The following is a 65,420-nucleotide window of genomic DNA, read 5'->3' on the forward strand; positions in this document are numbered from 1 at the left end:
CATAATCTGCGACTCGAGTGACGTGACTTACGAAACTTCTCCTCGTTTTGCTGGCGTAAATAGCGTCTCTAGCCTCGAAATTTTTGTTCGAATGAGCTGCTATTTTAAAAACGAACACAAACACATACAGGATCTCAATGAAACTTGATGTTTCCTCGAAGAGATTCCTTTTTCTTAACTCTAAGGCTGATGTCATGCTGAAGCAACTAGCAACGCGACCTACAACGCAACGTTCACACGACTAACCAGCTCTCATTTGTTCTCCATGGAAATCGCTCAGACCTGTCATACTGGTCGCTTTGTATAGCGCGACCAATCTGATGCCAATGTGTTTTGTAGCGCGACTAGTAGGAAATCCAATAGGAATATTGTTTTTTCTCGATTTGAAGCAGTGATTCCGGGTTTTAAGCACAATAGTACGAAGATCTGTCCGAACTTGTGATAATAAACTAAAAAATATCTTAATCGGCGAGAAAATTTTCATGAATTCTTAGTTCCGGCAAAAAAAAACAACGAATTTTGTCGGTTCAAATTTTGGCATTCTTGCAATCCGGGTCGTGATTTGATGAGTTTTCGATGGCTCCCGAAAGAAAGGAGACGATTCAAAGCATTATCAAATGTAGAGAAGTGATGATTTGTAGGGAATTTCAAAGTCACAGGTCGCGCCAGCATGACATACCAATGCGTTGCAACGCAATCTTATTGGAACGTTGCGTTGCGTTGCGTTGCTAGTTGCTTCAGCATGACATCAGCCTAAAGCCTAGTCCACACTAGGCAACTTAAACTGCGATTTTTGTTATGAGACGAACTTTGTTGTCTGTTGTTGTTGTTGGAAATCTGAGACGGTCTCAGTGTCTCCCGAAGAAAATGGGAGACGCTGAGACCGTCTCGAGACGAACCGTCTCCTAGTGTGGACTAGGCTTAAGCGTACATCTTTCGAGGATATGATGGCTAGCATCTTACAAATGCTACCCACAGAAAGTGTACTATGTATGCCGTGACCGGGATTCGATCTCATGCCCGCTGGCTTAGAAGACTTGAAGGCTATCCTCTACGCCACGGGTTGCGGCATAACGCATTTATTGGTCTTCAGAGCTCATAGATACACAAATTTCTTTTCTGAAGCATTTTCTGAAGTCAGGACGAAAAAGTTAAATTTCGTGAGTCACGTCACTCGAGTCGCAGAATAAGCCCCAATAACCGTGTGCTTATAGCCAATTATTATAAAATCGAGAAAAGTTAGGATACCAAACCATAGCTTCTTCTGACAAGATTGGCAGGTTACCTGAACGTCAGCTTGCCACAAAAATAGAAGAAGAAGAAACATAGTTATAGTTTATTTGAAAAATCATACACGAAGTGCTTTTTTAAATGCGACTTTTAAAAGCAGACAAATTAAAAAAAAAAAAACTGCGATATTGAAAAGAAATGTTTGAAATTTTGAAAAAGGATTTCAAAATATAACGCCAAAATTTAGAACCTTACTTTGTCTAATTTTCATACCGACGGGTTGGCGAAAACAGATAATAACGCTAACGTTCGCGTAAATTTTCTGGATTTACTTTAAGTTTTATATTTATCATATTTGTGTTAAGTATCGCAGCGCTTATGTAGTTGCACCACTAGAATCGTTATTCAATTGTCTTTCTGGTGAATATAATTTTATTGCGGAAATTTTGCGTTAATATTTTCAAAATCCAGTGCAAAGTTGAATTCAAGTGTTAGCAAACCTAAGAATTTGAAAATTAACAAAAATTTCGTAAATTCGTCGAAAATTCTGTGTTTTGTATTTTGCCAATCTAAAGATGCAAAAATGTGCCAAATTACGTCAACTTTAGAATTCTCTTTTTAAAATTTATCTGGTGTGACTTGCACAATTTTGACGGTTCATTGATAAAAAAGTACGGTTTTTACACCACTTTTTTACATTTTTTGTAGTCTTGATCTTAAAAAATTTAAAAAATATCCTCGTATCACTGTGATCAATGTATAGCTCATCGTAATTTGAGCTTTCGTGGACACTAAATGATTTTTTTTTTAGCTTTCCATATTTGATCTATAGTCTTATTCCGAAGCATGTCTTTCGGATTTTTTTTTCTTAGTCTTTGAATAACGGAAAACTGAATTGTTGTAGCAGCATATCAAAATTTTGCTCGCGCATCGCGAAAATCCGAGCTACTCGCACGCAAAGCTGGCGAAATCGCTGAAAGTTGGCAAATCAATCGTTCCAAATGTAATTAAAGTGTTTGGGGAACGTTTGTCGACAGCCAGGAAGTCTGGATCGGGGGAAAATCGAAAACCGGAAGTCGCTGGGACGACAAAGAGAGTTGCCGGTAGTTTCAAGCGAAACTCTAACCTCTCTCTCCGAGATGCCGCAAATAAGCTGGGTGTATCGTCTACAACCTTGCATCGAACCAAAAAACGAGCCGGACTATCGACTTACAAGAAGGTAGTGACTCCAAATCGCGATGATAAACAAAATCCGACGGCCGCGATCCCGGAGGCTGTATACGACGATGCTGACGAAGTTTGACTGCGTGGTAATGGACGACGAAACCTACGTCAAAGCCGACTACAAGCAGCAGGCAAGCCATCTGTACCTGTGATCTAAAAGCAGCATTTTCATAGCTTCCGGGACTGTCACCCAAGAAATTTACGTGAAAGAGTTTTTGAATAAACGTCTGCTGCCTTTCCTGAAGAAACACGGTTGTTCCGTACTGTTTTGACCGGATTTGGCATCTTGCCATTACGGTAAAAAGGCCATGGTACGCCGCCAACAACGTGCAGGTGGTTCCCAAGGACAAGAACCCTCCCAACACGCCAGAGCTCCGACCAATTGAGCAATACTGGGCTTTTGTCAAGCGGAACCTAAAGAAGACAAAAAAAACTGCTAAGGACGAGCAGCAGTTCAAGGCAAACTGACTTTCTGCGGCGAAGAAGGTGGACAAGGTGGCTGTACAAAATCTGATGGCAGGGGTTAAGCATAAAGCCCGGCATTTCGGATTTGGGAAAGCGGAAGCCTAACTGAATATTTTTCCTGAATTTTATACTAATTAAACATGGAAAAGAAATTTAATTTGATTTTTTCAATAAACGATTTCATCGATTTACACGCGTTTTCCCTTGACCAAATTTTGACCGTATCACCCTTTAGCGTATGATCGTCATTGATAGAATTTTCATCATTCTCTTGGTCACAGGTCTCTTAGGTCAAAGATCTCAGGTCTCGAGTCTCAGTTCTCAAGTAGCAGGTCTCGAGTCTCAGGTTTTATGTCTTAGGTCGCAGGTCTTAGATATCAGTTTTCGAGTCTCAGGTTTTATGTCTCAGGGCGCAGGTCTCGAATGTCAAGTCTCAAATCTCAGGTCTCATATCTTAGGTCTCAGGTCTCGAGTCTCATGTCTCTTGTATATGGACTCAGGCCTAAGGTCTTAGGTCTAAGATCTCAGGTCTCGCGTCTCAAGTCTCAGATCTCATAAGAGATGTCTCAGATCTCAGGTCTCTTGAGTCTCAGGTCCCATGCCTTATAAGACCTATAGGTCTAAGATCTCAGGTCTCGAGTCTCAAGTCTCATAAGAGATGTCTCAGATCTTAGATCTCTCGAGTCTCAGGTACCATGTATTCCAGGTGTACCAGGTCTTTCGATTCTTAGGTCCCATGTTTTATGTCTCAGGTATCGAGTCTGAAGTCTCAAGTCTCAGGTCCCAGATCTCAAGTCACAGACCTCAGGTCACAGATCTCAGGTCTCAAATCTCAGATCTCGAGTCTGAAGTCTCAGATCTCTAATCTCCGGTCTCAGATTTTATGGCTCAGATATCTCTAGTCTTAGGTCTCAAAGTTTATGGGTCAGGTCTCGAGTCACACGTCTCATGTGCCTGGTATTATGTCTCAGGTTTCAGGTCTATTGTCTATGGACTTATTCTACTAGAAACACTAGCATCAGTTATTTTCTGGGATTATTTTGGTTTTTGTAACATGTGTACAACTAAAAATTACAGGCACTGTGTATTTCTTGAACACTTTTCAAATGCGAAAAAGGAAACATAGATGTAGGATACAATCTTTCACTCTTCCCACGGTTTGTTGCTTCTCCTCTTATTATTTTTTACCAGCTATGCAAACGAGTATCAAAATCATACTTTAAAATACATGAAATAGTATTTTTAGTGAGTTTATTAATTTCAAGTGGCTTGTGTATTATGTGTTTATTTTTTCATTTATAAGTGACTGGCACTTGGAATTCTACTGAATATAAACTTATTTCGACACTCACGCAATTTATCACTTCAAATTCACATAGAGCTTCGGCATTCGTTAAGCCTACTTCACACTAGGCAACCTGCAATTTATGTTATAAGATGATCTCTGTTGTCTGTGTTGTTGTCAGAAATCTATAAGACAGTTTCCGTGTCTCCCAAATAAAATGGTAATAGGAGGAATCCCAACGAAAATTAATGTTAAATGGGGAATCAAGTGTCGGAAGAAAACTTGAACACCAGTCGCCAGGAGATAAAACTGGACTTACATAGCATTTTTATGGAAAAAAAAAGTTATTATCAAGTTTTGAAAATTGGAGTTGGAAAATGCAACAGTTTTTTTTAACTTCGATCTTCTATTTTGAATAAAAATAGCCAATTATTTATCTATCTTTGAATTTGAATAAGGTTCACCGGGGTAAGTGTAGACGATGGGTTTTAAAACAACGAGATTCACTTATTTTAAACATGTTGGTTAAACGATACATAGACAAATCGTGTAACGTTGCCGGCATTTTTTGTTAGTTTCAGTCAATCATTTTTTGCAAACATTTTAAAGTTTTTTTTTTCAAATAAATTTCCTGACGATTCAAAAATAAAACATAAAAAGATAAAAATAAATAAATTTTAGTGAAACTAACGATAGATTTATGGCTCGGTAAAAATTACACGAAGACTCATTTCAGTGTTTCAAACTTTTCTCACGCTGCATTGCAGCGTTCTCACGCCACTCAAAGCAACTCACTCTCACCTGATTTCAAACGTGAGATGAGATGCGACTCATTCAAATCGTAAACAAAAACTTTCGCGGGTCAGTTTAGAAGATTACAAAAAACTTGATTCTTAAATTATTGTATTCGGTGTTATGGCTTCGGTTGTGTTACGGAAGGAGCGCTATCATTCCCTCAACGATTTGGTTGGGCTGGCTCAGTGTTTGGTTGGCCAGAACATCCTGATAGATTTGCGCCATGAAGCTTCGGTTGCCGGCAAAATTGCCAGTGTTGATGGGTGAGTGCCTAGCTTGGAGATAACAAATTTTGTTCTTATAATTGGAGGAAAAACATTTAAAACGATACCGTTTTATTTGTAATTTATTTTTCAGTTTTATGAACATTGCAATGGAAAATGTTGTTTACATTGATCAACTCGGGAAGCAATTTTCGATGGAAGAATTTATGATCTATCCTCGATACATTCGCTACATCCACGTACCTGAATCGGTAAGTACTACCTACTGAATAAAAACTCAATAGCAATTCTAACAATTTGGCCATTGGACTATTTAAAAACCAAGAGTCATTTTTTAATACATTATTAATTAAATTGAAAATATTTTCATCCCAAAAAAATCTTGGTTTTGAAGGGATGTAGCCGAAATGGTCCACTTCAATTTTAAAAATCGACCATTTAATTTTTTTAGATCGGCCCTGAATCCTGCAAAATTTCACTTCAATCGGACTTTACCACGAAGTTTCGTTTTTTTACCCTCAAAATCACTTAATAGAGAGGACTAAAGGAAATAGGAAAATCGAAAATTTTTATTTGATGCCCAATGACTTAAAAATGCATTAAATTAACCTTCTGGGACTTTTCCGTTTTTTGAAAAACCGGTAAATTTGTACAAGATGTTTGAGAATTGGCTTTTGTAAAATAAATAACAACGGCTAAATATCTAATGTAACCCATTCAAATGCTATTTTTTACAAATAGTTTTATTAAGGCATTTAACTCATAAAGTTTTGTTTTGCCGAGTATTCATTTCACTTGTGTTGTATTAGTAAGAAGGGGAGCCATACCCATTCAAATGCTCTCAGGCTTAGTTTTTCACTGAGGTGGTAGTCCTAAAATATTTAAAAACCTAAAACCAGAAAAAGTGAAATTTGAATGACAAGTAACATTTACCTACTGTCATTTTGTCCATTTTTTTTTTGAAGAATTAGCTAATTTTGTTTTTTTGTACCGTTTGTTATTTTCTTCAATTTGCCATTTAAGCAGTTTTTTGATTGATTTAATTTATTGAATTTGTTTTAAAATTTTGGTTACTTTTTCGATAAATTTTACGGACCAATGATAGAAAACTAATGTAAAATCCAAAATGTCATTAAATAGCCAGTTGTGACTGATTTTCGAAATCAATTCTCGAACATTCCCCAAAAATCTATCGGTTATTCGAAATAATTCAGTTGTACCTATGTAAATATAAAATTATGATTTCAAAAAATGATAAAGCCCCTTTTAAAAAAAAAATCGGAAAATTTTTCATTCTCTTTGCGATCTTAATTCGTTGAGAACTTGTTCAGTATATTTATGTTCTTCGCTTGGACATTTGACTCATTCATGTAAACTTTACCGTAAAATTTGGCTCAGATAATTGCTAGTTTTTTTCCTTAGATGATGAGAAAGGATTTTCTCCCTGGGTTTTGTTACTCACTGTTTCCACATATGTTTTGACGTTTCTTTATGCTCTGTCTGTCATCGTTGCTTATGCTTTTCGATGCTGCGAATATTCATGCAACATAACAAACACTAATCTCTGATTGTGTTTGTACTTTATTTAGTTTATTTACTCATGTAATACGCAACGCATACACATGCACACATTTCATCCACCTCATTCTAAAACTCTCTAAAACATGCTAATTTTATTTTTAAATACGACGAAGCAGTCAAATCACTTAAATCCAAATTTTTGATTTTTTTTATCTTAAACTTTAAACTAAGATTAGGTTGAAGTAAAAACACCGAGTTCTGTTTGAGCTCAACTCCGCGAAAATCGATCAAATTTAGAACAGCTTGTTACCAAGGTGTAATACTTGGTGACAATTTTGTAGGGTCAGCTCATCACCGAGAGGGTTGAAATGCGATTTTTCTTGTCTAGGGGGATGGTTATTTTTCACAATACACGAACGTGGTGCAGCGCGCGTGTGGTGAAGAACACACAGTCCTCAAAAGTCCTTGAAGTATTTTTCTTCCACACAACAAAACAAACACAAATACGCCATCCGATTATGGGCGCTCCGATCTGGCTGTCTCCGAAAGTCTCTCGTCTACTAGTCCTAAGTTCTTGATTAAAATAATAGTGCACTCGTCGGGTCTAAGTCTGGTGCTGTGTGCAGTGAATTAAAGAAGAATTAAATTTACAGATAAAGTGTGACATTGGAAAAGTACTGCGTGAGTTTTGGATTCTAGGCGCTGGTTGTCCAGACATCCCACAACAGCTGCAAGTTTAATAAAAGTGAATAAAAATAACGCGACGACCCAGTTTATTTATAAAACGACGAATGCAAAACCGAAACCTTGGCAATGACATCGAACCTGTGAGTTATTGGTGTGGATGCTGCTGCAGTAGTCATTAGCCGAGATCGACAGACAGAGATCATCTAGAACTAGATCGGATTAGTCTGAAGTGATAATTTTTTTTTCGACTCCCCAATACATTTGTTGGAGGTCATCGGTCCCTTATTTTGTACTGCTAAAATCCCCCAAACACTAGACGTCGAAAAGGGGGAATCGATTACGTAAAGCTGCTGTTGTACGTGTATTGCTTCACCTCACCAAGCTGTTAAGTTTGAAACAAACGTATACATCAGAGCACCTCGAGAACAGTGAGTTATCAATGTCATACGTACTTCATGTTGGTAACGTTATTGTTGTTCGATGATAGAGGATTGGGTTTATAAAAAAACCTATCAAAGAAATTTTCTTGATTATTAATATCGATGGACCATTTATTAAAAGAATAATCGTTCAGAACAATTTTTTCGTTTTATTTTTCGTACCTTAAAGCGTAGGTAGGTAGTTTTATTTTCTCTTAACTATTTTGTCCACTGTTTTAAACGTTAGTCAGGTGGGGTGCATACATTCAGGAGTCAAATCTCCTAAACCGTTTTAGATATGTAACTTAGTTTTTTTTTATTCTAAAAAAATCCCCAGCAAATATTAACTATGTATACTGCAGAAACAACAGAGTTATAAAAAGACTTATATAAGAAGGAATAATCGTATTAAACTTACACAGCAAATTTTTTTTTTGCTGGAAACCAGTAAAATTTTGCTGCCCAAGTAACCATTAAGCCGTTAAAATTGGCCCTACTTCAGCTTTATAGTCGAATATAGAGCCTGCTTACAAAGCCTATCAAGCCCTATATTCGACTTAAGGGCTGCCCAAAAGCCACTTTTGGCGTGTATTTCGGCCGATATACGGCTTGACCCCACTTTTGACTCACGCCAATGAAGAAATGTCAAAATATTCTTTCAGAAGAAAAAAAAAAAATAAAAATAAAATTTCATGCTTTCTTTTTTTCTTCAGATTTGTTTTGTTTTCTTTCTCCCTCAAACCCGACTTTTTTAACTGCTGATGTTCAGAAGCTGGAATCGAACTCCGATTGCCTAACGACTATGCATTAAATGATGACTTCGCTGTATGATCTATTACGTTACATGTTTCAATGTGAAAGAATCTGCCCTTCTTAAATGGACTTTTGAATTAAAAGAAAAACACCGGGGGATTCAAAATTTTGAATATATGGATTTATTATTCACAAAAACTTGTTATGTTTTTGAACTACTAACACTTGACACATTTTATAGTTTTTTATCCAGACAAGTTTCTGCGGTGAATATCGTGTGAGTATTTTACTTCGCCATAGATTTTTCCTGGTTAAGAACCTAGGCTGGCATCCACACTTTTGACTTCAACACTATTTCGACCGCCAAATGCCGAGTTGATTGTCCTCCCTCGAAGGAATCCATTCGAAGCATCTTCACCGGTGAGTTCGATTTCATGCCCGGCTCTGGGAGACGGGTTGATGTGGGGGACTTATCCGCTAATAAACTCCGCTGCAACACATGTTGGCACCACCAGCTACCGAAAAGTTCTATATCAGGGTGTCGACTACCTGGAAAAACCTGGAAAATCAGGGAAAATCAGGGAATTCAATTTGCATCAGGGAATATCAGGGAATTTTTGCACCAATCAGGGAAAAAATAATGATCCTGATTTTATTTGAAGAAATTAAAACGTCATAATTTATTATCTGCTTAAAAATCTGCGGATATGACACTAAGAATGCTATGAAAAAATGTCTTAAGCTCAGCAAAAAGCAACTTCTGCAATTTCGTATCGAATGCAAAGGAATGCTGAAGGCAATTGTACTTAAGTTAAGGGGGGGGGGGGCGCCATTTTTCACCTGTAAAATCTCCCCAAAATAAAAAAATCAAAAAAGAAAAACGTTGGGGTCTGGTATTTTATATATAGAAAATATGTTCCAAATTGGAAAAGAATCGGATAAGTAGTTTTCAAATGACGATGTCCACGGACTTTAAAAATGTGCTTTCGAGAAAAACGCGTTTGAAGTTTCTGCTCTTGCTTTCTTGCAGTATTAGATAGGAGGAGATAAAGGCCTATAACTTCCACAGTTTTGCTTCAATTGACTTGAAAATTTGACACAACATTCTTGAAATGTTTTAAAATAAGAAAATAAAAAAATAAAAAAAAATCGATTTTTTGAAAATGTTAGACCCTACCCCCCCTTAATGAAGCGATCGCCATTAACTTATCCTCTGACCAAGGCCGCCTCTTGTCTTGATCCGGCAGTTAACAGCAGCGATACCAAATTGACCAAAAAACGATTTGAGAAGACTTTGACTATATTGACAGATACTGGACGCGTTAGTGGATCCTCGGCAGATTTGGCAGTACGGCAGTATTCCGGAGTGATTGCCAGAGGCGATAAATTTGATAATTATGACCGTAGCAAAGAAAGGCTGAATCATTTTTGGAGTGGAGTGCTAGCAAATGCCAAGTGTCCAGAATTCTTCAACATCGTCAAAATGATCTGCTGTCTTTCACATGGCAACGCGAATGTTGAACGTGGTTTTTCAGTAAATTCCCAAGGAATATTTAAATAAGGTATAGTGTCGAGAGCCATATTGGATTTTTTTTGTGACGTCACAAAAACGAATGTATCGAAAATTTATACGCGAATGGCAGAAATTTCAAAGAAAATCACTTTTAGAACGAAAATGAATTCCTATTTCAATTTGATTGTGTTGTACGACCTGCACGACCTTGCACTATGTCATGAAATTTTTTGGTCCTTTGAAGATTGCATTATGTTTTTTTCTCATTTTAATAATGAATGCAATGTCGTCTTGAAGCTAAAATGTGCAAAAACGAATAAAAAGTTACCTTTAAAAAGGTCTAGCTGGTAGTTATTGAATGTTCAACTTATTGTCACGATTTTTATACAACCGGTTTATCTTATACAATTCTTATGTAGAACATTAACATCAATTAATGATTGTTAGCTCGATTTACTAAAATTCCAATAAATAATTGTGTTTTTGTATAAAAGTTTGGTTTTTGATAACTTTTTTGAAATAAGGATCTTAAACTGCACTGGATTGATCATTTTCATGGAAGACTTTGAACTTATTTTTTAAGTTTTGCAAATTTGAGTAGGGAAAATCCACTATTTTTTCGAACTTCGATGGTCTATTTTATATAAAAATAACTCGAAAATCCAACTTTTTTCGTACCGATCTTGAAGAGCAAGAATCCTTCTAGAATAACATGTTTTAAAAGTGGAAAATTTCCAGCAAATTCTTCGAGCAATCAACAAAAAAGGCAAATTTCCTAGTAAATTAACAGATTTTTCGTGATTGTGACGTCGCAGTATGTATTAATACTTGAGTAAGGCTGCCTTGACACTACCTTCTTTAAATATTCCTTGGTAAATTCCAAATGTCTCTTCGAAAATATACCTGATGAATCAGTGGTGGCTAAACGACAAATCTATGATGCTGTTTTTTATGATAGAGGGATAAAATCAGTCCAGATTTCCAACAAACTTATTCAGAGAGTTCGAAATTCACATGCTCTGTATTTGCAAGACAAAGATCGCCGCAAAAAGTAAGCTCTTGAATCAGATCAAACAAAGCTGATGAAGCGTCATCGAGAAGCGGAAGCAAAATCGCTTGAGGTAAAACGGAGGAAAATTTTGTGAAAAGCTTTCTGTGCGTTTTTTTTCGGGGGAAATATATTTTCTATAACTTTAAGTTGCTTCCTCAGGTTGTTTTTCAAACCTGGAATTTTCTGGAAAAACGACTGGAAAATCAGGGAAAATCAGGGAATTTTATTACCAGATATGAGTCGACACCCTGTATATGATTCCATTGATTCCATTCCATCACATTTGATGATACGAGTTAAAAAACGAAATAATCCATCCCAATCGTAAAAACTTTTGTAAACAAAATGTTATTTTTTCTTATTTTTTTTCTGTTCCTCTTAGCCCCACATGTCATGTACGAAGCCGCAAAAGAGCATTGACGTTTAGTTCACTTAGCTAATCTGTAGCTATTAGCTATTAGCCCTGACGGGCAGCTAAAAAGCCAATATACGGCTAATCTAGATGTTGTCATTCCCACAGTGCCTAGAAGCATTTGAAAACATTATATGCGGCTAATAAGCACTGGAGTGCTGCTACTTGGCTTTTATGCGGCTTATTACAGGGCTTAATGGTTTACTAATTTAATGGTTAATGGTTAATAACGGTAAAATCTGTTACAATTAGCGTTTTTCGTATAAAATTTAATACAAAGATAAAATTTTCAATTCGCTGGGCTATGAAATTCTTCTACATGAATAGGGTGGCTTAGCCTTAGGAAATTTTGAAAATATCTAAAAAAAATTAATGCTTCATATGGACGACTTCCGTTTGGGGCCTTTAACAAAATCTTTATTTTCACAAATTTATGTACCAATATGAATTGTTTTTGTGACAATGCATTTGATTTTGATTCCCGAAGCAACGTTATTTAACAACGTTATTTAAGAACTATTATGAAAACTTTTCACTTGACTTCACTTCACATGAAAAACTCACTTAGTAAACCAGAAAAAAGTAATTTCAGACGCATTTTTTAATTTGCCGAGCAAAAACCAGTTTGTAACTTTGTAGAATGTTTCATTCATAACTGTGCATTTGAATGTAGATACGATGTTTTTTTTAGTGAAATTATCGCAAAACATTGAATAGTTTGTATAGCACCTTTAAGGTGGCCTTTGACCAACATTTCTATTAAAAAAATCAATTGACTGTTCCACGAAACCCTTATGAGCCCATGAGCCCATCATGTTTATCTCAATCCTATTCATAATCAACAATAACGCAAAGATAGCAATTGACTTGGATGGTCACCCCTTTGCACCGACTCCAGGTGTGAAATTTAAAACCAATTGGCGGTTCTGGAAACCCTTCGTGATCAGATTTCGATGAAATCTAATGTATAATACCGTCAATATTGCTTAAGTAGTATTTGCTTTGTGGATGACCTCTTTTAAAACGTAATATTTTCAAAATAGAAAACGTATTTCATCATTTCTGATAAAAATTAGGATTCATGCCAAATTTTAGATCTCGTTAAAAGAAAATCAACGTTTATACGCCGAAGTGACTAATGTGTATTTGGAGCGGATGTACGCAAAGTAACAAGTTTAAATGGAAAAGACTTAAATGTTTAAAAATTGCTGGAAACCAGTAAAATTTTGCTGAGTATTAACATAAACAAAATTCGTGCAAAAGAGTCTCACCTTGCTTCCGCGTACGAAAACAAACAGACTCCAATTTGACAACATGATTGCTGATTTTCCAGCAAACTAGACCAATTGCTGGAAAGTCCAGCAATTTGAAAACCGATTGCTGATTTTCCAGCAAAAATGACAAGATCACAACCGAATGCTGAAAAATCCAGCAATAAGAAAATCGATTGCTGGTTTCCAGCAAAAATTTGGATTGCTGAACGTTTCCAGCATTTTTTTTTGCTGGAAATCGAGGCAAAAATTTACAGTGTACTCAAATAGCATATACATAGCTACAAGAAGTGGAGACGATATAATAGCTATAACGACTAAATGGAAGAAACTGCTGTCCCTGACCGAGAATCGAACTCCAACCCTCCAAGACAGCTCGTCAGAACCTTACCACAAGGCCAATTCCCTAGTCGTTTGAGAGACAGAAGATGTTGAAGTCCCGTGATGCACATTTTTTTTTCAAACTAGGAAGAGAGACCTGATCGAGTGTTAAAATCAAATGTTGCCTAAATCAAACGATTTTTTTCTGAATCTTTTTTCCACTTTTTACTACAAAAAAAACTATTTTTATTATCATTAACGTAGTTTTTAGTCTATTCCCGACCATTTTTAGAAATTTTTTATTTATTTTTTATTCTGTGCTGACCTTGTGGTAAACTTAAGTATTTTTAAAAACATTTGCAAACTCGTAAATTACATATGACAGTTCGGTATGGCGTTTTTTTTATATGGCTGAGACAATCCAGATTTTTACAAATCAACCCACTTTCTGTTTGAAATTATGAATCCTACGGTATGAGCCCTTTCAAATAAAAGAAATTGTTTAAACAACGAAGGCCATTCTTGTTAAGAAGTATGGGAATTACGCTTGTGATAGGGAAACACGTCTTGTAGGTTTGAATAGCTATTAGGAACTAAAATTTATTTTCACTAAACTTAGTCTACGATTGCTTAGATTTAACTTCAGCATATCTGGATTACTTCGACTCCAACACTCCTCCCTAATCCAAGATCCCGATCAAAATCTTCTGGTCCGAGATTTTGGTTGATGAAAGGGGTTTGGTGAATCCGTCGGCTGCCTGATGTTTCGTGTTGATGTATTGTACATCAATCGCTCCGCTGGTGATAGCAGCGTTGACAAAATGGTATCTGATGTCCATGTGTTTCGTCCTCGGGTTTTTTTGGCCAGACACAGTGCAGATTGATTATCGCAGTATACCTTCAACTTCGTTGCTCCACAAATCATCCACAGCAGGTTCCGCCACCACAATGCTTCCTGAACAGTTTTCGCCAAAGCCATCAGTTCCGCTTCACACGAGGAAAGGGCGACCGCTGGTTGTTTCTTCACACTCCAGGAAATTGCGCCACCTTGCAGCACAAAAACGTAACCGGTTGTGGATCGCCTGGTATCCAAATCTCCTCCCCAATCTGCATCGGTGTAGCCAACAATGTCAGCATTGCCATCTCTCCGGTAACAAAGTCGACTTCCTGTTGTTCCCTTGAGATAATGGAAAATCCGCTTGACCGCCGCGCCGTCCAGTGCTTTCTGCCAGGATTGTGGCAAAATTGGCTTACTGCATACGAAATATCGGGTCTTGTTGCTTGAGAAAGGTATAGAAGACAACCTACTGCCTCCTTATACGGTGTATTTTTCATTTCTTCTTGTTCCTCGGGTGTGCTTGGTACCATCGACTTGTCCAATTTTTCGCTTGCCTCGAACGGTGTACTAGCTGGATAACAATCCATCATTTTGAACCGATTGAGAACATCTTTAATGTAGGTTTCTTGATCCAAGGTAATTTCTCGATTGATCCGAATTCCGTATTAGCGATACCCAAATCCTTCATCCGGAATCGATCACACAGGAACCTCTTCAAGTGCTGTTTCGCCCGATCATCGTCGGTAAAGATAAGAAAATCGTCGACGTATATCGTGACGAAAAGCATCTTTCCTTCCGTGGCCTGATAATAGAGACATGTATCCACCTTCGATTGAGTCAATCCAAATTCTTGTAACGCCTGGTCCAGCTGGTTGTTCCAGGCCCTACTGGACTGTTTGAGACCATACATCGCCTTGCGGAGTCTGCAAACTTTCCTTCGATTGCCGTCGAAACCTTCAGGTTGCTCCATGAACAGCACCTCGTCCTTCAGCTCGCCTTGCAAAAATGCCGTAACCGCATCCATTTGCTCAATTTGCAGACCGTGTTTCACCGCCATCGCCATCAAGAATCGGATCGTGGAATACCGTACGACTGGAGCGTACACTTCGTCAAAATCGATGCCTGGTCGCTGGGAGCACCCCTTAACGACCAACCGTGCTTTGTACCGCTCGACCTCTCCGCTGGCTCCACGTTTGGTTTTGAACACTTTCCATTTGTTTTTTATCGCCTTCTGCCCTTTCGGTAGATCCTCGAGTACCCACGTGTTGTTGGATTCGAGAGCTGCAATTTCCTCACACATCGCCGCAATCCACAGCTCACGGTCCGGCCGACCGAGTACCTCTTCGTAGCTCGTAGGATCGTCCAAACATTCGGTCGTCTGCGTTGGTGGGGAGACATTTTGGCCAGTATAAGTCGAATAAGAAATGTAATCGTTATACTTGCCTGGGTACCTGCGTTCTCGACCGCTGCGCCTAAACTCATGCTCTTTTTCAGCAGGTCTACCAGATTGCGGTGGGAGCGCGCGATCTGCCACCGGATGCTGCCAAAAATCGTTTTCTGCTGACGACCTTGAAGGTTCTTCCGAAACTTGAGGCACAGTTGCTTCAACGACCGTCACAGCTGGCTCAGGGAAGACAATTTCCAAGAAATTGACCGATTCATGTCGCTTGTCATTCAATCCTTCACATCGACCTTCATGGAAAATAACCACATCTCGACCTATAACGACGTCTTAAATTTCAGGATTGTATACCCTGAAGCCTTTGGTATCGTCAGCATAGCCAAGGAACACACATCGCTTTGATTTCGGATCCAGCTTCTTTCTTCGTTGTTTTGGCTCGTGAACCATCGCAGTCGAACCAAACACCTTCAACTTGCTCAAATCAGGCTTTGATCCTGTCCAGGCTTCTTCGGACGTAACACCATTCAGCGCACGTGTCGGGCAACGGTTGATGACATAGGCTGCTGTGTTCACAGGTTCGGTAACTTGGCCTCGTTGAGCATACAGTGAACCTTCTCGAGAATCGTACGATTCATTCTCTCGGCAACTCCATTTTGTTCCGGCGTATACGGGCAGGTCTTCTGATGTCAGATACTTTCACGTTCTAGAATTCGCTTGAAACTTGAGTTCACATATTCGCGGCCATTATCGCTTCTCAACACTTTAAGCTTGAGACCAGTTTGGCGCTCAACTAAAACTTTGAAATTCTGGAACGCTTCAACGGCTTGATTTTTCGTCTCCAAATTATAAACGAAAAGCTTCCTCGTAGCATCACCGATGAAACTGATGAAATACCTGCATCCTCCCAGCGACGGAATCTCAAATGGACCACACAAATCAGAGTGTACTAGTTCCAAACGCTCTCGTGCCCTCGTCGTGCTAGTCGGAAACGATGCTCTAGCTTGTTTTCCTTCGATGCACTCCATACAACCAGCAAACGATGGCCCATTGAGCTGCATTCCCGTTGAGACGTTTTGAAGCTGCTTGAGACTGCGCACGTTCAAATGACCAAGTCTTTTATGCCAAAAATCTAAATCATTGCATAAAAACGCCTTCGGTGCTTTCCGATTCAGCCGGTATAATCCTCCATCAGCAGTTCCCGAAACAAAAATCTGGCCATTTTTTTTGAGAACCTTGCAGTCGTCTTTTGTGAAAACAACCGTGAAGCCTTTTTTGCAAATCCTTCCAACAGACAACAGGTTTGTCGCCAAATCCGGAACTTCCAGTACGTCGCTCACGTTCACAGCTCCTTCAAGACAATCCAAATTGACGATGCCTTTCGATTTCGCCAACATGATGTCGTTGTTTGCGGTACCAACTTTTCGGGAAATTTCCGTCTTCGATTGGAAATCTACCTCAGTTCTCGCCATGTGGCAAGTCGCGCCTGAATCGAAATACCACTCGTTCCGATCAGCATCGCCCATCGCGAATGTAGCACGCATTGCTCGCTTCCTGTCCTTCTTCATCGCTTTGGCCTTACTCGGACAACTTGCCGCAAAATGACCTGTTTCGCCACATGAGTAGCAAACGCCTTTCTTAACGCTGCCTCGTCGCCTTTGTTGCTCTTTCGAATACAGAGCTCCTTCATCTGCGCCGCTCCGAAGATCTTGCTTCACCTTGACGTCTTGCAATATTTTGCTCCTTACGAAGTCGGACCTCAGGACTTGACCGGACGCTTCTAGTCCCATCACCATCGGGGCGTAATATTTTGGCAACCTCATCAGCAGAATTGACGCCAACCATTCGTCGCTCATCAGAAAATTAATTTCCAACAGTTTGTGACTTGTCGAAATTATTGCATCAACGTAGGCTTCAGTGTTTGGAAAATTTTCTAGCCTTGACGATACGAGTTGTTGTAGCAACCCATCCTTCTATAGATACCGTCGTCTTGAAAAGCCGTCTTCAATTTGTCCCATGCTTCCTTTGCGCTTGTCGCATCCATGACTAAACTAAAGTTGGTCTTCTCCAGGCTCAGACAGATCGTTGACAACGCCCTCATATCCGTCTTTTCGTCCACGATTTCACCTTCCTTGGGCATCACCGCATTCCAGCAACAATCCCGGATCAGGCTCATTTTCATGGAGAAAGCCCACGATACGTAGTTGTCTCTGCCTTTCAATTTCTCGATGGCCAAGGTAACGCCTCCACCGGATCGAACCACTCGCTGCTCACCATGATGGGATCCGCCGCTTCTACTGCCGGGAATCTGACCATTTTCTCCTTCGGTAAAATCCGCACCACTACTTGCACCACCTAGGGTTCCGAACTGGATAGTCCCTTGGAATCATCTTCTTGAAAATTTTAAAACGACGTGACCTGGGCCCATAACCTATGGGAATTGCGCTTGTGATAGGGAAACACGTCTTGTAGGTTTGAATAGCTATTAGGAACTCAAATTTATTTTCACTAAACTTAGTCTACGATTGCTTAGATTTAACTTCAGCATATCTGGATTACTTCGACTCCAACAAGAAGGTTTTGTGCCGATTGGAAAAGCATGGAAAATTCACCTTAAATCTGTTTCACAATAAATATATTATACAGCTTAGACTAGTCCACTTTTTGGCTTTTTTCGCTGATCACAATGCAGAGATAACAATTCATTTTCATTGGATTAAGTTTCCAGCGTGTGCTAGGAGTTTTAGTGAAAAAAGTCCATATTTCTTGAAAATTTATGAAAAATACATATTAAGCAACACTGTCACTTTCTTTCTAAATCTCTTGTGTATAATTTCATAAGGGTGAAACTGTTAATTGAAAACAAATCGAGTTAATGGTTATTCTGGATGTATGTACGTGGTTGCACTTTACTAAATTTATTTAGTTATTTATTTCCCAATGATTTAATCATATATAAAACAAGTCTATTAAAATTAAATGTAAAAACACTACACAAACTACACTGTTCTAAACGTAATTAAAATTTTTCTTCTGAATAAACCCCTCGATACATCGAAATCAATGTGTTCAGAAAATCGGTTGAACGTCCTGATAACGCCGATCAGTGCACTATTAGCGCCGTAGTTGTTCTGACGAAGAGGAATGCAGAGCATTAGATTCCGGTTTCGTAGTCCTCCGGGTCGACACTCACATTAACTGATTTAAAAAGCGAGGGACGGTCAATTCTCGAGGCCAGGATATCGGAGATAAGTAAGGCCCGTCTAGCTGCTCGACGGGCTTGTAGCGTGTCTAGGCTAATGAGGTTGCAGCGGCACCTGGACCTGATAAAGCACCTGGAGAAAGACATTGATTTTGAGACCTGCTGCCTTGGAACTTTCGGTGAGGTCGTCGAGTTTGATCTACATACAGTCAATCGATCTAGTCAAGGGGCTGGCACCCCTGGCTCAAGCTGAAAGTGTTTTTTTTTAGTATCAGATTTTATTAAGCCGTTTTTTAGGTGTTAAATATGTGCTTTTGATAAATAATTTCATTTGGAGCGTGGCTGAAGTGTTTGTGCTACTGACGGTTGTGGAGGTATAGGTAAAATTGTTGCAGATAACAGGTAATTTAAGAATTCTTATTTTTCGATTTTGCAATGGTTGTGTGATGACGCGTCAGTGCATGGTGGTTCTAAAAAATTCCGCTAGTGACATACAGATGTCACTAGTAGAGTTTAGAAAAGGTTCGCGTACCTTGTGCTACCGACATCTGGTGAGTAATTTTGTTTTTAAGCTAGCGCTATCTAGGAAATGATTTTTTAAAATGTCTGTAGGATATGTGATAAAAATGATAAAACTATTTGTTTTTCAAGGTAAAGAGATTGAAACATATTTGTCATAAAACGCAAACAAAATTCAAAAATCCTCAATCATCATCAAGTTAACATAATTCTGCGCGTGTGTTGTGTGTGGGTGTGGGTGTGTGTGTGTGTGTGTGTGTGTGTGTGTGTGTGTGTGTGTGTGTGTGTGTGTGTGTGTGTGTGTGTGTGTGTGTGTGTGTGTGTGTGTGTGTGTGTGTGTGTGTGTGTGTGTGTGTGTGTGTGTGTGTGTGTGTGTGTGTGTGTGTATGTGTGTGTGTCTTAGCGTGGTGAAAATTGACGTGATTAGGTTCGGTCGGTCGTCGGTGTTAATAAATAAAGTGTATTAATGCTGCTGGAGCAAGAGGGCAACAATGGTGATTTCCTCCTCCGTTCAGTTGCTTGGGAAAAGTGTACATCAGGCAAGCGAGGCGCGATCGGATGCGTATTTTCTTTCCTTTCTTTTCCTCTTTCTCTCCCCGTTTGCATAATGCGTTAGATCGTTCTTGATCTTCTCGTTTTAAACGCGTGAAAAATTTCGGTGAGTTTCATCGGCGCCAAGTGCGTTATACGTGTATGACAATGCCACGTTAGGACGTTTTTGCTCTTCTAGTTTTGAGCGCGCGATAATCTTCGGTGAGTTGCTCCGGTGCCATACGTGTATGACAATACCAACTAAAGGACGTTTTGCTCTTCTCATTTTAAGCGCGCGATAAAATTGTGCTATGTACGTGTATGACAATGCCACGTTAGGACCATTTGCTCTTCTCATTTTAAGCGCGCGATATAATTGTGCATTGTACGTGTATGACAATGCCACGTTAGGACGTTTTGCTCTCCTCGTCATAAACGCGCGGTAAAATTCGGTGAGTTGCACCGGTGCTAAGTACATTGTATGTGTATGATAATGCCACGTTAGGATGTATTTGCTCTAAATTAAAACGCGGTGAACTCGATAGTGTGCGACGCGACGAACATTAAATATTTAACTTTGCTTTGATCACATCCCTTCCCAAAGGGAATCCAGATCTAATTTACCTTCCCCACTAACAAACCACCCTTCCTGTGACGACCGTGGAGATTTAGAGGTGTATTCGGTCTCTAGTAGCAACGGAAGTCGAACTAACAATCCTTCCCTTTCCCCGATGAACCGTAAGGACGTGGCCGGCGCCGTTATTGACCATATAAGATAAGGAACCTTCGAAACGTGTACACAGAAAATGGTAAGCTAATCCCAAGCCCCATTTATTTGGATCTGTGTACAATTTTGATGGTTCTTGTCAATCACGGAGAAGCAACTACTGAAATGTACGGTTTATCAAGCTCAAGCTCAAGCTCATACAGTCAATCGATCTAGTCAAGATCTCATCCATTACAGGCGGCTTTTACAGGCTTTACCCCATAGTGACACCAGATATTGCAGCCTTGAGTGAAACAGCGCAAAGTACACATTTTTCAGCCAGTGAGTTGGAATGAACGCAGAAATTTTCCATATGGCACCAACGACCGGAGCGAGTGTTCATTTAAGTTGCTTTATATGGACTGTCCAGCTTAAGGTATCGTCGAAAAGTAGTCCTAGATATTTAAACTCATTCACTCGTTCAATTAGAGTGTTGCCTACACGGATTATTGGCAGCTGAGGTATGGAGCGACGACCGGAATTGAACAGCATGTACGAAGTTTTCAACAAATTTAACGAGAGAAGATTACAGTCGAAGTATTGCTGAAAAATTTCCAGATCGTTTCCAATCCATTCCACTATCTGGAGAGGATTGGTATTGCTGTACGATATAAAGGTGTCGTCGGCAAAGAGCCGAACTTTGCCGTGCAGATTCAACAGGGGGAGATCGTTGATGAATACCATGAACAATAGCGAGGCCAAGTTGCATCCCTGTGGTACTCCCGTTGATATGAATCTTTTATTACTTACTTGAAGCTCATTTTAAGGAAACAAATTGTTGGCGCGCTGTTAAGTAGCTTTCGATTAGCCGAAGGGGTTATCCACGTAATCCATATTATTCCAATTTCTTTAACAGCAAGGCATGATCAATGGTGTCAAACGCTTTCCTCAGGTCCAAAAATAATGCACCAGCATATCTACAGTTATTCAGATCATCGTACACGTCCTCCAAAAGTTCGGTTGTTGCAGTTAGAGTGCTGCATCCCTTTCTGAAACCATGCTGGCGCGGGATTATGAGGTCATATCTTGTTAAATATTCATTTATTCGAGTGACAAGTAATTTTTCAATGACTTTGTTCAAGACAGAGAGCGTTGAGATTGGACGGTAGTTGGATTCATTTGATCTATCACCTGACTTGAAGATAGGAGTTACGCGGGCTAGTTTCAATGCATCAGGATAGACACCAGTTTCGATAGTTTCGTTGAGGGATGTTGGAAAAAGCCAACTGATGGGCTTTCACTGTAGCTACGGAAATATTATCAGGACCAGATGATTTGTTGGTGTCAAGGTTACTGATCTCTAACAAAACCTCTGCAACAGATACCGGTCTCAAGAACTAGGAGGGCGGATGCGAACGAATAGTATTGAACCGTTGAATATCTCTGGTGCTGACGATATTTGAAGCCAATTAAGGCCCCCCGTTGCAAAAGTACTCATTGATAGTGTTCGATACTTGGGATTGGATGTTGGATCGGTTTGTACCAAGGGATTGAAATAAAGAGAGAAATCTTTGCATTTGGAGTGGTAATGATCTTTTTTTTTGTATAGCATTTTCATCCTCTGGGATGATTCATCCCTAGGATTAAATGTGGTAATGATCAAAATTCCACAACTGCTTCACAAATTGCAACAATTAGCACATTTTCACTCTCTCTGAGCATTGGTTTCTCTAATTTGAACTCAAACCTTCTAATTTTCTTTAACAAATTGCCTCAAATAACCACAAATTCAATCATTGGGTGCACAATTTATGTGATCATTGACGAATTTTCTCCCTTCATTTCAGTTCCCCGATTTGTACTTCATCGCCAAATTTGAGCGTGATGAGGTTGTGGTCTTTGGACTTACGACCCAGGGCTTCATTTAGGAATTTCCAGGATAGCTTCGGGGTTGCCGTTTGCAAAAGTCCAAAGTTGTTGAGTGCAAAACCACTGGGCAGCACCGACTGTCCCTGTAGCAAAGTGAGAACTGTCACAACGATGACATCTACGTCACGAAGAACCGGAAAAAGATCATAATCAATTGCAAGAACGAAGTTAGATAGTGCGGTAGAAATTTAAGGCGTTATAATTCGTTGAATTTATAGTTAAAATCAGTTTACCCTTTCCCCTTTTGATTCATAAAAGTTGCAACAAATAGTTGAACCGTAAGTAGCAATTAGTATTTCCACAAGATCAATAGCTAAAACTGTCGTTGAACGCACTTTAGGTAAAACGGGAGAACCGTCATACACGTGCAAGGAAATATCGCAAACTTCACCGTCAATCTAAAACATATTCCTGATTACTGTGCAAAGTATCTGGCTTATTCAAATTGTTATTAACGATACTATCTGTAAGTACGATGTTAGTTAACATGATCGACTGAAATTATTAAACTATTTACTCTCAAATCAGGCCAGTGAAGAAATTTAACCTTCAAAAGTATTTGACTTCAAACACCGGCAATAATTGATGTGATTGTCCGAGGAAGAAGTTACTAAATGTAAGTGTTAGTTTAGTTATATTAAACGCTAAATAATGAAATAAAATAATTATATTTCAGCTTCAAGCTGCTTAAAACTAAACGCTGCTTTGAGGAAACTTTTTCAACGTAACAAACTTGAAGATTTATGCACCAGGCCAGATATAACCTCAAAAAGATGTCTGAATTGGGACGTGAGCCGGAGAAGTCAAAGCCGGAGAAGTCAGTGCCGGAGAAGACAGTGCCGGAAAAGTCAATTGAAGGTCCGATCGATAACAGGAATTGCGTGCTGTGTGAGGATACGGACAGCGCGGATGACATGGTTCAGTGTGACCAATGTGATTCCTGGAGTCATTACCGCTGTGCTGGGGTCACTGAAGACATTGCCTCCCTACCGTGGAAGTGCCCTAAATGTAGCAATGAGCTGCACGTACCGAAGATTAGGAAGCCGGTAAAGAAAACTGCTTCCAAACGAAACGGTAGTACCAAGAGTGAAGTTTGTACGGATGCTGGGAAGTCTCAGAGTACCGGATCTACTCAAGAATCGCTATCTGCCCTCGAAAAGGAAACCGCTGCAATCGAGCAGCAATTGCTAGAAGAGAGGAAACTGCATCAGAAGCGGATGGAGTTTCAACGTACGGTCCTCGCAAAGAAACGTGAATGGCAACAAAAGCAATTGGATGAAAAGTTGCTTTTGGAGAAGCAACAGTTGGAAAACGAGTTGGCCGATCATAAGGAATTTCTTGTCCGTCAGAAGTCGATGCGGGAGCAGTTTCAGCAAATGAAAGCTGAATTGAGCCAGGAGTATGCCGATGAAAGTGATGATGAATCTGATCCGGATACTGCGTCAGGCAAAACGGAACGTTGGGTAGACGCACACCGTGATGTTAGGGGAGCTTTTCCCAAGAAATTGGTTACCGGAGAAGCCTCTTTGGGCACGGTTTTCTGTCAACGAGGAAATAAACAAAACGACGATTTGAAGAAGCAGGATTTGTTTCCCGAACAACGTCAGCAGGTCAATTCATCACTATTACCTGAACAAGGACCACCTAGAATGGCTTCGAGAATGGTTTCTGGGATATATCCGGAAGAAAACGCAGCAGAACTTTCGCCTTACCTCCACGGACTGGAGGAACGTTTCGGTTTGACAGCAAACGAACGAAGTGTCATAAGAAACATCCTAGAGCGAAGAGAACGAACTGATCCGGAAGTCCATCTACGAACTTTGAATGCCATAGGTCCGACGAAAGAGCAGTTAGCTGCACGTCAGGCTGCATCAAAACACTTGCCTGTATTTCGAGGAGAGCCAGAGGTGTGGCCATTCTTCATAAGTTGTTATGAAACTACAACTGCAGCCTGCGGTTTTACGAACACCGACAACCTGAAACGACTTCAGGATAGCTTGCAGGGTCTGGCAAAGGAAGCTGTTCAAAGCCGACTGCTGCTACCAGAATCCGTTCCAGAAGCGATCGAAGATCTACGCCAGTTATTTGGAAATCCCGAGAAAATTTTGAAATCTCTTTTAGCCAAAGTTCGCAAAGCTCAAGCTCCTCGTTCTGACATACTGGAGACTTTTCTGTACTTTGGCATCGCGGTCAAACAACTATGTGACCATCTGGAGGCAGCAAGGCTGCATGATCACATGAGCAACCCTATGCTCGTCGGAGAGCTGGTCAACAAGCTGCCGTCGGATTATCAGCTGTCATGGGTCCGTTACAAAAAACGGAACGTAGGAACTCCTCTTCGAATGTTCACGAATTTTATGAACGAAATTGTTGCGGAGGTGTCCGAGGTAGCAGACTTTGAAGGCGATCGCTCCTCAAGTAGGGTTTCCAACGACGTGGGACGAAACAAACATAAAAAGAAGGAGCATGTAAATGCACATGATGCGAAGGCGGCTGCAGCTACGCAGAGTTATGTGGTACCTAGATCACGAAAATCTTGTCCTATGTGTAAGAGAACGGACCATAAATTGAGATTCTGCGATGATTTTTCTTCGATTCCACTTGCTGAGCGCCGAAAGCTAGTAGACAGATTGAAACTATGTTTAATCTGCCTAAGCGATCACGGTAAAGTTAAATGCACCTTCAAAGGGAAGTGTAGCGTTGCTAATTGTAAAGCGAGCCATCATTCACTTCTGCATTGCACAGAAGAAGCAGTGCACCATGCCGTAGCCGAATGCAACGTGCATTTCAAAGTATCTCGCACGGTTATTTTTCGCATGATTCCGATAACGCTTTACTACGGAGAAAGGTCGATACACACTTTAGCGTTTCTTGATGAGGGAGCGTCCACTTCACTGGTTGAAAATTCTATAGCCAAGTCTTTGAATGCAAAAGGAATCCATGAACCATTAGTCATCCTGTGGACCGGCAATATTAAGCGCCACGAAGACAGCTCAAGAAAAATTGATTTCTTAGTATCCGCTCTAGATTCCGAACAGAAATTTAAATTGAATTCAACCCATACCGTTGACGAATTGAAACTTCCCCGCAAAACGGATAGTACCGATAGAACGATGGAAAAATATCGTCATCTGCAAGGAATTCCGTTACCGCAAATTGAACTCGATGTGCCTAGGGTGCTTATAGGACTTGACAATTTGCACCTATTTGCTCCTTTGGAATCCAGGGTAGGCGGTCCTGGTGAGCCAATCGCCGTACGCTCTGCTCTAGGTTGGACAGTCTACGGTCCCGACTCTCAAAAGAAATCTCATCGTCATCATATCAACCATCATCTAATCCAATCCATTAGTAATCGAGAATTACATGATCTGATGGGAGTTTATTACGCTCTGGAAGAAGTCCCGTCACCACACGTGAAATTCGTTGAGCCGGAAGACATTAGACGAGCTCGTGAGATTCTGGAAGCAACCACCGTGCGGGTAGGAGATCGGTTCGAAACGGGGCTGTTGTGGAACCAGAAACCGAATTTTCCCGACAGCTTCCCCATGGCATCGAAGAGAATGGCAGCTCTAGAACGCCGACTTTCTCGTGATCCGAAACTACAACAAGCTGTCCGTCAGCAAATAGAGGAGTATTTGAGAAAAGGCTATTGTCACAAGGCGACCGAAGGTGAGTTAGAAAAAACCGACCCCTCGTCTGTCTGGTACCTCCCCCTAAATGTTGTGCTAAACCCAAAGAAGCCACACAAAATTCGTCTGGTTTGGGATGCTGCGGCCACCGTCCAAGGTGTTTCGCTGAATTCCAGCTTGTTAAAAGGTCCCGATTTGTTGTCATCGCTCCCGGCAGTAATTTGCAAATTCCGAGAAAGAAAAGTAGCCGTGGGAGGCGATATAAGGGAGATGTATCATCAGCTCCTAATTAGAGAAGCTGATAAACAAGCTCAACGATTTTTATACCGATTTCCTCAAGAAGAATCTCCTACTGTTTTTGTTATGGACGTAGCCACCTTTGGTGCCACAAGTTCCCCGTGCTCGGCACAATTTGTGAAAAACATCAACGCAAAGGAATTTTCCACAAGTCATCCCGAAGCAGCCGACGCGATAATTAATCGCCATTACGTAGACGATTACTACGATAGCTTTGACTCAGAAGATGAAGCTATTCAGCGGGCGAAGGATGTGCGGTTCATCCACTCGAAAGGAGGTTTTGAAATCACCAATTGGACATCAAACTCCCCGGAAGTTCTGCAAAGTTTGGACGCTCACGCTGGACCCAAAGATCAGGTAGTTCATCTGCATCGGGACAAGTTGACACAACACGAGAGAGTTCTTGGAATCGCTTGGGATACTCAACTGGACGTATTCTCCTTTGCTATTCCCGCCAACGTGTCATCTACATCAACGGAACGACCTACTAAAAGATCGGTTCTTAGTACGGTCATGTCCCTCTTCGATCCGATTGGCTTTCTGGCACCATTCACCGTTTTGGGCAAAATGCTCATTCAAGATCTGTGGAGAACAGGATGTCAATGGGATGAGCCAATTGATTCGGATTCTTTGGTTAAGTGGAACCAGTGGATTGCAGCATTTTCCATCGTGGACAACATCAGGGTACCCAGAAGCTATTTTGGAAACACGTCGTCGGATCAATTCGGTGAAATACAACTGCATATTTTCACGGACGCCGGAGAGAACGCATTTGGTTGTGTCGCGTATTTAAGAATTTCAGTAGAAAATGTCATAAAATGTTCTTTAGTAATGGCACGTTCTAAAGTTGCTCCGATTAAGCAGCTTTCAATCCCGCGACTTGAGTTGAAGGCAGCAGTTCAAGGTGCAAATTTGGGAGACACCATAAAAAATAATCATTCGCTTCACGTAGATCAATTTTTTTATTGGACTGACTCACGTACAGTCTTGTCGTGGATCCAATCAGACCAACGCAAATATCAATCATTTGTTGCTTTTAGAATCGGTGAAATTTTAAGCCTAACAAAGCTGACCGATTGGCGATATGTTCCGTCCAAAAATGAATGTGGCCGATTTATTAACGAAGTGGGGCCTCTTATCGAACCTCTCCGATGAAAGCCCTTGGTTCCGGGGACCCGATTTTCTCTACCTGCCCCCGTCAGAATGGCCTCAGCAAAATTTGCCATCAGCGAATACGAAGACGGAAATAAAAGCAGTTCATCTTTTCCACGAAATTGAGCTTCCCAGCAGTCTCATCGATGTTTTAAGGTTCTCAAAATGGAATGTAGCGGTTCGAACTGTAGCATGCGTCCTTCGCTTTATCTCCAACTGCCGTCGCAAGCGTAAAGGCCAACCTATAGAAGCCGTGTTGACAACTGTAAAAATACAAAAAATTATTAAAGTTAAAATTTCCTCTGAAAAAATACCTTTGAAACAAGAAGAACATCAGCGTGCCGAAATTGTATTTTTTAAATTGGCACAAAGCGAAGTTTATTCAGAAGAGATTAAAATTCTCAAACGCAACGCAAATCTTCCCTCTACGAAGTGGATACCGTTAGAAAAATCAAGTCCGTTATTCAAATTAGTCCCATTAATCGATTCCAACGGCGTGCTACGAATGGAAGGTCGCACTGAAAAAGCCGAGTTCTTGCCATTTGATCTTCGGTTTCCTATAATTCTGCCAAAAATTCACTACGTTTCTGAGCTTCTCGTCCGCCAATACCACGAACGATACGGGCACGGGTTCAGAGAAACTGTTAAGAACGAGATAATGCAGCGATTTGTCATAACTGGTTTGACAAATTTGATCAAGCGTACGGAAAAATCAAAATGAGAAAATGTATGCCGAAGACTCCACGTATGGCCTCTTTACCTCTACAACGACTTACTCCTTTCAAAAGACCATTCACTTTCGTCGGCCTGGATTATTTGGGCCCCATCGAAGTTACCGTTGGACGCAGAAGAGAAAAGCGCTGGGTTGTTGTATTTACCTGTTTGGTCATAAGGGCAGTGCATTTGGAGGTGGCGCACAGTTTATCCGCGCAGTCATGCCTTATGGCCATTCGACGTTTCGTAAACCGCCGCGGCCCACCTTCAGAATATTTTTCTGATAACGGTACGAACCTGCGAGGAGCAAGCAAAGAAATTACACAACAAGTTCGAGACATCCAAAATGTTTGTGCCGACGAATTCACTAGTGCCACCACCAGTTGGCATTTCATACCTCCAGCAACGCCCCACATGGGAGGAGCGTGGGAGAGGATGGTGCGCTCCGTGAAAAGCATCATGGGAGCTCTCGACGATGGTCGTAAGTTGAACGACGAAATTCTTTAACAACACTTGCCGAAACAGAAGATATCATCAACAGTCGCCCTTTGACTGTAGTATCACAGGAAGCAGCCAGTGAACCATTGTGTCCGAACAGTTTTCTACGTGGTTTGAATCCAAACGAATCGCAAGAGGTCATCAAGCCAACGAACCCAGCAGAAGCGCTGCGTGACTCCTACAAAAGGTCGCAAGAATTAGCTGACATACTGTGGAAAAGGTGGATTAAAGAATATGTGCCTATTGTCAATCAACGAGCGAAATGGTTCTCCGAAACGACTCCACTGCAAAAGGGTGATCTCGTGTACATCGTGGAAGGAAATCGACGAAAAGCTTGGGTACGCGGTATCATCGAGCAACCTATCGTTTCCAGTGATGGTCGCATACGCCAGGCCATGGTGCGCACGACAGGAGGAGTATTCAGACGCGGAACGGCCAATCTTGCCGTACTTGAAATTCCAGCGAACACCGATCCCACAGAAATGGTGGCTCCAGAGAAAGCTGCTGACCCGATGCAGGATACGTGTGGTAACTCTGCTCCAATTGAGACGACGACTCCTATGATTCAATCCGGACCAGGTTTACGGGTGGGGGATTGTTGAGTGCAAAACCACTGGGCAGCACCGACTGTCCCTGTAGCAAAGTGAGAACTGTCACAACGATGACATCTACGTCACGAAGAACCGGAAAAAGATCATAATCAATTGCAAGAACGAAGTTAGATAGTGCGGTAGAAATTTAAGGCGTTATAATTCGTTGAATTTATAGTTAAAATCAGTTTACCCTTTCCCCTTTTGATTCATAAAAGTTGCAACAAATAGTTGAACCGTAAGTAGCAATTAGTATTTCCACAAGATCAATAGCTAAAACTGTCGTTGAACGCACTTTAGGTAAAACGGGAGAACCGTCATACACGTGCAAGGAAATATCGCAAACTTCACCGTCAATCTAAAACATATTCCTGATTACTGTGCAAAGTATCTGGCTTATTCAAATTGTTATTAACGATACTATCTGTAAGTACGATGTTAGTTAACATGATCGACTGAAATTATTAAACTATTTACTCTCAAATCAGGCCAGTGAAGAAATTTAACCTTCAAAAGTATTTGACTTCAAACACCGGCAATAATTGATGTGATTGTCCGAGGAAGAAGTTACTAAATGTAAGTGTTAGTTTAGTTATATTAAACGCTAAATAATGAAATAAAATAATTATATTTCAGCTTCAAGCTGCTTAAAACTAAACGCTGCTTTGAGGAAACTTTTTCAACGTAACAAAAGTAATAGGTCCGTTTGCAGTGACTTTTCAGTTTTGACAGCCTTTTAACCGAATACCGGCCCGTGCAAAGAACTCGTCCATGGGGGGGCAACAAAAGTACGCTGTGTTTCGTAGATGGACTTAAAGAAAAAAAACAACAGTAACGCCAATTTTTGCATGGGCTGAAAGTATAACTTTTTCCAGTTCATTTTCACCAAATGTTAAAATATTTGGTGGTGACCTCCCATTAAATATTTTTCTGAAATTTTTCCATTTGAAAAATTTAAAAAATATATTTATTTTAAGCGTTTTACAGTTTCAGTGGTGCTTGTCCTTTAATTTTAACTTTCTATAATATTAATTGAACTGGTTAACTCAACATTTTCTTAAAAATTCATGAAAATTTATCAAAATTATTTTTAACGAGTTACAGAAAATAAGCAGTTGAAACAAAAAATATTGCTTTTAAAAATATCTCCTCTCCTCAGAATTTTAAAAGCGGCTGGCAAATCTTGTCAGCAGTTCTGAAGGGTTGAATTATCTGAAATCATTTTAAATTGTCAGTGATTATATGAATCTATACATTATTCCATCTGAATCCATTATCTTTTGATTTTCTGATTGTAAAAATATTGGTGAAATTTTAAATAAACAAGATTGAAGATTAAAAAATGTCACTAAATACTTGAAATCACTTTGACTTTTTTGTGATAACGTTTATGTAATCTGGAGTTGAAACGTTTGTCATAATTTAAGCTTTAGAAAAACTAAGAAAATCAAATAGTAATTGAGTCAACATTGCGCCTTCAAATTAAGCTTTGAAGTTACTGCTTCGAATCAATTTCCGAACTTTTCAAGGACAAAAGCAAGAAAAAAAGTTATTCTTATTGAAAATTTAGATTTTTGGGCTTCCTAGAAGATTATGTTTTCAAAACACAAAAATCTAGACTTGAAAAATAAAGACAAACTTATTAAAAATTGCTTAAATTTTCTAAAATGTTTGACTTTAAAATTCAGTGGATTAATTGAAAAAAAAATGCATTGGCAATGAATTTGGTTAAAGTTTTTGAAAATTCAAATAATATGTTAACTCAATTTATCCGAGTTATTGGTTAAAGTCATGTTATTTTAGTAAGAACATCTCAAGATAATGAATTTGAAAATTTGTTTCATGAGGAGCAAATTGATAACATGTGATGAAAAAGATTCTTATCAAATTCTACGCGCTATTTTTTAATATCTATTAATTTCATTTCTTTCAATCTGCCTGAATTCTACACTCAGAAAAATACCATTATACATGCCATAAGATTCTCTTATGAAGTGGCGCCATAAGAAAAATCAATGAAATTCATAAGATTATCTTATGACGTGAATGAATTCTGCAGATGAACACCTACTTCAATGAGAGGTTGTTGCTTTTCATAAGAGGGTCTTATAAAAACAGGATATGTCACGTTTGATGCGAAAAATTCAAAACAATTGATGTTAAAAATTTATTTTATTGTTCGGCTAATTCGTTTGGTACATACATTATGGTCACCATCAGCAGCACATCAACACCCGGTTCCACCGGTTCCGGTTTGTTTGGCCGCATACGGTCCTTTGACCTTGGGTTTTTTCCCGCTCAACGTGCTGAAAAGTAAACAAAAAACAAATTAAACTTTTCAAATATGTTTAACGATTACTAAAGATAAACTTCATTTCAAAATTACCACTTAGAACAATAACTTTAATAATTCCACAATTTCGTTTGACGATTGAAAAATGAGGAGTAAGCCATGACTCTTGAGTGACGGACGCGTTTTTGTTTTCGTCAAGAAATTTCCAAAAATTGATTCCAGAAATAGGACTTCAAATTGTTTATTACTTATTACAATAAGTTGTGCGAATTTAGAACTGTTGTGCGTGAAAGTTAGGAGTTTAGTGAAATGGTGTGTTAAAACATTCAAAAACAAATATCTACATATTATTCAAAGCGACAGAATTACTGGGGCTATTGCTTCGCATTCCGGATCAACCCAGGTTTTTTCTACAAGCCGAACTTTGTGTTGGAGACGCGTTGCCCAGTTTTAATCAAAGATGAGTTTTCATTATTTCCATACCTATTTTTTGGTATCATTCTATATTTAATCAAAACATAAATCTCCAATCGAAACAGGCAAATATCTTTTATCGCAAACCATTAACAACATTAAGTTTTAGGGAAACACTTCTAGAATAAAACTTGTTCAAGTTTATTCACAAGAAAACTTTTCCGGTTCTACAAAATTAATTGCCTATGGTTAGGAGTTTTCCGGTAGTACAAAAAGACACAGTTGATGAACAGGCATATTACTCATTGAATAATCAGAATATCGTTGAATGCATAACGGGGTGTGTGCTTATTGTTATGAAAAATTATGGAAAAATTGTTTTGGGTCTTAGTTAAAACTACATTTAATTTGAGACAGGGAGTTAAGTATGCGAGAACTTGTAATGATTTCCGATGATTTCTGATCTTTTTTTTTTTTTTTTTTGTTTCGATTATAGTCGTTTTACCAGATGATTTCTGATCGATTTTAATTAAGTAATTACCTATTTAAAAAAAAAACATCATCTCAATTAAAGAGTTTCAATACGAAATCCTAGGAGCTTAGGGGAATAGAATTTCAACCCAGATTGCATAACACTAGTCAAAAGTGTTTCCTGATCATATCCTTTTTACCCAATCAACACAAAAAATTGTTTTGCTAGGATGTAGAGGTGACCTCGGTCCTAAAGCACAAATTTATTTCTTTTATCCTTTTCTCTATCTTTCCTATCTATCTAATGACTACTAGGACGTGGCCGGCGCCGTTATTGATGTGTAAAGAGAGAGCATCAGTTTTGTTCATTGTGAATGTGCAGTCAATCCCAGATACCATTCATTTGACCTCTGGACAAAATTGGTGGCCTCGGTCAATCACGGAGTAGCAACCACTGGCGATGTGATATTCGTTGTACTGAGCCACGCCTGCGATCAAGGAGTTTGAAATGTCGAAATATCGATTAAAAGAAATACATTTATTGGTTGACGAAGCTCATTAAGAACTATTGATTTAGAATATTTTTCATGTTGCATTTCAAGTTCAATGATTTAAGGTGGATGTGAGTAGTCAATCAAGCTAAGCTAAGCTAATTTCGTTTGATGATTGAAAAATGACTGATGTAATCGATGTGTTCATTATTTTTCCTTAATGTCGTTTCTTCTATTTTTCATAAGAACTTCGTATGAAAATTGAAAGAATTTCATAAGACTCTTATGAAAAATTAGTTTGGACGCAAAAAAAGGGTTCATAAGACGTATCTTATGAAAATTTTAATAAGAATTTGCCTGAGTGTAGTGATCTTAAAATTATCATAAATAAAGAGCATAACTTTCATCAATGACGTCTTTTCGTATATTAAAATTTAAACAACGAGAAAATATTTCAGCTTTTTCGGTCAATTAACGGATTCAAAACAAGGTGTTTTAGATACATTTTTAACATTTTTGGAAAACAATTTCTCAATAAAAACGTCATACAATTTTTTAACTTACCGTCAACTGGGGCAACATGCAACACTTTTCAACTTCAATGTTTTCTAAAATCTTAATGCTTACAGATAATCATACCTCTTCTACATCAGAAGTTTTAAGGTTGAAAAAAAAAAAGAAAAAAAAAAAAAAAAAAAAAAAAAAAAAAAGGTTGATTGGACACCAAAATGACGTAGTCAGAAAAATTATTGGTTTCACCAGTTATTTTTTAATTTACAAAAATATGCAATTTTCACCCTACTAAGAAAAAGGGGTAAGTTGCAACAAACTTTGTAATTAATGAAGAATCAAATAAAAACTTTTGAAAATTTATAGTTTTTGCTATATTTGTGATGTCATAACGCAATATGCACCAATTGCAGTAATTTTTGGTTTTGTTCGAATTAAATTTTAATTTTTTTTGTCAAAAATGTTTTTAAGAAAAAGGTGCTAATCTGCTGCATACATTTAGGGGTAAAAAATTCTAGAAAATATTCTATTAACTTACATCATGAATATAAGTCTTAGGATGGATTAAATTTTAATGTTAACAAACGTAAAATGCAAAACAATCATATCCCAGCATATGGTAACGCGATTTATGAGATTTAGTTCTGATTTACATTTTGTTGCATTTTGCCCCAGACAGCTAACTGAATTATAAAAATATTTGTTTAAAAAAGTTGGTGATTGTTCGAAAAATATTTATATACCAACAGTGTTGGTAAAGGATATTGAAAACAATATAAAGTTTGTAGGTGATTGCATTAAGCCAATCCGTCATACTAGGAAAAGTTTCTTATGGCATCGAAAAATGTAAAAATTTGTTCATCTATTGCTCGATTTTTTAAATTTTTTATGAGAATCAAAAACTTTTAAAAACTCTTTCACGATGTTAAAAACTATGTCATCATCAATTTGATATCATTCAATGATAACATTATTACAGTATATTGAAATAAAAATTGAATGAGTGTTGTGGTATACAAATGTTGCATCTAACCCTGCTTTTGCATGATGCCCCGTTTGACGGTATTTATTGAATTCAATTGATGATTCAAATAAATATGCAAAACGCTTTAATTTTTGCTTTAAAAATTTCTCACATGCGATTTAGTTAATACAGCATTAAAAATTCGTTAAAAATCTATTATTTCACAAAATTAATACTTTGACTTTGATAAATTTGATAAGATTGACTTTGATAAGTTTTTTTTCGCAGGAGTCGAAATGACTTACGGTCTTGGGGGGAAAACCTTTGTTTTAAATTTGTTTGAAATTTTTCAAAGTTTTATCAGACAAGTATAGAATTTTCTTAAATAATTGATACATATTTTCAAAAGTTGCAAAACACCAAAATTAATCGAAATAAGCTCTTAAATTCTTTGCACCTGAATTAAATGTGAATTTTGTGGCCTTGTGTAATTTATCAAAATTCTTCAAATGTCTAGTTGAGTATTTGGAAGAACAATAAACGCAAATTGAAGTCGATGTTGAAATTGGTTGGTCTCTTGAAGAATATTAGAATTTAATTTGTTATGATATACATATAAGTGTTTTATTATTATCGAAGTGATTAGTGATAATGTAATGGATGAACTTGTTTAGATAAATTTCCTAATTAAAATCAATTGCCGCAGCCCGTGGCGTAGACGAGAGCCTTCAAGTCTTCTAAGCCAGTGGGTATGAGATCGAATCCCGGTCACGGCATACATGGTACACTTTCTGTGGGTTGGTGGTTTTAACATTTGTAAGATGCTAGCCATCGTATCCTCGAAAGATGTACGCTTAGAGTTAAGAAAAAGGAATCTCTTCGAGGAAACATCAAGTTTCATTGAGAGCCTGTATGTGTTTGTGTTAGTTTTTAAATTTCAAAGTCGAGATATGGTTTAATATTAAATTGTAAATCGAAATTGACATTTAAAAACCTAATTAATATCGTGTACTGTCGCAGAATGCAATGTCTTAGGCCTAGAGTGATAAAATAAGGTTGCGAGGATTTTTTCCACTCCCATCCGGGCCTAGCAATTCCGGGCATTTTTTCAAAAAAACCTGGCAAAATCCTGGCATGGATTTCAATTTTTCAAATCCAAAAACTGGGCAAAATTTAGGTGTTATTATATATAAAAGCAAAGAAAAAATGCAAAAAAATTAAATTAATATTTTATTATTGTAATTGCAGACTTCCAAAAAAATTTTGGAACACTTAAATGTTTAATAAGTTAATAAGCGAAATTATTTGAAACAACCGTTGAAAATGTCCATACCGTTAATCGATTTTGCTGAAACTTTCTCAAAAACTTTTATTTTTTTTTGGATTCTTTTTGAAAATTGTGAAAAAATCCGGGCAATTTTCGGACTTTTTTCACGATATCCGGGCAAACCCGGATAAAACCGTGCAATCTGGAGAGCTTATGATAAAATATGAAAAACCGCCGGAGCCGAGAAAATTTTACGACATGTTTGTTAACACGTATTTATGAACACTTTTTGAGATGAAGCAATTTCCCGTTACTATGGTAAATTCATTTCTTGAACAGAAAAATTTTACTTGAAAAAAATCTCCATGGGGGAGGGGGTGGGGTAGGGGGGGTTTGATATGACAACAAGCTATTTTAAATTGATTGACAAACAAAACTAAATAAGTTGATTTACAGCCAAACTTATCCATCTCGTTTGAAGGAGAAAATTAAAATGAAACTCAGTTTAGGGTTTTATAACTTTATTTGCATGCATATATTCGAGATTGGAATCAGTAACTACAAATTTTTCAATTTATTTTAAATTAAAAATTAAAATCCCTTCATCGAACAACAATAATACAAACCAACAATGCTTAAAGACTTAAATCAGCGTATGCTCATTTTCAGCAGCCCCTGTTTCACAACACAGTTAAAAGCAGGCATTATTTGTTTCTAGAAGCAGCAGCAGCACGCTTTTCCACCTCGTGGTTTCATCCGCTGGTATTGGTGGTGGTTGTCGCCGCTCGAGAACAACAACTGTGTCCATCTATTTTTTTTTTCTACCGCGAGCGGCGAGCGAACTCGCAAAAGGGAAAAAATACCAACAAACAAACCTCGGTGGTCGGAGCCAACGAGTGAGCAAGCATGCGACCGGTACCCTCAGTGCTGATACGACTTGGCAGCGGTGCGTTTCCTTTCAGTAGTTCGGCTGCGGTGCTGGTGCGATCGATTCCGGGAACTTCCCAGAGTTGCTGCTGTCGTCGCGAGCTAAGTGTTTTTGCGGTCGGTGCTGAAAGATATTGGCGGAAACAGACTCGGACACAACAGAACGCTACTAGTCGGCGTAGTTTATCGCGTTATTCGGCAAACAGGATCATGACCGGGGTAGATACGTTCTGCATTGCGGATTACGATTGCGTTGGGTTCGATTTGGATAACACTTTGCTGCGCTACCAGGTCGGCAATGTGATCGAGCTCGAGTATGATATCATGTCCAGATTTTTGGTTGAGCAACGAGGATACTCGGGCAAGTACCTGTTGCAACCACCTGATTTGGACTTTCTGCAGAAGGGACTGGTCATTGATTTTCAGCGTGGCAATATACTGAAGCTTTCGGCCGATGGAACGATTCATCAAGCTACCCACGGAACGAAGAAGATGGCCGAGGCTGAGATAATTGCATATTACGGCGACGAAAAGAAGTGGGAAGTTACCAATGAGTATTGCCAGAATATGCTGGTCGCATGGAATGGGCCTTTGTCCGAGAAAATTCGGACCGTGCTCGACTATTTTGATATTTGCTCGACGATGATATTCGGCAGGATTATCGATACGTTGGATGAAGAAGCACACGAGCGAATAGGACACTATAATGTTTGGCCGGATATTCTGGACTCGTTAGTATTCATGTATTCCCGCGAGCATTTTGGTCAGAATATCGGAGGGTATTTTGAGGCATTGAAACAGAACCCCGATAAATACCTGCAGAAAACATCCCCGAAACTAATTTCGTGGTTACGAGAGTTGAAGAAATCGAAAACGACATTCTTAGTGACAGGATCGCACATCGATTTCGCTAATTTTTCTGCCTCCTACGCGTTAGGCCCAGATTGGCCAGAGCTGTTCGATGTGATTGTTGGCTTCGCTAAGAAACCAGGTTTCTTCACGGGTGCCAAGCCCTTCGTAATGCTAGATGGTTCCACCGAAATGGAACCAGTGACTCCGGCCCAGCTGGAACGACATCACGTGTATTCTCAGGGCAACTGGCGCGATTTGACCATACTTTTGCAGCGGTTATCGCACAAGGAAAACCCTCGTTATCTCTATGTGGGCGATAATCTCATACAGGACGTTTACACGCCCTCGAAATACACCAAAGCGGACACCATCGCCATTGTGGAAGAAATGGCAGCCGAAGGCATGAAGGATCATCCCCACTCACATCCGGATGCTCGCTATCTGCAGTCGCAATTCTGGGGGTCCTACTTCCTTGCCGGTCCAAACCGTCAATACGAGGAATCATCACTTTGGGCACACGTCATCAAACGATACGCACGAATCTGCGTACCCAGCATGGACGAAGTTGCCCAATATCCGGTAGATCACAGCTTCAACAGCTTCACGGAAGGTGTCGCCTGTGCCGATGGGTACTATCCAGCCGAACCGATGAAACTAGTCATCTAAAATGAATAGGTAAGAATACAATTTTCTTTTTTTTTTTTTGAATGTTTAATCGAGTTGAAGGAAAATCCTTATCTACAAACAATTTCTGGTTAGCTTCCGTGACATTTATTTGACCTTTAATTTGCTGAAACCAGTGACTCAGATTCTTATGTGGGAAGCCAAGCGATTGTTGATTTTTTTTCGCTGTCGCGACCAAAATATTTTGTTTTACACACCGTACGATATCATCGAACACAAGAAAACGAAAAGAAACCCTTGTTAATTCAGCATACTTTCGATTGCCGAATCCCGAGGTTTCCGCTTTTAAATGTTTACACACATTCGAAAACGAAAGTATACTTTTCTGTGTCATTTTTTAATTACAATTTATATTGAAAGAAATCCTCATTGAAGAAATCCTCAAAAATGTGAACATTTAAACTACGTTTCCATTCAAATCTAAATGGTACTGCTGTTTACGCTTTACGGAACGACGATTTAATTGATTAGCTTCCGGTCCTTAACAGGTACCTGACGATAAAACAATGTTAAAGCTTTAAATTATAAACCTTGACATCGCTCTTTCAACGGAGAACCATCATCTCATGTAGATTGTACGATAACACTGAGTGGAGAAACGTTATCACGAAAGCATCTTTCCTCCTTATTTTAAACCACATCATCGTGTCGTGTCGCTTTGTTCGGCCAACAAAAAGTCTAAACAACAAAACCAGAGCGCACAGAGCGCTACTTTCCTGAAGCGGTAGCCGTTTCGTCTTTTTTTAATTGCCGTCATCAACTAGACGCGATTGTTGTTAACGACTAGGCACTCACGCGGTCGAAATTCCGCTTGGACTGGGCATCATCAGCATTCGTTTCTACGCTGGTTTGTTGTTATAGTTTTAGGAGGCGAGCTTAACTGATTGAGAATCAGTTGAACAGCCAGCTGTTCAGAAATTAGCTGTCCTAATCTATTCAAATAATAACAAGAAAAAAATCAGAAATATTTTAAAGTTTCTGAAACTTTATCGTTGATTTTTTATGTGGCATTTAAAAAATAAAACTGAACTCAATTTTCTTATCTTTAGTAATTTTTCAATTTCCGCTAAATTTAAATTCGAGGCATACCCTGAATTCGAGCTTATTCATGTATTTTGCTCGAAGAACTATTTATCATCCAAGCTGTCCCAACTTACCCAAAATTCGTTTGGGTTTTTTTTGTGCAAATGTCACGTTGGCAGGATGGCGGGAAAACGGGAATCGGAAATGGGACCGAAAAACCGGGAAAAACGGGAATTTCAAATCAAAACCGCCAAAATTCTTTATGGATCATTTTTTCTGTGAATAATCCTAATAAGTTCTAAATTTCATTAATATTATCATTTTTTTTAAAGCGATATAAAATCGGGATCTAAATGCCATGTTGAAATGTGGGGCATTTCTTGAAAAATCTAAATTTTTATAGATCTGCGTATACCTTGCAGTGCTCTGAAGGGTTCGAGTTCCAAATATATTGAGATTTTTTTTGGGAATTTACTTTTTTTGACATTTAAATGTCAAAATAATGCATAAATGCATTTATAAATTTACAAATTTTTGACAAGCGTCAAAAGCGCGAAGAATTTATCTCTCGTATGTTAAAAAAAAAAATTTTTTTTCACAGTCAAATTCAATTTTCAATCGTCGAGAGTCGGGAATTGAAAAGATGATGCGGGGAAAATGCGATAAAACAAAAAAAACCACCATGTTACATGGTTCATTTATAAAATTCACAAAAAGTAGAGCGAGATACCAAAAGTTTGTGTGATTCTAATATACATTTTTTGCTTTTACTGGTAATCGCATTTTATATTGATTAAATAACGTTAAAAAATACAAATTGTTTAAATGTACGAACTACGAATCACATTAAGAAATTATCACAATAAAAAAGTGAATTCGAAAAGAAAATTCAAGCCTCAGAATAATTTTAAACTTTATTCAGTATTCAAGACGAAAATCAAAGCAAAACATATGAGGAACAAAATTAAGCGGATTCTGTTCTTGAAATGGCAGAGAAAATAAACAAATTAGAATAACAATCAGGATCAATCAGTTAAAATTTGAATCATTAATCCAAACTTAAAGTTGTTAAGTTTTGAATGACAGATTTGTAACTCACCTGAAATTCTTCGTTGATAATTTTATTGCAAATTTCAGAATTCAGAAACCAGAGCTCAATAGTCAAATTCTGTGTGCGATAAAGTAGTTTTAATTGGAACATAATCGTTTTAATTAAATATAAAAATTGTTGACGAAATTATCAGAATCAATCAAAATAATCAGAGTTTTTCAGCAGATGTAGAATGAGATATGAAGAATCGATTGTTATATGTACTTAACTCAAACTTGACAATTTTGGCACCTCATCCCTCTGATTCTAAGTGACTCAATTATTTTTTTAATTCTTTGCATTCAAACCTGCTTAAACTATTTTCTATAGAAATCCCAAAAAAAACATCACCATTATCTGAATAACCTCACATTTAACATTTAAACAAAAGTTTTATTTTGGTTAAAAAAAAAACCCTGATAATAATATTCATGTATTAAACTGGGAAGATCGTCAAACCTCGATCGAAAAAACCGGGAAAAACGGGAATTTGAGAATGGAAACTCGCTGGCCACCCTGCAACCGTTGGTAACCGACATGCTTTCTAATGAACTGTAAGAGAACGTTCCAGTTCCATGGTACCGATTTGGAACTTTAATGCACCTTGGCTGGCGGACTTCTTCATTAAGAGTCGCCTAGTTTTTCAAATTCATCACCAAAAAAAAAGAAAGGTTTCAACAGAACATTGCATATCAAAAAAACTAGTTTGTTGTCTATAAATTGAGCATAGCTCAGTGATAACGAATCAAACTCTCATTCGAAGGGTTCAAATCTTTTCATCGACAGACCTCAGGGTAAGCAAAGGATATTTGTTTATAGCCATTGGACACTAATATTGCAAAAAAAAAACAATATCTATATCAGACCGCTGCAAGCTTTGTATGAAAATTTCAAATTCTTAAATTTTAACACTTCCCATAACATTTTTCGGTGGTTTCTGCTGCCAGAAATAACAATAAAAATTTTAGAAGCGATCCATCCTATCCTGAACTAGCGCAACGAGTTTCAAATTTGTATGGAAATTTGTGTGGGAAAACAAAATTTGTCATTAAAAAATCGCAAAAAATGTATTGAAAGTTCCTAAAAAATTAATTTTTTATGAAAAATATTCCTTGATTCTTGCAGTACAGCTGCATTTTAACAAAGCACAAACCTATCTTGTACCCCAGATAAGATATTCGATTTAATACATATTTTTTTCATTTTTTTCAATTTTTGCGTTTTTGACTGCTTATTTGGAAGCTGTGTAACCGTAGGATGTGAATAAAAAATCTCAAAAAACTGCTTTGCATAGCCAAGGAATTGATTGATTTATATAACCTTTATTTTGAAAAATTCATAACTTTTGCCATGAAATGCTTAGCTGCTTGTCATGCTAGCAAAAAATTAGGCTAAAAAATAGCCAAAACCAAAAATCAAAGACCAACTTCATTCCCAGCTTATTCTGGATGATTTCATTTACACAAATTCTACTTTCATACAAAATTGAAACGCGTTTCGCTAACTCGGGAATCAACCAGATCATCTAGGGTGAGGGCACCCTTAATTTAAATTAACAAGGGATCAACTCTCCTTTAGTAAAGGATTAGATAATCTCCTTTAACCCTCATCCGCATTAAATTTCATTACCCTAATCAGCACTAGGAGTGTCAATTTGACACTCCAAGCTAAAATCGTCATAACTCTTTTTATATCTTACCGATTACAATGAAACTTATATCACTAGAAACCTTGTAATGTCAGTAAATTATGTTTAGAACATTATATATAGCTAAAGCTTATAGTTTTCTCGTTATTCAGCATGAAAGAAAAAAAATCCGAAAAAAAACATGCCTCAGGAAAAGTGCTGTAGTTCAAATATAACACGCCCAAAAAATATTTGTTTTATGCATATGAAAGCTGAAGTTAATGTCTACATCATGAAGCCAAGAAATATTTTTTTTAAATTTTTTTTTATGAAATGGTCACAAAAAAATAAAACAAGTGGTCTGAAAACCTACTTTTCATTAGATTGCTAGTAAAAACTGTTTGAGCAATGGTAGAGCTTTTGAAAAAATATCATTACAAATTTTATTCTAATTCTGACATTTTGTTGTCTTTAGATTTTTGATGCAACAAAAATTGAATTAACGGGAATATTTCAAAGTTGAAATTTCATTTGTTTTTGTGGTCCACCGTCAGGTTGTACCCGGATTTTCAGTGCTTTTACTTTGTTTGGACCAATAAAAAGTATATTCATTGGAAAGCAAATTTAATCTACATTCTAATGAGGTGCAACAATTTACGCTGTGAGATTTCACAAAAATATGAAAATTATAAACGTAAAATCATTCCTGAATTTCTAGAACCACAAGCAGTACGTTCAGCAAAACGTGTTTGTTTGCTCTCCGAGTAGGACGGTGGCCGGTGATTTGGGCAGAGAGCAAAGCCGAGAGCCGAAATAACGATGCGTGTCGTGACTAGCAAACGAGAACTACTGTCAATAGAAAATTTCCAACCAAGAAACGCACGACACGCATCATTATTTCGTCTCTAGGCTTGGCTCTCTGCCCAAATCACCACCCACCGTCCTACTCGGAGAGCAAACAAACACGTTTTGCTGAACGTGCTGCTTGTGGTTCTAGAAATTCAGGAATGATTTTACGTTTATAATTTTCATATTTTTGTGAAATCTCACAGCGTAAATTGTTGCACCTCATTAGAATGTAGATTAAATTTGCTTTCCAATGAATATACTTTTTATTGGTCCAAACAAAGTAAAAGCACTGAAAATCCGGGTACTACCTGACGGTGAACCACAAAAACAAATGAAATTTCAACTTTGACAAATACCCGTTAATTCAATTTTTGTTCCATCAAACATCTAAAGACAACAAAATGTCAGAATTAGAATAAAAATTGTAATGATATTTTTTTCAAAAGCTCTACCACCGCTCAAACAGTTTTTACTAGCAATCTAGTGAAAAGTAGGTTTTTCAGATCACTTTTTTGAACTTTTTGTGACCATTTCATTGAAATTTTTTTTTAAAAACTATTTCTTGGCTTCGTGATGTAGACATTAACTTACCGATAAATCAAATATTTTTCTATCGAAAACTTCGATAAAATCAAGAATACCAAAGGTGAAATAACTCCCATCTTCCACAATTTGATTTTTGAACTTTTTTTTTACCACTACATTTGAAGGCTCTATTGGTATTCAGCATCTCTGAGCCGGGTATCTTTTACCATTTTGATTTTAATTTTATTAATTTTTTTTAAGTATTATAGGTATAACATTCTTTCGGAAGTTCTAAGAAACTATCACGACTATACATTTAAAACTATCACAACTTAACATTAGATTTTATCAAAAACTCGTTGTTCCATGACATGCTAATTATATCATTCATTCCAAGGACGTCTCTCAGAGGAATGTTGGTGTGCTTCCCGCAACGGTTCAATTTCCTGGTCAACATACTTCGATTTTCCTCAAACATTGGGCAACTCCATACGATGTGATCGATGTGCTCATAGTCTTCTCCACATTCACATAAGTTGTAGTCGACGATATTGATTCTGAAAAGATGTGAACTCAAATTCGTATGGTTAGAAATGATACGTGACATATTTTTAATAAACATTCGGCTACAATTAGCTATTTTTGAAAACCAGGGTTTATCTTTTACGGTCGGGATTATACTAAAACAGAATCTCCCTAATGGACTTTCATCCCATTATTGTTGCTGCCATGAACTCAAAGCTAGAGAGTTTACCAAAGAATAGTAGTCGACCAGATCTAAATGTCTATAAAATTCATCTCCATCGTATGTCCCTCGTTTTGAGAAGGAACCCACAAGAACGAAACTTTGGAACCGTTCGTAGATATAACCTATAACACAGAGAACAGACATACAAGTTAGCCCACGAAACTTGTGTAAAATTCCCAACGATAGTTTTGAACAATTTTTTTTAGTTTTTTGGCTGGGCCTTTTTGAAAACTGGCCACCTGAAAATTTGATTTGTAACTTTTGAACGGCGCAATAGATGGCACTATTTCAAGTCAATATCTAACGTATTTTTTGAATGTCAGCATTTGAAATTTTACACACTTTTTGAAAGATTTTTTGTTCGAGCTTGTACGTCTGTTCGCTGTGCCTATAATGCTTCCTTAATTTTAAAAATGATTTTACTTGTTTTACTGCCAAGTCTTAATTTGTTTATAGCATTTAAGGAGCTCAGGCTATCTGTAACAATTAAGTATCTATCTACGGGTAAAGATTTGATATGCTCACAAACATACCATATGGCTGTCAACTCTGCTGCATAAATCGAACTAGGACTTCTCATCTTGAAGGAGACCGAATGGTTTAGATTATAAACCCCAAGGCCCGAAAGGTCTATTTTAAAAAACCCATCTGTAAAAAATGATTTTCTACAGGATATTCTAATATTTTTTCTTCGCAAATCAGTTTGATATGCATTCTAGGATGACTTTCGTTAAGGTTAGAAAAAAAATTCTTGAATTGAGGAGTCAACATCAATGGTTACATCTCATCTGGATTCATATCAAAATAATTCGCTCTATGTTCAGGAGACGACGGAATCGACAAGCACTGTCGATAGGATTTCAAATAGGATGATGGTTCATGTCAAATAGTGTATCCAATTTATCCATTATATTCCAAGATCTTATGTGATTATTTATCAAATAGCGGCAATTCAACTACATGAAGCGAATATTCAGTGGTAACACCCCTGCTAAAACTTCCACTGACATCGTATGAGTTGATGTTAGTAAACCTAAACAAAGCCGAAGACTTTTATATTGAATTCTTTCCAATTTTAAAAAAAAATGGGTTTTGGCTGTTTAATGAAAAATAAAACAACCATACTCAAGTACTGATAAAATGGTAGTTTTGTAGAGTTTTATCATATCGTTAGGGTGTGAACCCCACCAAGTTCCACAAATAGTGCGAAGAAAATTCATTCGCCTTTGACATTTACGGAGAAGATAATCAATGTGTTACTTCCATGTACATTTAGAATCGAACCAAACGCCTAAATAATTGAACCGGTGGACTGTTTAATCTTTATTTGGTTTAATTCAAGTGAAATCGAGGAGGAGATCTTTTTCTGGAAAATACCACGCTTTCGGTTTTTGAAGATGAAAATTCAAACCCCAATTTCGAAGCCCAATCAGAAAAGTTGTTTAACGCTAATTATAGAGCTCTATCGATTACTAATGTTTCTTTACCAGTTGTATAAAGACAACTATCGTCAGCATATTGCACCAAATAACACCCATTTGGAATACTTCTATCAATATCATGTATAAAAGTGGACTTAGTACAGATCCCTGCGTCAAGCCATAAAAGCTATCCCGAGTCGATTTGTTTTAATTTTTATGGAAAAAATGCATTCTTTTGAAGGATAACAACGAATATAAAAATGATGTGAACTGACAAAGTATCACAAAATTGTTAAGTTTTTTTTACATAAAATGTCAATCAAAACCGCATCATACGCACCTCTAATATCAAGAAACAACTATTGTTTTGATTCAAAAGCCATTTGTATATCAGTTGCAAGCGAAACTTGACAGTCCCTTGTACTGCGGGCTTGCCGAAACCCGTATTGTGATGGTGATAAAAAATGTTTACTTTCGAAAATGCATTCCAAACGAAATTGAATCATTTTTTCTAAAGTTTTTCTGCAACAAGAAATCAGACCTATGGGTCGATAAGGGTCAGATTGGTTAGGATTTTTGCCAGGTTTAATGATTGCTACAATTTTTATGTTTTTCCAAGATTCTGGAATACTGTTCTGAAAATCCAATTGAAAGATTTGACAAGAAGCAGCTTTGCTGATGTAGGTAAATTTTTCATCATGGACAACTGTATTTCATCTAATCCCGGTGAGGAATTATTGCATGCTTCCAATGCATGTTCTAGCTCTAAAATTGTAAAATCATTGATCACACTTCTAAAAGCATCAGAGCCTTGGTCGAATATAGGGTTTTCAACTGGCACCAACAAAGGACAAATTTTATTGGAGAAATGAATCAAAGCAATCGAAAGATTCCTTTTAATTCAACCACGGTAAATGAAAAGTTCATATACCAGTATTTCGATAGCAACTTATTACCTTCTTCAGTGAACGTTTTCGATTGATTTCGATTCGATTGAACGAACCACCACACATTTTTTTGAAAATCTCGAGACATATTCAGTCGAAAGGCCCGAATTTTGTATGGGATTGAATTTTAATACAAGTGATGTTTCTTTGATTATTTGGGACCCTTCCCTCCTTCCAGTAAGGAGATAGGTAGGGAAAAGTCGTCCTCACATAAAGCACAGTTGCTAAAATTTACTGTACCTCTTGATGGTGGCTCATGTGAATTCGTCCTTCTGTAGGTGGAAATGAGGTTTTTCTGCACAGAAACCCAAAACATTGCAGTATAAATTGAATCAATTGATAGACTGCAATTTTAAAATTACTTTACTGAAAGTTTAATCAAACTACATGTTTCGGATTATTGTGCACCATCATCTCTGGTCATTGACCTTGGATATAGCGCCTTTACTGGAGCGAAGATTTGCCTGTTCGGCAGAATACTTCGACAATTCCATTGTAGAAAGGAGAGCATTTTTCTTTGATTGTGATTTTTGATCTTGCAATCTTTAGGATATTTGAACTTTTTTTTCAGAAATTTACATGAAATACTTCAAACATTATTTATTCCCCTCTTCGGTTTTGTTTTTTTTTTGGAAATTTCGAAGGAGTGGGGGGGGGGGGGGGGGGGGTGACAAAAGAAGAAATTCACATCTGTTCCAGCCTTATTGAAAATATTTCATAAAAAGCTGTTATAGGATGATCCGAAGCCGTATTGCTTCGGATGTGGTGGGATCTCATGATTTAGCGGATTTTTCCTGTGTTTTTCGGAAGCCATCTACGAGAGCATTAAGTTACTATGGTGTTTTTCTGTACTGCCACGTAAAATTTGGGAATTGAAGAAAGATTACATCTTACACTGGTTGAATAACGTGCCATATTTGTGTGCGGATGGCGAAGACGTTTTAATCAGAATACTGTAGTGTCGCTTTTTATTAAGGAAAACAATTCCTTTGTTCGTTAATAAGGGTTGAGGAAAATGGTTTGGGTTTTTGGGAAATGGTTTTTCGTTTTCTAGCATATGATTGCCAAAACACACTGTGGCTTGCTGTGATTACTTATAATGAAGATGACGAGAAATTGAAACCCGGATGAGAAGGATAAAAAGTGTGAGAAGTCACTGCTGGCTGACGATGGATTTTGGTGAGATTGTTTTATATTGAAACTTTTCAATCCTATCTGCCAAGTAGTATTTCCTTTTTTGTACCCTTCTAGATCCCTTCTGAAACAGCTTTATGGGTCGTATGAGGTCTCTGCACCTAAGGAGTTTGTTTTGCTGTTATAGAACTTCCCTACCATCATTACATTGGCTTGTCGCGGTGTGCAATATGGAAGAAAGTGGTCTAAAATGACCTTAGCATAATGCTCGTACCCAAATAACTACGTATGCAAAATTTGGTTCCGTTTGTTCGAATAGTTCTTGAGTTGTACAATAAATTGTGTGTGAGGACGACTTTCCCCTACCTATCTCCCCACTGGAAGGAGAGAAGGGTCCCAAATAATCAAAGAAATATCACTTGTATTAAAATACAATCCCATTCCAAATTCGGGCCTTTCGACCGAACATTTCTCGAGATTTTCAAAAAAAATGGTGGTGTTTCCATCCCCTCTTTCTATCTCTTCACTGAAAGCAGGGAACGGTCTCAAACAGTCTTAGAATCTTTTCCCGTATCCAAAATTCCTCTCATGCCAAAGTTACTTCCATTTGCCCGATTATTTCTCCAATTATTCCAAAAAATATAAGGGAGCCCACCCTCCTTTATGTTCTCCCAAAAGAATCTGGGAAGGGCCTCAAAATCTTGGGAACATTTCATGCACTCAAATACCCTCGCATGCCAAATTTGATTCCTTTCGTTTGATTAGCTAACGAGTTTTGCAAAAATTGTATTGGTGCTCTTCAGTCCTCTTCTCATTCTCCCAATGGAAGTAAGGAGGGATCTCAAAAAATCCAAATATAACCTTTCCCCATATCAAAATATCCTGCAATGAAAAATTGGGTTCAATTTGCTCGACGGTTAAGAGGTTTCCGAGTCTGTAGGGAACAGACAGACAAAAAAATTTGATGAAAGATTGAATTAAATCCCTTAATCAGCAAGTAGACCTTGTTTCTCAACTGCTTAAACTTACCGCTATTTTGCAGACTTCGTTTTTCGGACTCGATAGGCTAGATGCTTGTAGCGACTTGTTCTTTTTGAATTTCAGAAGAAAAAAGGTTCAATGAGTTCCTTCGTCTTATGGTTATATTTTTTTATAATGAGTTTTGGGTCTCCAATCTGAAAATATTCATTCAGCGCCGAATTATTGTAATGAATGTAATCACAAATCCAAAAGCCGCACTCCTATTTACTGACTGCAAAATTTAGCGATCAAAATTTTAATGGTGAGAAATTTTAGGAATTGCGATTCGACAAAATTTCACCTCTACCTACTTATATTAATTGGACGCAAGATATCTCAGAGCTTATAGATAACGATTATCCTTCAACTCGTCACGATACATATTGTTTTTAAATGTAATTTCCTTTTAGCGCATGCATCTAATTATCGCCATATAAATCGAGACGAAAGTTGACAAGCAAAAATGGAAAATAAACACAAACACAAAAGTCTACAAACCATCCGTTTGACACGGATTGCCACACACCTCGCGGAGGACAGAACGGTTGAATGGCCCCTCCGACATCGCACGCCACCATATTGGGAGGGGCACCAAAATGAGCAAATTTAAAACACAAAACAACCCTCAAACGAAAGCACCCCACCGCGTTCATCAACAAGCGAAATGTGGACAGCGAATAATCTAATAAATCTGCATCCCCGCTAATAGATTGAAATGGATTGAAGACGACGCCTAGGACTGTCAGCGAAATTGCCATCGACGTCGGGATGAATCCGATTTTATAAGGGTGCTGCTGCTGTTGCATCGGAACAAACTGATGGATGATAGTTACTGAAGCAACTGTTTATCGAGGTCACCCAGCCAAAGTATTGCAAACATTGACCACAATCCAACAGCCCTTCTAGTTTTGATGGACGAGCGCAATGTTAAATATTTGAACCATGTGTAGGTGCTCCCAACTTCGTTGGCGATTTGCTCTTGGACAACAACAACAGGTGTCATTTCCCCGGCCCACAGCATCTCAATACATATTTGCGACAATAATTCAATTAAACTATCATTTGAGGGAGGAGTTAGCTCCACTAAGTACATGTACTCGTGTAACTGACCGGAATTTAAGGAAGCAGTTTTGATCGGCGCTATCGTATCTAGAGATTAATTTAGGCTTCTCATAAACGTACTACAACGTATTTTACGATACAATACATGTTTCAATTGCATAACTATTAGCTCTTAAAGAGCCAACAGAGTCTATGTGTGTAGCTGTAAATGTTCTAATCAATAATGTAATCAAATCAAAGACAGTTTTGCAACAACAACACGGAGAGCATCCGTTCTACATATAGTTTTAGAGAGAGAAAAAAACATCCTTCTACTGCAAACAATCTCGAACAATCGTTATTCACGTTATGCATCCATTGTGTCAATACCTTTAGATTCTAGCTTAAGCACAATAATGCTAAAGTCAATATGTCATGTTTCCGTTACTAGACTTGTCAAATTACAGTGTTCTTATTGCAGCCTATACATCTAGCCATTTACATATCACAGTTGAGTTGTTTATATCTTTGATTTAATCTGTGTTACCATCTCCTGAGCGAGTGAGTTCAATAAAAAAAAATGCATTGAAGCTTCTAGCTAACTGTTCTAAAGTGTGTTTTATTCTGTACCCGATCAACCAGGTATTACTTAAGTTAATATTATCGACCGTTCGTCCTTTTACCTTATGGCGTATTGCTTAGTTTGAGCCAAGTTAGTCTAAATAAATATTACTGATTCTTTAAAACATATTACTGTGTTATATAAACTGTTAGGAAGTTTAACAGTTTCTAAATTTTCAATTTGTCAGACAAATCGAACATCAATTCATGTTTAAAATAATCTGTATAGCCAATTGGTTAAAAGAACAATTCTGAATATCAGCAATTAAAACTATACGGCCAAAATAGTGTCAACATTGATAGCATTCGTTTTAATAAATAAACGTATAATTTCTTCACTCATGTAGATTGAAATCGTGCCGGCACTGGAGGAACACATCAAGCGGCAAACCGTGAGGCAACCAAAAGCTCGCCGGACCTTCAAACTAAAACGAGCCCAGGAGAACCAACAGAGAACACTGGCCGAGAATAATATGATCTAAGGTTAAGTAAAGTTTAAGTTTTAAGTTCTTCAATTAACGTTCCTAAAGTTTTATAGGTTGTGCTTTAGTTATGCCGAAATTCCGTGAGTTTTGACTTCAATTGCTTGGTTCTTTAAAATATTTTTAAAATGGTGTCTCATAATCATGATGAAATCTTTGCATGGCATCCGGGTTGCGGAAACGCAATATGTTTGTCATAAGTTTGAAAAGTTTATTATTAAAAGAAACCGTCCGGACGAGGCAGACCCGCAATTCCAAGAATGAAATCAAGAAGGGAAAATTGTGAACAAAACGTGGAGTTTGGAAATGGAGCACATAAAACCACCGAATCGGGATCCAGTTGACACTATGGGAATTACGATAAGGAAACGCGTCTTATAGGTTTAAATAGTAATTAGAAACTAAATTTATTTTCGTTAATCTTAAAGTCTATGATAGCCTCGATCTTCTTTTAGTATATCTGGATTATTTCGACTACAACATTCCTCCCTAATTCAAGATCCCGATCAAAATCTTCTGGTCCGAGATTTTGGTTGTAAGTGGTTTGGTGAATCCGTCGGCTGCCTGATGTTTCGTGTTGATGTATTGTACATCAATCGTCCACGGGTTATATGCACCATTTTTGGCCAGGCACAGTGCAGATTGATTATCGCAGTAAACCTTCAGCTCCGTTGCTCCACAAATCATCCACAGCAGGTTCCGCCACCACAATGCTTCCTGAACAGTTTTCGCCAAAGCCATCAGTTCCGCTTCACACGATGAAAGGGCGAACGTTGGTTGTTTCTTCACACTCCAGGAAATTGCGCCACTTTGCAACACAAAAACGTAACCGGTAGTGGATCGCCTGGTATCCAAATCTCCTCCCCGATCTGCATCGGTGTAGCCAACGATGTCAGCATTGCCATCTCTCCGGTAACAAAGTCGACTTTCTGTTATACCCTTGAGATAACGGAAAATCCGCTTCACCGCCGTCCAGTGCTTTTTGCCAGGATTGTGGCAAAATTGGCTTACCACGTTCACTGCATAAGAAATATCGGGTCTTGTTGCTCGAGAAAGGTAAAGAACACAACCTACTGCTTCCTTATACGGTGTATTTTTCATTTCGTCTTGCTCCTCGGACGTGCTTGATACCATCGACTTGTCCAATTTCTCGCTTGCCTCTAACGGTGTACTAGCTGGATGACAATCCATCATTTTGACCGATTGAGAACATCTTTAATGTAGGTTTCTTGATCCAGGGTAATTTCTTCTGCCTAGAGATCGCGATTGATCTGAATTCCGAGACAGAATTTAGCGATACCCAAATCCTTCATCCGGAATCGATATCACAGGAACCTCTTCAAGTGCTGTTTCGCCCGGTCATTGTTGGTAAAGATTAGAAAATCGTCAACGTATATCGTGACGAAAAGCATCGTTTCTTCCGTGGAAGAAACGTTTCTTCCTGGTAATAGAGACACGTATCCATCTTCGATTGAGTCAATCCAAATTCTTGTCACGCCTGGTCCAGCTGGTTGTTCCAGACCCTACTGGATTGTTTGAGACCATACATCGCTTTGCGGGGTCTGCAAACTTTCCTTCGATTTCCTTTCAGGTTGCTCCATGAACAGCACCTCGTTCTTATGCTCGCCTTGCAAAAATGCCGTAATTGCATCTATTTGCTCAATTTGCAGAATCGGATCGTGGAATACCGTACGACTGGAGCGTACACCTCGTTAAAATCGATGACCAACAGTTGCTTTGTACATTGCATTTGTTTTTAATCGCCTTCTGCCCTTTCGGTAGATCCTCGAGTACCCACGTGTTGTTGGATTTGAGAGCTGCGATTTCCTCACACATCGTCGCAATCCTCTTCGTAGCTCGTAGGAACGTCCAAACATTCGATCGTCCTCGTTGATGGGGAGACATTTCGGCCAGTATAAGTCGAATAAGAAATGTAATCGTTATACTTGCCTGGGTACCTGCGCTCCCGACCACTGCGCCTAAACTCATGCTCTTTTTCAGCAGGTCTACCAGATTGTGGTGGGAGCGCGCGATCTGCCACCGGATGCTGCAAAAACAGTTTTCTGCTGACGAGCTTTAAGGTTCTTCCGAAACTTGAGGCACAGTTGCCTCAACGACCGTCACAGCTGGCTCAGGAAGTCAATTTCCAAGAAATTGACCGGTTCATGTCGCTTATCCTTCGCATCGACCTTCATGGAAAATAACCACATCTCGACTTATAACGACGTCTTGAATTTCAGGATTGTATACCCTGAAGCCTATGGTATCGTCAGCGTAGCCAAGGAACACACATCGCTTTCATTTCGGATCCAGGTTCTTTCTTCGTTGATTTGGCTCGTGAACCATCGCAGTCGAACCAAACACCTTCAAATTGCTCAAATCGGGCTTCGATCCTGCCCAGGCTTCTTCAGGCGTAACACCATTCAGCACACGTGTCGGGCAACGGTTGATGACATAGGCTGCCGTGTTCACAGCCTCAGCCCAAAAATCCTTCGATAACTTTGCCTCGTTGAGCAAACAGCGAACCTTCTCGAGAATCGTTCGATTCATTCTCTCGGCAACTCAATTTTGTTCCGGCGTATACGGGCAGGTCTTTTGATGTCGGATACCTTCACGTTCTAGAATTCGCTTGAAACTTCCGTCTTCGATTGGAAATCAACCTCAGTTCTCGCCATGTGGCAAGTCGCGTCTGAATCGAAATACCACTCGTTCCGATCAGCATCGCCCATCGCGAATGTAGCACACATTGCTCGCTTCCTGTCCTTCTTCATCGCTTTGGCCTTACTCGGACAAAGCTCGCCTTTGTTACTCTTTCGAATACAGAGCTCCTTCATCTGCGCCGCTCCGAAGAGCCTTGACCTTGACGTCTTGCAATATTTTGCTCCTTACGAAGTCAGACCTCAGGACTTGACCGGACGCTTCTAGTCCCATCACCATCGGGGCGTAATATTTTGGCCACCCCATCAGCAGAATTGACGCCAACCATTCGTCGCTCACCGGAAAATTAATTTCCGACAGTTTGTGACTTGTCGAAATTATTGCATCAACGTAGGCTTCAGTGTTTGGATAGTTTTCCAGCCTTGACGATACGAGTTGTTGTTGCAACCCAATCCTTCTGTAGATACCGTCGTCTTGAAAAGCCGTCTTCAATTTGTCCCATGCTTCCTTTGCGCTTGTCGCATCCATGACTAAACTAAAGTTGGTCCTCTCCAGGCTCAGAAAGATCGTTGACATCGCCCTCATATCCGTCTTTTCGTCCACGATTTCACCTTCCCTGGGCATCACCGCATTCCAGCAACAATCCCGGATCAGGCTCATTTTCATGGAGAAAGCCCACGATACGTAGTTGTCTCTGCCATTCAATTTCTCGATGACCAAGGTAACGCCTCCACCGGATCGAAACACTCGCTGCTCACCATGATGGGATCCGCCGCTTCTACTGCCGGGAATCTGACCATTTTCTCTTGGTCCTTCAGAATCCTGACCTTCGGTAAAATCCGCACCACTACTTGCACCACCTGGTTTTCGAACTGTATAGTCCCTTGGAATCATCTTCTTTGAAAATTTTCGAACGACGTGACCTGGGCCCATAACCCATGTGAATTACGCTTGTGATAAGGAAACGCGTCTTATAGGTTTGACTAGTAATTAGGAACTAAATTTATTTTCGCTGATCTTAAAGTCTATGATTGCCTTGATCTTCTTTTAGTATATCTGGATTACTTCGACTCCAACAGACACAGTTCGACTATTTTCGGCTAAGTAAATTTGTAAAATGAGGACTTTCAATTCTTTTTTTTTTACATATACGAAGCCTTGACGAAAGAAAGACTGTACGGCGCCGTTAAACCTTTTATGGCTTTTTGAAGAACAGATTAACTGTTAGCAATAGCTTAGAAAAAGATATGAGCGACTCGATTTATACGAATCTTGTAAAATCTTTCGGGCAGGTCTCGGACTAGATACTTATTAGAAGATGGACAGTCTTGGTTTTTAAAGTTGGTCGCTCGAGTAGATCAAGTCGTATCTCGCGAATCGTTGTACTTTCACGATAACCCCCTCGGGGGAACCTCAAGATAGTCACCCAGGACCGCTACTTTGTGAAACACTGCACTGAACCCAAAATCACACTTAAAAAACACTAGAAGATTCACTTAAAAGTGAAAACTCAGTGAATTTCTTCATTTCAAGTGGCTCATGTACATTTCACTTGCCTCTCACTTGAATTTTAAGTGACCGAATCAATATACACTAGCTCATCACTTGAGTTTTAAGTGACCGGCATTGAATGTCTTCGATGCTCACTTGAAATCCACTTGACCGGTCACTTAAGCCAATATTCACTTGCCCATCACTTAAAATTCAAGTGATTTTTTGCATAGCGAATGTCAACAATGTCAGTATTGATTATTTCATTGTTGTTTGGAAAAGAAACAACAGAGGTTTGTTTGAGTTGGTAGGTGCAGAATTAAAGTAATTTATATGTTATTAAACAATGATATTTTCCATAGGTCGACCGACAGAAATATCGTGTGAACCGGTTAACACGTCGCAGAGACCTTTTTGAAGCAATCAGGTTTCGGATACGTTTTCCGATGATGATTTATTTTGGAAATATTCAAGTGCAATTAAAGTAAGTATCATGCAAAACAATAAATACTAGTTAAATTTAATTTTTTTATTACTATTTCAGAAAATATCAACCCGTCAAAGTGAGGAAGTCAATGATTTTTCGAAGCCGAAAAATCTTCTTGAACCCAAATAAGGAGAAAAAGTGACGTTTTTTACGTTGTATTTTTTTTAAATAAATAATTGTTTTGTAGAAACAAAGTTGATTAATGTTTGATATTCCGAAATTTCACCTAAAAACCTCTACAACGAAAGATATTAATGACCTGAGCAAACATTTTAAATTGACTTTGCCATTCACTTGAAATTCACTTGATCGCTCACTTAAGTGATTTCACTTGACGGTCACTTAAAATTCACATGAATTTACGTATGGCGCAAATTCACTCCAGATGTCACTTACCTTTAAAGTGAAAATTATTTTCGGTGTGTATCATAACAAACTCTTGTATGCTGAAAATTCGAAGCTTCTCAAAAGGATACCTGGACTGAATCTGGAAAATGTAAAGTTAGTTTTAAATCTTTGAGTGAATAAATAAATCGGAGATTTTGTGCGTGAAAAACTCGACATATATACAGTATATGTCAGTTAATTTCTCAAGGAAACGAACCGTAGATACGTAAATTTTAATTAGAATAACTTGGAATGGAATGGAAAGTCGGTAAGCATTGATTTGTCAGAATAAATTAATCATCAATTTGGTTTTTATTGGTACCCAAAAGTTTTCTTCATGGCTTGGTTCGTAACACCGGAATATAGATACAATTAATTGATTTATTGAGTCGAATATTTTTGAAAATGACGATAACAGAAGCTTATAATTTTAAATAACGTTTTTCGACTTATATTGTACTAGCTGACCCGGTGTGCTTTGCTACACCTTTCTCGCTAACTTTCAGCTACTCAGTTCAGAGTGACGGCTACTCAGTTGTCGCCAAAACCGCACCTACTCAGTTCTGACTAAACGGCTTTTACTCAGAACTGACTAACAGCCCTTTTCGCGACAACTGAGTCATGGTTACTCAGAATGCGCGAATAATTCTGAAGCGGTTTTTGGCCGCTTTTCCATGCTAGAATAGTTAAAACCTGTATTATTTTCCAGACAAATGCTGGATTTGTTGATTTGATGAATAACAAAAGTCCAAAGGTTGTGCATACACATTTATTTTAAAAAAATCCACAAACTTAATGAACATTTTTTCGCCCGTCGGGTTTCGTCTCCCGGGCCGGGACCCATTATGAAGTAATAATTGTGTTTAGACCATCATCACTTCGTCACAGAACCCTATAATAAAAATATTATCGGATTAAAAGCCAGAAATTACCTTTAAAATGCATATTCACCATGTAAATTTTCTAGTTTTTGCCGCACGAAAACAACCAAGTCCGACCGCCTCGCACAAACTGATCAACATTTACTCAGTTGTCGCCTCCAAGCACTCGAGTTCTCTGAGTGCCGAATTTTCTGACGTCTGAGTAAATTTTCCGCTGATAAATGAGTTCATTAAGATCAGCCGTCGGCTGCTTCATACATGTGGCGACGTCTGAGTAAAAGGTAGCCGGGCTCTGAGTATTTCAAATTTAGCGAGTTAAAAATCGAATGATGTTTGTAGAATTTACTCAAATTTTTATTGTGTTGTTGGCATTATTTTAAATCAAATTATAACATAATTCATAAGCAACCGCTATCAAATGAGAGCTGCAGCTGGAGTATCGGATTGCTATCCAAAAATAACTTAAACTTATATTCTGAATCTTGATCTATAAATTTGTGTGAAAGATCTGATAATTTTAATCTGTTTCTTTAAGCTTCGCCCTAAAAAAGGAGGGTCTCAAATAAATCGTACGCAAACAATCCAACTGATAAAATATGGTTGTTTTTGCTTGATATATTCTGGATTTATGCTAAAAAACTTATAAGAGACCCCCCCCCCCCCGTCCTTCCCTTCCTGCTGAATGGGGGGTGATTTTTAATAATCATACCCATTTTATTTATTCCCAAAAATCTTCTTGTATCAAATATTGTTCCATTGGTTGATAAGTTTTTAAGCTTTACAACAAAATTTATATGGAACCCCCTACTTTCTTCTCCTCTCTACTCTGTAAAGCGTAAGGGTCTATAACAATCATAGAAACATATTTCGTAATCAAGTACCTTTCCATGCCATATTTGTTTCCATTTGTTGGCTTCGTTAGCATAAATTGAGAACTTATGCTAACAAAATTGTAGATATTGGGCTCACCTCCCTCCTCCTACGTACACTCACTGAAAAGAGGATGGTGTATCAGATAATCAAAGAATCATACCAAAATGATTTTTCATGTTTTGTCCATTTCTCGGAAAAAAAAAGTTAAGTGTAAACTTTTTTATTTCATTTGCTCTATTTATTCTCGAGTTATGCAAAAAAAAAATGTATGGACACCCCTTTTCCCCTTTATATCTTTCCGTTGACAACGGGGCTTTACATTCTGTTCCAATCGCTCGACCCGTTCGGATGCGTTTCCACACCGCAGTGTCGAAGTTTGGTTTTACCAAGTCGGAGTGCTATCGCGAAAGTGCAGTTTTGTTCGCCCGGAGTGATTTTCCTGCTCGGTCGTCAATTGCCGAGACTCGAGTGCAACAATAATTGGCAAAAATTGGCCATCACCAAATTGCTTCGCAACTGCAAGTTTTTGCCATCTCCATATACGGCAATAACCATCATCAGATAGCGTTCACCCAAGAATCCGGATTTTTCTACCGTCGGAGTGAAGACTTGGAGAGTTCAAGTTTGATTACGGGACCGAGTTGCAGAGCTGCAGGTCGATTCGTCGTTTGGTTGATCGTGCTCCCCGATTGAAGACGCCATCTTTTTCCAACGGAGGACCACGTGTTCGAGACAATCAACGGACACTCAGAAAAAAAGTTTGAAGCAAAGTTACAAAAAATAATTGTGAGTTTTTTTTTTATTCTTTTTCCCTTTACTTATTCTATCTTCATTTCCCTTTTTATTATTTCGATAATTGATTGCTTCGTTCATATTTCTAACACGGAAGGCATTCGTGTCCCCGTGCAGAAATATGAACGAAGGCGGGGGGTTAAACCCCTCAACTGATAATGATGAGAATATGACCTACGAGAATGAGGAGCATCTGGAGGATCCAGATGCTGCTGGTCCCTCAAATGCTCACATTTCTCAGACGGACAGTAATTCCTCATCATCAGTTGAGAGTAGAACAACCCGGCTCCGAAAATATGCGGAAGGTTCATCTTCTTCTGGATCTTGGGTGGTTTTTATCCGGCCCAAAAAGAACGGCAAGCCTCTCAATGTGGTACAGATCACCAAAGATCTGGCGAGGTGGACCTCTGTAACCAGTGTTACAAAATTGCGTGCAAACAAGCTGCGCGTTGTTGTGGGTAACTCGAAAGCTGCTAATGAGATTGTAGCCAGCAATTTTCTGAATTTAGAGTATCACGTTTACATCCCGTCTCGAGACGTAGAGATTGAGGGCGTGATCACAGAAATGAGTCTGGATGCGAAATACGTTAAATCCAACGGCGTTGGTAAGTTCAAGAGCCTCGATTCGACTTCTGTCGAAATCGTGGATTGCCGTCAACTCAACACTGCCAACGTCGTAAATGGAGTTACAAAGTATTCGCCTTCAGCTTCATTTCGTGTGACCTTCGCGGGTACCGCCCTCCCTCACTACGTCTTGATTGACGGAGTTTTAAGGCTTCCCGTGCGACTCTTCGTGCCTCGACCCATGCATTGTCAAAATTGCATCAAGTTGGGGCACACAGCGTCGCACTGTTCCAATAAGCCACGCTGTCCCCAATGCGGGGAGAATCATGGGGCTGGAGCATGCTCAGCAATAGAGCAGAAATGTGTCTATTGCGGGGGCTCACCCCATGAAATCTCTTCGTGCGAGGCATTCAAGAGTTGCTGGGATAAACAGAAGCGCTCTTTAAAAGAACGATCGAGACGTTCTTATGCCTCTATCTTAAAGAGCGCTTCTCCACTGGCCCAACCTCATTCGAGTAACATCTTTTCTGTGTTGCCAGTTGACAACGAAGAGGCGACTGACGAGGAGAACCCTTTTGTTTTCGTTGCGAACTCCCGGAAACGTGCTAAAACAACTCCCAAGACACCCAAAATACCCAAGAAAATCCCTACAATGAGCCCTCCAATCAGTGTCCCTAAAAAGCCGAATGCTGCAGAACAACAAAAACAAAATCCTCCTGGATTCCGCACGATATTTTCACCACAAAATAATCCAACTCCAGCAGGGACCTCAAAGGCCCCTTTGAAGAATGCAGTTTTTTCAGAATCAACTTCCCAGCCAGGATTGTTTAAGTTGACTGACATTCTAAATGGAATGTTTTCGTTTTTCAACGTTTCTGAATCCATCAGAAGCATTGTAACAACAATGCTTCCTGTATTAAAGACATTTTTGAAGCAATTGATGCAAACTTGGCCCCTCATTTCAGTGTTTATCTCTCTCGATGGCTAATTTACGCCGAGAGGTCGGAGATATCACTGTGTTACAGTGGAATTGTCGTAGTATTATCCCTAAACTGGATCCGTTCAAATTTCTTCTTCATGAAACTAGTTGCGATATTTTTGCCCTTTCTGAAACATGGCTTTCTTCTGAATCAAACATCTCCTTCCACGATTTTAACATTATCCGTCTGGATCGCAACGATTCTTATGGAGGGGTGCTTTTGGGGATCAATAAGCGCCACTCCTTCTATAGAATCCACCTCCCTTTATCAGGAGGAATTGAAGCTGTTGCATGTCATACAACTATAAGAGGTAAGGACTTATGCGTTGTCAGTTTGTACTGGCCTCATAGAGTTGCAGTGGATCGAAATCACCTAGAGGACCTGTGCTCAGTGCTTCCTGAGCCAAGGTTGATCCTGGGTGACTTCAATTCACATGGAACTGTCTGGGGAGAACAAACTGACGATTGTCGTTCTACTCTTATTTATGACATTTGTGACAGTTTCAATTTAACAATTTTGAACACGGGTGAAAAAACACGGGTTCCTAAACCTCCTGCAAGACCAAGTGCAATTGATCTCTCACTCTGCTCAAACTCACTATCATTGGATTGCAAGTGGAAGGTAATCCCTGATCCCAATGGTAGTGATCACTTGCCAATCAAAATTACAATCACCAATGGGGCCAGCACTTCAAATTCAACAAATATGGCATATGACCTTACAAGACACATCGACTGGAAAAAGTACTCGGACGAAATAACAGATGCCATTGATTCTATGAATGTTTTACCTCCTTTGGAAGAGTATCACTTCCTTTCACGTTTGATCCATGAAAGTGCACTTTGCGCCCAAACAAAACCCATCCCAGTTTCACCTGTTCTTCGAAGGCCCCCAAATCCATGGTGGGACCAGCAGTGTTCCAAGCTTTATAAGGACAAATCAAAAGCATTCAAAGATTTTCGAAAACATGGAACCCTCGTCCTTTTTGAATCATACGTTTCCCTTGAAAATCAGTTCAAAAAATTGATCAAAGGGAAGAAAAAGGCGTATTGGAGAAATTTTGTGGGTGGTTTATCAAGGGAAACATCCTTGAGTACCTTATGGAAAGTTGCACGAAGCATGCGTAATCGATCATCTACAAATGAAAGTGAAGAATATACACATAGATGGATATCCAACTTCGCACGGAAAGTCTGTCCAGATTCTACACCTGTGCAAAAAATAATCCGGAACGTGCCTTCTGATAGGTGTGGTCTGGATTCCAGCTTTTCGATGGTCGAATTTTCACTCGCGATCCTCTCTTGTAACAATTCAGCTCCGGGAATTGATCAAATCAAATTTAACTTGTTGAAAAACCTTCCGGACGCAGCAAAATTTCGCTTGTTAAATTTATTTAATCAATTCTTGGAGAACAACATTGTTCCCCAAGAGTGGAGACAAGTGAAAGTTATCGCTATCCAAAAGCCCGGAAAACCAGCATCCGATGCGAATTCGTACCGTCCTATAGCGATGTTGTCTTGTATACGCAAGTTGATGGAGAAAATGATTTTGTTTCGTTTGGATAAATGGGTAGAAGCAAATGGCCTCCTTTCAGATACTCAATTTGGGTTTCGAAGGGGCAAAGGGACAAACGATTGTCTTGCTTTGCTGTCTTCAGAGATACAAATGGCGTACGCAAAACGTGAGCAAATGGCTTCAGTGTTTCTAGACATAAAGGGAGCTTTTGATGCAGTGTCGATAGAGGTTTTGTCAGACAAGTTGCACTCCCGGGGTCTTCCTCCTCTATTGAACAACATCTTATACAGCTTGCTTTGTGAGAAACATCTGAACTTTGCTCACGGAGATATTGCAATTAGAAGAACCTCCTACATGGGTCTCCCGCAGGGTTCATGTTTAAGCCCACTTTTGTACAACTTTTACGTAAGTGACATCGACAGTTGTCTCTCTGAAGGCTGCACTTTAAGACAACTTGCAGATGATGGCGTAGTATCTGTAACAGGTAATACTGAGTCACATCTGCACAGACCTTTACAAGATACTTTAAACAGATTGTCATCCTGGGCTTTGGGGCTTGGAATCGAGTTCTCTCCAGAGAAAACGGAGTTGGTGGTTTTCTCTAAAAAGCATAGACCAGCTCAACCACAGCTCCAACTTCTTGGCAGGACGATCACTCAATCGAGGTGTTTTAAGTATCTTGGGGTTTGGTTTGATTCCAAATGTACCTGGAGAGCACACATTGAGTATCTGAAAGGAAAATGCCAACAGAGAATCAATTTTCTCCGATCAATCACTGGCACCTGGTGGGGAGCCCATCCAGAAGATCTTTTAAAATTGTATCGAACAACTATCCTCTCAGTTATGGAATATGGTAGCTTCTGTTTCCAGTCGGCTGCCAAAACTCACCTCATAAAACTCGAGCGTATCCAATACCGTTGTCTTCGCATCGCTTTGGGCTGTATGCCCTCTACGCACAACATGAGTCTTGAAGTTTTGGCAGGCATACTCCCTTTGAAAGATCGATTCAATCTACTATCACTTCGGTTCCTCATCAGGTGTGAGGTCATGAACCCATTGGTGATCATTAATTTTGAAAGGTTACTTGAGCAAAATTTTCATACAAGATTTATGTCTATATACCATGTCCTCATGTCAATGCAGGTAAACCCTTCTTCGTATTCTCCTGCTCGTGTTTGTAGCCCAGACTACGATAATTCTTCTGTCCAGTTTGATTTGTCTATGCAGCAGGAAATTCGTGGAATCCCGGATCCGCATCGTCCACTTCTGATTCCAAGAATTTTCGAAGCTAAATATAGACACGTCGATGCTGATGGATCACTTATAGAGGAATCAACAGGATTTGGAGTGTTCAACGAAATATCTAGCGCCTCTTACAGCCTCGAGTCACCATGCTCTGTGTATATAGCAGAGTTAGCAGCAATTCATTGGGCTTTGGACAGTATCGCTTCAAGGCCAGTCGGGCACTACTTTATTGTAACGGATAGTCTGAGTTCTGTTCAAGCAATTCACTCAATAAAACCGGGAAAGCACTCACCATACTTCTTCGAGAAGATACGGGATAGTTTGAGTGCTTTATCAAAACGTCGCTTTACCATCACCTTTGTTTGGGTTCCCTCCCATTGTTCGATAGAGGGTAATGAGAAGGCAGACTCTCTGGCAAAGGTGGGGGCGATGGAAGGTGACACGTATCAGCGTGAAATCGCCTTCAACGAATTTTACTTTTTAGTTCGAAGAAACTCTCTTGTCAACTGGCAACGCAAATGGGACGAGGATGAGGATGGTCGGTGGCTGCACTCGATTATCCCAAGGGTAAGCCTTAAACCATGGTTTAATAGATTGAACCTGAGTCGGGATTTTATTCGTATATTTTCCCGTCTCATGTCCAATCATTGTTCCTTAGACGCGGTACTCTATCGTTTTGATATTGCTGGCAGCAATTTGTGTAGTTGCGGCCAAGGTTACCACGACATCGAGCATATTGTTTGGTCGTGCGAGGTCCATCTTGTCGCTAGAACGAATTTCATAGACTCCCTTCGGGCCCGAGGAAAACCACCCTATGTTCCAGTGAGAGATGTGCTGGCAGTGATAGACTTGGACTACATGTTCGAAATATATCTTTTCCTTAAAGCTATTGATCTTCGTCTATAATTCTTTTTATTTTCATATTTCCCTATCTATTTTCTTTTCTTTAAAAAAAAAAAGTGAACTAGAAGTAAGCAAACTATTGTAAAAAAAAACAAAAAGAGTTTGGCTCCTTAAAGCCTAAAGGTATGAGCCGTTTCAAATAAAGAATTAACAAAAAAAAAAAAAAAACGGGGCTTTAATTTATAATAGAAACATTTCTCGTATCCAAATACCCTCACCTGCCAAATATGGTTCAATTTGCTCGATCAGCTCTCCAGTTATACTCAAAATTTTAAGGGAGACCTCTTCTCTCTCTTTTCATCCACCTTTTCGAAGGAGTGAGGGATACGAAATATTCATAGAAGCATTTCTCGTACCCAAATATCATTCCATGCCAAATTTGGTTCCATTTGTTGTTGCAGTTCTTGTGCTATGCAGTAAAAATTGTATGAAACTTCCCTCCCTCATTCCTTTCTCCCCGCTGGAAGAAGGAAGGGGTCTCAAACAATCATTAGAACATGTCACGTTCCCAAATATCCGCCCATGCCAAATTTGGTTCCATTTGCTTTGGTTTCCATTTGCTGTAAAGAGGGAAGGGTCTCAAATAATCATTGACATATTTTTAGTATCAAAATACCTTCACATGCCAAATTTGGTTCCAATATCTTGAATAGTTTTCGAGTTATATGAAAAATTGTAAGATAGCCCCCACCCCCCCTTTCGTATCACCCCACTGAAGGGAGGGAGGAGTACCTAATATTCATTGAAATATTCCCCGTTCTCACATACCACCTCATGCCAAATTTGATACCATTTGCTTGATTGGTTCTCGAGTTATGCAAAAAATTGTCTTTTGTTTGGGAGGCCCCTCTTCCCCTTCATGAGAGTGGGAGGGGTCTCAAACCACAATAGGAACCTTCCCCTGCCTCCAATGCCTCTACCTGCCAAGTTTCACGCAAATCGGTTCAGTAGTTTTCTAGTCTATAGGGAACAGACAGACAGACAGACAGACAGACAGAAATCCATTTTTATATATATAGATAAAAAAGCAGATAATCCAGCGGCATTTGACATAGGATAGAAGAAGCTTTGCATCCAGCCAATTGTAGGGTCGCCCTCATAGAACATCCAAAGAACTCGGTGTTCTTAAAGTAGGCGTAGATGTCTTCAATATTGATGATGCAAACAAACCGTTTTCCAAAATCAATTTGGAGCTAGAATTCAAACCGGTTTATCAGCCATTGAGACGTGTTCCCATTCATCTAGAAACGGCTGTGAATAATAAGCTTGAGCAACTTTTAGCTAAAGATATAAGGCTGGAACAAATATCAATTTCTTCTTTTGTCTCCCCCCCCCCCCCCCCCTTCAAAATTTCCAAAAACCCGAAGGGGGAAATAAATAAAGTTTTTAGTATTTCATGGAAATTTTGATAAAAAATTCAAGTATCCGAAAGATTACAAGACCAAAAAAGAAATTTTGGAAGGTGGAAGTAATTTCACCATGTGTATTCTTGATTTTATTGAATTTTTCAATAAAAAATTTCCATATTTTACAGGTTTTGTGCAATGATATAGCATGCAATTTTTTGCATGCAAGATTTTGTGCAATTTATTCCAATTTATTTGTTTTGCGCGTTATTTTTTATTGTCCCCCCCCCTCGCGATGTTCCAACTCTAAGTGACAAAAGAAGGATTTGAAATTTGTTCCGGCCTAATTGAAGAAAAACATGGTCCAGTTACATGGGTTTCTCCTTTGGTGGTTGTTGGAAAGGCTAATGGAGAACCGAGAATATTTATTTATCTACGTCGAGTCAACGAAGCCGTTTTACGCTAGAGACACCCTATGCCTGTTGTAACAGAATACTTGGCAAGATTAGGAGAAGGGAAGTTGTGGTCCAAATTGGATGTGAAAGAAGATTTTCTTCAGGTGGAGTTAGCGCCCAAATCCCGCGATGTAACTGCATTCATAACGAATAAAGGATTATTCTGGTTCAAACGACTTCCGTTTGGCCTAGTGTCGGCTCCAGAAATCTTTCAGAAATGTATGGTTAAAATTTTGACAGAATGCGAAGGAGCTTTCTGGTATCTGG

General features: G+C 38.8%; 3 protein-coding genes across 6 annotated transcripts; 2 read left to right on the plus strand and 1 right to left on the minus strand.

The window, feature by feature from the left end:
• Positions 1-5,034: 5,034 nt before the first annotated feature.
• Positions 5,035-50,627, plus strand: LOC129754896 (U7 snRNA-associated Sm-like protein LSm10). The gene is made up of 3 exons (XM_055751159.1): positions 5,035-5,262; positions 5,357-5,474; positions 50,442-50,627. The coding sequence occupies exons 1-3, from the start codon at positions 5,120-5,122 to the stop codon at positions 50,574-50,576; spliced, it is 396 nt and encodes a 131-aa protein (XP_055607134.1). The 5' UTR covers positions 5,035-5,119; the 3' UTR covers positions 50,577-50,627.
• LOC129754895 (5'-nucleotidase domain-containing protein 1-like) lies at positions 7,157-50,085 on the plus strand. Of its 4 annotated transcripts, none has more exons than XM_055751157.1 (3): positions 7,157-7,859; positions 36,255-38,039; positions 48,843-50,085. In XM_055751157.1, the coding sequence occupies exon 2, from the start codon at positions 36,492-36,494 to the stop codon at positions 38,028-38,030; it is 1,539 nt and encodes a 512-aa protein (XP_055607132.1). In that variant the 5' UTR covers positions 7,157-7,859; positions 36,255-36,491; the 3' UTR covers positions 38,031-38,039; positions 48,843-50,085. The 4 variants fall into 4 exon arrangements, with proteins under 4 accessions (XP_055607132.1, XP_055607131.1, XP_055607133.1 ...); XM_055751156.1 differs by having other exon boundaries at positions 36,258-38,039; XM_055751158.1 differs by having other exon boundaries at positions 36,277-38,039.
• Positions 50,628-51,065: 438 nt separating the features above from the next.
• LOC129753227 (uncharacterized) lies at positions 51,066-51,770 on the minus strand. Its single transcript, XM_055749025.1, has one exon. The coding sequence runs from the start codon at positions 51,768-51,770 to the stop codon at positions 51,066-51,068; it is 705 nt and encodes a 234-aa protein (XP_055605000.1).
• Between the last annotated feature and the right edge of the window lie 13,650 nt (positions 51,771-65,420).

This window comes from Uranotaenia lowii, chromosome 3 (assembly GCF_029784155.1).
Source record: "Uranotaenia lowii strain MFRU-FL chromosome 3, ASM2978415v1, whole genome shotgun sequence".
Taxonomy (NCBI): Eukaryota; Metazoa; Arthropoda; class Insecta; order Diptera; family Culicidae; genus Uranotaenia; species Uranotaenia lowii.

Bases quoted from the DNA above. Each gene is read 5' to 3' on its own strand.
- LOC129754896 (XM_055751159.1), top strand. From the start codon at position 5,120: ATGGCTTCGGTTGTGTTACGGAAGGAGCGCTATCATTCCCTCAACGAT. The intron at 5,263-5,356 runs GTGAGTGCCTAG...TTTATTTTTCAG, and splicing joins AAAATTGCCAGTGTTGATGG to TTTTATGAACATTGCAATGG. The intron at 5,475-50,441 runs GTAAGTACTACC...TCACTCATGTAG, and splicing joins ACATCCACGTACCTGAATCG to ATTGAAATCGTGCCGGCACT.
- LOC129754895 (XM_055751157.1), top strand. From the start codon at position 36,492: ATGCGACCGGTACCCTCAGTGCTGATACGACTTGGCAGCGGTGCGTTT.
- LOC129753227 (XM_055749025.1), bottom strand. From the start codon at position 51,770: ATGATGGATTGTCATCCAGCTAGTACACCGTTAGAGGCAAGCGAGAAA.